The sequence below is a fragment of the Nicotiana attenuata genome, unplaced genomic scaffold (genome assembly GCF_001879085.1).
Source record: "Nicotiana attenuata strain UT unplaced genomic scaffold, NIATTr2, whole genome shotgun sequence".
Lineage (NCBI taxonomy): Eukaryota > Viridiplantae > Streptophyta > Magnoliopsida > Solanales > Solanaceae > Nicotiana > Nicotiana attenuata.
The window spans coordinates 136,663-208,751 of record NW_017671053.1 but is presented as its reverse complement, the minus strand read 5'-3'; the positions used below and the strand labels follow the sequence as shown (position 1 = coordinate 208,751).

Sequence of the window (72,089 nt, the reverse complement as noted above, 5' to 3'; positions counted from 1 at the left end):
CTATAAAGCATTAACATAATAACAGTGGAAGTTTAAATAATTAAGCGGAAGAAGACAATTAATATCTGAAATCTGCATCTATTACAACTCTTAAACCTCGAACACCTCCAAAACCTGGTGTCATAGTACAGACTATCTAAGATTGCTACATACAAAGTCCGAAGAAATAACAATACACCGTTCCGGAATAAAGGGAAATGAAACAGGAAATAAGGAAAGAGGAGACACCAGGGCCTGCGGACGCCTGCAGGTCTACCTTGGATCTCCGTGTGGACTGAAGGTAGCCTCCAACTACGGTCTGAAGTCAACAGCACTGGGATCTGCACAAAAGAGTGCAGAGTGTAGCATCAACACAACCGACCCCATGTGCTGGTAAGTGCCTAGCCTAACCTCGGCGAGGTAGTGACAAGGCTAGACCATACTACCACATAAACCTGTGCAGTTCAGATATGGAAAAGAAATAAAGAGATAACCAATCAATATGGGAGGGGGGAGCATGCTGTGGGGAAGATATCAAATCCAAGTAAAAGACATCAAGTAACGAAGGAAACAACATAACTCAGACATCAATAAAGAATCAGAAATCAATAAGTGCACGGCATCACCCTTCGTGCTTTTACTCTCGTTCTCACCAAAGCAATTATATAATAAAATGTGCACGGCATCACCCTTCGTGCTTTTACTCTCTTCCCTCACCATATAATCAATAGAATCGGCACGAAATTGTACATCGTGTGGCACGACATCACCCTTCGTGCTTTACACTCTTTCCTCACAATCATGCACGGCATCACCCTTCGTGCTTTAACACTCTTCCTCACCCAAACAACAATCACAAACAATAGGGCAAGGGAATAAACAAGATTATAATAGAACTCCCGCTAAGGGAACAACAATTAAACACTTAAATCCCGGCAAGGGAACAACATCAATAATATCCACATTCCGGCAAGGGAGATAACCGATAAATCAACAATAACCCGGCAAGGGTATCAACACAATAACTTCTTTCTCTTTTTCACTTTTACTTCACAACTCACTTACCACTTGAGCCAATGCTCCAAAGGGTTCAATCAACTCATATACTTTCACAATTCGTAACATAGCTTGAGCCAATTCTCCTCGATGTTCAAAGGTCACAATTACTTCCACAAACTTGTCACAACAAATAAAAATCACCTCTAAGTCATAGATAAAACAACGAAGCCATGAAAATCACAACATAAGACCCACGAGCATGCTTGACTCCAACGTATAGATACTCGTCACCATGCCTATACATCGTACTCAACAATTATCACATAGCAAATATGACTACTTCTAATCCCTCAAGCTAAGGTTAGACCAAACACTTACCTCAATGCCACGAACACAATTCAAGTTTCAATTATAGCTTTACCCCTTGATTCTACCGCCAATTTGCTCGTATCTAGTCAGAAATTACTTAATTATATCAATAAACGCTAATTGAATCATTGAATGCATGAAAATGAATTTCCCAAAGTTTTGCCAACAAGTCAAAAATTGCCCCGGAGCCCACGTGGTCAAAACTCGAAGTTTGAATCCAAACCCGATCACCCATTCCCCCACGAACTCAAATATATAATTTGTTTTGAAATCGGACCTCAAATTGAGGTCCAAATCCCCGATTTTTGAAAAACCTAGGTTCTACCCAAAACACCCAATTTTCCCCATGAAAATCCTTGATTTTAAGTTGAAATCATGTTAAAAGTTGATAGGAATTGAAGAAAGTTGGTTAAAAATGACTTACAATTGATTTGGAGAAGAAAGAATTCTTGAAAAATCGCCTAAGTGTGTTGTGTTTGAGAGAATATGAAAAATGGGGTTTAAAATCGGCTAAGTATAAAATTGCAGGTCTCAGATGTGGGAATTGCGAACAGGGGTTCGCAATTGCGAACCCCGACCTCTGCAGACGTGGGAAATGCATTCCCAACTTTCGCATTTGCGATCTTTATGTCGCATTTGCGACTCCGCATTAGCGATAGCAAATGTCGACTTTGCGACAGGACCTTCGCATTTGCGAACCAGTTGGTTGTATTTGCGATCAGGCCTGCCCAGGTCCCATCTTCGCATTTGCGAGCTCGCATTTGCGAGCCAGGCTTCGCATTCGTGAAGCCTGCAGACCTGAATCACACCAGCAAATTTTTAAGTTCAAAATGCACCCCGTGGCCTATCCGAAACTCACCCGAGCCCTCGGGGCTCCAAATCAAATATACACACAACCTCAAAAACATCCTACGGACTTATTCGTGCGATCAAACCGCCAAAATAACATCATAAACATCGAATTAAACCTCAAAATCCATGAATTCTTTCAAACTTCTTAAAACATCAAAATTTTCAATTTAGGTCCGAATCACGTCAAATGACATCCGTTTTTCACTAAATTTCACAAGAACGTCTTAAATCATATATAAGACCTGTACCTGGCGACGGAACCAAAGTACGGGCCCGATACCATCATGTTCTAATCAAATTTCATTTCAAATTTTCTTAAACAATTTCTTTCAAAAATTCATTTCTCGGGCTTGGGACCTCGAAATTCGATTCCGGGCATACGCCCAAGTCCCATATTTTCCTACGGACCCTCTGGGACCGTCAAATCACGGGTCCGGATCCGTTTACCCAAAACGTTGACCGAAGTCAAATTAATTCATTTATTAGCCAAATTTTATTATTTTTCACAGATTTTCATATTTAAGCTTTTCGGCTACGTGCCCGGACTGCGCATGCAAATCGAGGTGGCTCTAAATGATGTTTTCAAGGCCTCGGAAACACAGAATTTAATTTAAAAATAAGTGATGACCTTTTGGGTCATCACATGCTACCCATTAGAGATCAATATTGATGCAAAAGAGGTCATTACCATCATAAAACAACGTAATCTGCATTACTTAAATCTTGTTGATGACTGCTATTTCTTGCTCATGCAGTTGGGTTATCCTATCATCCAGCATACCTACAGGGAGGCAAATATGGTAGCAGATGTTTTGGCTAAGTATGGCTCTAAGTTGCCAAGTGGTTCTGCTGTGTGGACCATGGAACAAGCCCCTACTTTTGCCCTCAAGGAGTACACACATGACCTAACAAGCGTGGCTCGTAGAAGATCCATCCGCACTTGTTTTTTTGTAAACCAACACGATACCAATGCTGTAAATTCACCGCAAGTGCGAGCACAAGACAACCACAACAATCAAGAATGTAGCTATATAGATACTGAAACCATTATTTTTTGTAATTATCCATCTACGGATGAAACTATTGATATAGAATGTCTTTTTTCCTTATGCTACCAGTTGTGCACCTGCACCTCCCTTCTTGTATGCTCCTCTATTTTGAAGTAATGAAAGTAATTAATCTTATAGACCAAAAAGAAAAAGGCAATGCAGAATATAGTAACAACAATATTTATTCAACTTATTCATTTTAGCAACTAGTGGTTGTAGGCCCGTGCCGAGCCCGGGCCCAACACAATAAGGTTAATTTTTTCTTAAACATATGAGTAATACTGCATTAATCTACAAAGTGAGACGCTTATATCGTTTATATCAATAGTATGATAGCAATGCAAATTATATGTATTTCTTTTAACTTCACTTTTTAGCTTCTTCCTCCAGATTCTTATAATTGTTCAACTCCTCTTTCAGTTTTTGTATCTCTTCCGGTCTGCTCTCTTCCTACTCAATTTATGCGCTTGGTTCTATAGTTATAATGTGAGTTTTGCTTTCTTATTTTTCTAGTCGGAATCGTTGCTGCATAAAAATTATCTAAATTCGATAATTGTTGGTCCACTATTTTATGTGTTTGTCCGCAAAAAATTTCGATTGATTATGGACTTTCCAAAATGGGGCACACGTGTCCCTCCAGTCTTCTCTCTTGCTGCTCAATTTATGTGCTTGGCTGTATTGTTATAAGGTGATATTTTTTTCATTTTTGGAATCGCTGCTAGGTAGAAAATGTTTAAATTTGATAAATTGTTGGTCCACTATTTTCTATGTTTGTCCGCAAAATATTGTAATTGATTCTGGACTCTGGAAAACAGCGCACGTGTGCAAAGGGATAGGTCTTTTACCAAGATATTGCTGTGTTTTATTAAGTTTACAAAATAGGTTCTTTATCAAGATTTGTCTGTTCTCCATTTAGTTTAAAAAGATATATGGCCATAAGGTGTTTTCTCATTGCCTGAATGAGTTATTCCACTATGTGCTTGTTCCTATATTGCGATATCAAATTTGTATGAATTGAAAGTTGCTCAGTTACACTACTAAATAACGAGCAATGGTGAAATTTGAGTACAAATTAAAATTATTGGTTGTGGAAGGCATTAGCTTTAGTCGAACTGGGCAGAAGTATAGAATGACAAAATTGATTGCTGCAATCTTTCATGGAGAGTTAGATGATGTTTAAAAAAAAAAGTTGGGGCTTAAGCGGTGGATTTTGCATATTTTTATTCTAAAAATGAAAATTTCACCAGAGTATATAACTAAAAATGACGTGATAGTATCTTGTAATTAAACTTTTTTCATATGTCATATTTTCACTTTGGGGAACTTATACATTTTGGTTATGATTACTATTGACAAATGTGATTACATGAGTGAGCTTTTTGGATAAGATGTTTCACTATTAAATATAGAAGCTTTTGTATGGAAATTTCAGGCCAATAATAAGCCACAAGCTCAAAATACATCCCTGATTATTTGATTTCAAACTGCTTTTACTTCTGCAATTTATGCTAGGAATTGTTGCATTAAAAAAGCAGCCTCTCCAACAAAACACGTTAAACCAGTTATTTTCATGTCTTTGCTAAGTGTAAAAAATTAGTTGTTAATATTCTTTTTCACTATAAAAAGTACTCCTGGAAATTTAGAAAGTTTTCTTAACATTTTAAAAATTAAAAGATAGTTCGACATGTAATTTTTTTTAAAAAGTTTGTTATGCTTCGAAATTGTTATTATATGTTAGGTAATTTAATTTAAAAAGCAGTTTAGAAAGTTTTCTTAAAAAAATTTAAAACAGAGTCGACATGTTTTTTCACGAATGGTATTTTTATAAGTCAAAAATTATTTGTAAGTCAGAAAATTTTAATTTACTTTTGACGCTTTCTCAATTGAAAAATCACGAGTAAAGCTAATAAGAATTTAACCTATTTTTAACACATACAATAGATATAATACTATATCCAAGTATTTCATTTAAGTTACTCCTGATCGTTATGTATTATTTAAAGTATCCTTTTTAGCTTTAATAGAATATATTATATTTAATCAGGGAATTTGAAATAATTTGATTAGTAACTGGATTATGGACCTATCCTGATTCCTATGCAGAGTTGGGGCATTAAATATGACCGCCCACTCAATATATATATATATATATATATATATATATATATATACATTTTTTCTTAAGAAATTAGTTACACGTTGCCTGAAAGGGGGTTGAGTTAGAGAGTCACAATGTAACTCATGCTATTGTGTTACTCCTTAAAGTTCTGTAAATTATGATTTTTTTCCCTTTTAATACCTATTTTTTCCCTGTTGTGTCCAATAATACATGAGTTTTATTTGTCTTTTTACACATGGTTTGAGAATATCTTTGTGCAGACTAATTGTTGAGATTCTGTATATTGACAGAATATATGACTCTTAAACTTAAAGAGTGTGGTTGTGTAAAACCTTATGGGTTTAAGCTTAGATAAGATGGAAAATTGGCTATTCAAGATCAATATTTACCTTTAAATTTTTTTCTCAGTTTATATTGGGGGGTGGGGGGTGGGGGGTGGGGGGGAATATCTCGGGTTTTTGTGATGACCCAAACGGTCATCACTTGTTTTAAATTAAATTCTATGTTTTGGAGGCCTTGAAAACCTCATTTAGAGTCACCTTGATTTGCGTGCGCAGTTCGGGCGCGTAGCCGAAAAAGTGTGAGGCGAGCTTTCAGAAGCTCAAGACAGCTCTGACTACGGCACCGGTGTTGGTTTTGCCCACAGGTTCAGGGCCATATACAGTTTATTGTGATGCTTCTCGTATTGGGCTTGGTGCAGTGTTGATGCAGGATGGCAAGGTCATTGCCTATGCTTCGCGGCAGTTGAAGATTCATGAGAAGAATTATCCGGTTCATGATTTGGAGTTGGCAGCCATAGTTCACGCATTGAAGATTTGGAGGCATTATCTGTATGGCGTGGCATGCGAGGTGTTCACTGATCACAAGAGTCTTCAGTATTTGTTCAAGCAAAAGGAGTTGAATTTGAGCAGAGGAGGTGGTTGGAGTTGTTGAAAGATTATGATATCACCATCTTATATCATCCGGAAAAGACCAATGTGGTGGCCGATGCTTTGAGTAGGAAGTCAGCCAGTATGGGTAGTCTTGCTTATATTCCGGTCGGTGAGAGGCCGCTTGCTTTGGATGTTCAGGCTTTGGCCAATCAGTTCGTGAGACTGGATGATTCTGAGCCCAGTCGTGTGTTAGCTTGCACGGTCGCCCGTTCTTCATTATTGGAGCGTATCCGTGATCGGCAGTATGATGATCCCCATTTGTGTGTTCTTAGAGACACGGTGCAGCGCGGAGGTACCAGGCAGGTTACCTTAGAAGATGATGGAGTTTTGAGATTGCAGGGTCGAGTATGTGTGCCTAATGTGGATGGGCTCCGAGAGTTGATTTTGGAGGAGGACCATAGCTCCCGGTACTCTATTCATCCGGGCGCCGCAAAGATGTATCAGGATTTGCGGCAGCATTATTTGTGGCGTAGGATGAAGAAAGATATTGTTGCATATGTAGCTCGGTGTTTGAATTGTCAGCAGGTTAAGTACGAGCATTAGAGGCCTGGTGGTTTATTTTAGAGGATTGAGCTTCCTAAGTGGAAGTGGGAGCGGATCACTATAGACTTCGTTACTGGACTTCCGCTGACTCGGAAGAAGTTCGACGCATTATGGGTCATTGTTGATAGGCTGATCAAGTCAGCACATTTCATTCCTATGGCAGTCGCCTTCACGGAGTGCCCGTATCTATCATTTCGGACCGGGGTACGCAGTTTACCTCGCATTTCTGAAGGGCAGTTCAGCGAGAGTTGGGCACACGGGTTGAGTTGAGCACAACATTTCATCCCCAGACGGACGGACAGTCCGAGCGGACTATTCAGATTTTGGAGGATATGCTCCGAGCTTGTGTCATTGACTTTAGAGGTTCATGGGATCAGTTTTTGCCTTTAGCCGAGTTTGCCTACAACAACAGCTACCAGTCGAGTATCCAGATGACTCCTTATGAGGCTCTATATGGTAGGCGGTGTCGATCTCCGGTTGGATGGTTTGAGCCGGGAGAGGCTCGATTGTTCGGTACGGATCTGGTTCAGGAGGCTTTGGACAAGGTCAGGATTATTCAGGATAGGCTTCGTACAGCTCAGTCCAGGCAAAAGAGTTATGCAGACCGCAAGGTTTGAGATGTGGCTTTTATGGTCGGTGAGCGGGTATTACTCCGAGTGTCGCCTATGAATGGCGTGATGAGATTTGGGCAGAAGGGCAAGCTTAGCCCTAGGTCATTGGTCCATTTGAGATTCTTGAGCGAGTGGGAGAGGTGGCTTATAGACTTGCATTGCCGCCGAGCTTATCAGCCGTGTATCCAGTGTTTCATGTGTCCATGCTTCGGAAGTATCACGGCGATCCATCCCATGTGTTAGATTTCACCACTGTCCAGTTGGACAAGGACATGTCATATGAGGAGGAGCCGGTAGCTATTCTAGACCGGCAGGTTCGTCAGTTGAGGTCGAAGAGTTTTCCTTCTGTTCGTGTTCAGTGGAGAGGTCAACCTGCTGAGGCATCAACCTGGGAGTCCGAGTCCGATATGCGGAGCCGTTATCCCCATCTTTTTCCCGACTCAGGTACTACTTTCTTATATCCGTTCGAGAACGAACGATTGTTTTAGAGGTGGAGAATGTGACGACCCAAACGGTCATCACTTATTTTAAATTAAATTCTATGTTTTGGAGGCCTTGAAAACCTCATCTAGAGTCACCTCGATTTGCGTGCGCAGTCCGGGCGCATAGCCGGAAAGCTTAAATATAAAAATCTTTGAAAAATGATAAAATTTGGCTAATAAATGAATTAATTTGACGTTGGTAAACGTTTTGGGTAAACGGACCCGGACCTGTGATTTGACTGCCCCGAAGGGTCGGTAGGAAAATATGGGAGTTGGGCGTATGCCCGAAATCGAATTCCGAGGTCCAGAGCCCGAGAAATGAATTTTTAAAATAAATTATTTTCTGAAATTGTTTATAAGGTTTTGAAATGAGATTTGATGAGAACGTGTTGGTATCGGGCCCGTATTTGGTTTCGGCGCCCGGTACAGGTCTTATATATGATTTAAGACATTTCTGTAAAATTTGGTGAAAAATGGACGTCGTTTGACGTGATTCGGACCTATATTGCTAAAGTTGATGTTTTATGAAGTTTGAGAAAAATCCTTTGATTTTGAGGTTTAATTCGTTGTTGTTGAGGTTATTTTGGCGATTTGATCGCGCGGATAAGTTCGTATGATGTTTAGTTAGGAGCCCAGCTCGGGTGTGTTTCGGATGTGTTTCGGGAGGTTTTTGAACTTAAGAAAAATTGCAGAAAAAGTTGTTCAGGTGTTCTGGTATTTCCTTCTTCGCGTTCGCGGGATGGCCCTCGCGAACGCGATGTGTAATTTGTTGCTGATGGAATTTTCTTCTACGCGAAGCGTAGCCCAGGTCGCGAACGCGAGGCAGTGGGGGGCTATACCTTCGCGAATGCGATCCTGGCCACGCAAACGCGAAGGCCAAATGGGACTGGGCAGGGGGAGGGGTAGTTACCTTACGCGAACGCGACCCGTTGGACGCGAACGCGAGGGATCGAGAAGCTAAAGCTTCACGAATGCGAGCCCATTAACGCGAACGCGAAGGCTTAACCAGCTTGACCATCGCGAACGCGAAGGGTCTGTCGCAATCGCGTAGAGTAAAATCGCCCAGTTAAATTTTAAAACTTCATAACAGTAGCCTTACAGGATTTCATAAAATTTTCATAAACCCCTTCTTCTCCAAAGCTCTTAGGCGATTTTTGAGGCACTTCTTCACCAAAACTTCTTGTATAAGTAATCTTTAACTTGTTTTCTTCCATTTTCATCAACTTCTATTAGATTTCTAGGCCTAAAACATGTGATTAAAGGTAGAAAATTAGGGATTGGGTAGAGTTAAGGCTTTTTGATTAATTGTGATTTAGACCTCGTTTTGGGGTCGAATTCTGAAAATAATTATATATTTGGGCTCGTGGGTGAATGGGTGATTCGATTTTGGTCCGAATCTCTTGTTTTGATCAAGCGGGCCCGGGGTCGATTTTAGGGTTTTTGGGAAGAATGATTGAAAAGCTATAATTAGGCATTGGACTCGAATTGTTTAGCATTATTTGATGTTATGAAGTCATTTATGTATAGATACAACTTATTTGGAGCCGAATTCGAAAGGAAATGCGGTTTTTGAGGATTGAGTTGGCCGTGGAAATTCGAGGTAAGTGTTCGGTCTAACCTTAGCTTGAGGGATTAGGAGTTGAGTCATATTTGCTACTTGTTTATTGTTGAGTACGACGTATAGGCATGGTGACGAGTATCTATACGTTGGTGTCGAGCATGACCGTGAGTCTTAAATTGATGCTTGTTGTATTCTTGAATGATACTATGGTTGTAATAGTGAGTAAATCCGTGGTATTGCGTAAAGACTTAGTTTATTTTCGTGGAAGTTACTTATGAGTTAGAAATGGTGATAATTGAGATGATTAGGAGTTGAGTTGAGATTGGTTATAGCTGATTCTCCCTTGCCGGGACATATATACTTGTACTGTTGAGTTCCCTTGCCGGGATAGTATAATTTATGGTTAATCCCTTGTCGGGACTGTTGTCATGATCACTGTAAGCTGTATGTTTGGAGCAGGTTGCGTGCCGCAACATTTCTATTACTATATATATATAGATCGGGTTGCACGCCGCAACAGATATTATATTGGATCGGGTTGCACGCCACAACAGATATTATATTAGATCGGGTTGCACCCCGCAACAATTATTATATTGAATCGGGTTGCACGCCGCAACAGTGTTAATTGATAAGGGATCGGGTTGCGCGCCGCAACAGTAGTGTTATTGTATTGTTGTAGATACTGTACTGTTCTTTCATATATCTATTTGGTTTCTGCTAGGTTGATATTGTTCCCCAAACCATGTACCCCCTCCTTTTTAAACTGCTTATTACCTGTTTATTTTTCCGCCATATATTATATAACTGCACAGGTTTATCTGGAGTCTGGTTCTAGCCTCGTCACTACCTCGCCGGGGTTAGGCCAGACACTTACCAGCACATGGGGTCGGTTGTGCTGATGCTACACTCTGTACTTATGTGCAGATACCGGAGCAGCGTTTGGTCAGCAGCAGTAGTTCGGGAGCCAGTCTTCAGTCCACCGAGATCCCGAGGTAGTCCTGCAGGCGTCCGCAGGCCCGACATCTCTTCTATCTCTTTTTATGATTCTGTTATCACTTGTACCGAAACAGACGGAGTTTCTTTCTTTCAGACATTTGTATGTAGTGATCTTAGACAGTCCGTGAATGTTGTGACACCAGTTTCTGGGTAGAGACATATGTGGATTTCCGTATTGCTTAGTTTATTTCGTTTAAGTCTTCCGCTTTAATGTAACTGTCCGCTGTTATTCAAACGTTTATCACTTGTTAATACGATTTATAAAAAGATTAAAATAAAAGAGTTAATGATTTCTAAGTTCGTGGCTTGCCTAGCTTCTACGAATAGGCGTCATCACGACTCCCGAAGGTGGGAAATCCAGGTCGTGACAATTTTTTCCCTTGTACATAGATGCAAGTTTTTCCTATTTCTTCATGTAGTTCTTTCCACTTTTTATGATATTGGCTGCCTATTTTTCAGTTCAATGAAGAAACACGTTCGCTTTTTATAAAGAAGTACAATACTACTATTGATCCTGCTGAGGTGCATCTTTCTTTGCCCTATCTTATTATAGGATCCAAAACTTGAATTTTTCCAAACTTAGGTTATATTGTTAAGAGTTTGTGTAACTTTTATACAATACAAACGGAGGACCACCGCTGTTCAGTTAGTAGAAACTAAAATATCCTATAAGTAGATAACTTCATCTGACTAACTATGTTCCAGGAAGTTTAATATGGATAAAAACTTCATGTAGCTTTGTTTGGCTAATCTATCTATATCTATACTATATTAAAAGCACGAAGACCCTTAGTGAAATGTCGTTCGCCCTTTTTACCCTTTAAAAATAGAGTTCACACTAGACAAAATTGTAATTTAAATGCCCTTCTAATATTTAGGAATATGAAATCAACTAAAATTTGCTTATTAAATCATTCCTTATTTGAATACTAATTTCATTAATATTTAGGAATAGTCTTAGTTATTTTCTAATATTTAGGACATCCAAATCAACTAAATATTATGTATTAATATTTTTCTTATTTGAACTATGTAATTACCATATTTGTAAAAGAAAAATAATACTACATAACACAAGAAAATCACATTTTAAGTTTATTCGGAGTTTTTTTATTTGTTCTTAGGCTCATACACAACGAAAACCCTGCGGCTGTCCTTCTGTAAAGCACGCAACATATTTTTGACTATTTGCATACTTAAGGTTGAGGTTTAAGCTTTTCTTTCTTTCTCCTTTTTTTTCCTTTTTTTTTACGTTAGTTTATTTTTCATGTGGTTGTTATTTAATTTTACTGGTAAATTTAGTGTGGATCTGAATCGTTCTGCATATAGTAAGCATATTGTCTCATATTTATTTGAATCTCTCTTCTTACTTAATCGCAAAATATGCATAGATGGTTCGTTTAAACTATTTTATCTTTTACGATTTTATATAAAATGAATGGTAAAAGAGTTTCAAGCTGTGAATTGGAGAAAGAAAGATTCACAAAGTTTATGTCGAATAGGATTTTAAAATCGGTAAAATAAATGAGTAAATCTTTCCTAATTTGAACGGTTTCTAATATCTTTTATATTATTACGTCCTACCAAACTTTTTTCCCAAAGAAAGTTGTGTTTACATATCCTTTTTTGTTTTAATTGGCTGGATACTTTAACCGCAACTATAAAGAATTGTATTTAACTTGGACATTAGTTACATCAACAAAATCAACACGATATTAAAACGTAATTATAGCGTTGAATACCAGTGATCAGTGGAACAAGGTCCACCTTTTTCTTCTTTGAGAAATGGCTGACTCTAAGCCTTAATAATTACGGGAAGTCAGAAACTTGATTAAATAGATAGTAGTTCTTTTTAACTATATTCAATAATTTTTACATTATTTTCTTATCTAACGTTGGTGTTTAATCCATCTCCATTAATCAATAGGGATTTGAAAATTTTGTTGCAATAAGAGGCGGGTCCAAGATTTTTATTTTATGGTTCAATACTTAAGGATTTTAGCATTGAACCCATCTTATTTTTATAGCTATGGGTTCGTACTCATTATTTCATACAATTTTAATGAATCTTTGCACAGAAATTTATACTCTGCTTTGAAAGTTATAGGTTCAATTGAACCCATGACAATAACGCTGAATCCGCCACTAGCAATGACGGGAGCTGGATTAATGACTCCACAACAAGTAGTTGATATTGTTCTTATGAAAAATATTAAAAAAATAAATAGAATTTGGGTGTGTACTAATTTCAAACTTATGGTAGAGTTCTAAACTACGTTTAGGTATTGGTGGTTATATATAATCTTTCGGATTAAATTTTATCTATCATTGTTGGCTGCCGAGACAGTTGTTGTATTTTCACTGAGGACAAGAGATAAGAAAAATTGATAAGAGACCAGAGACAAAAAAGAAAAAAAAAACTTTATATTTTGGGATTTGAGGCATAACTTTTAAATTATAATTTTTGTATTATCTTTTTATAACTTGAAATATCATATAAGCATAATAGTTTTGATTAAGATGCTCTCGCTTTGTGTTTTTTGTTCCTTTAAATTATAATGATTGTAAACTCATATTTAGAAGTCAAAATTTAGTATAACTCTAATAAACTCATTTTTAGACCGAATGTAAGTTTGAAATCATGGTGGGATCTCAAAAAATTTACTTTTATTTTTGTTTGTGAATTTAAATAAACTTATATTGAGACTGAATATGTTAGCTAAAAATTTGAGTGTAAATTTTCTAAGTTTTAAAATATTTGTGTTATTTGTACAATTTTTTATTCATTGAAATAGAATTCACGCGCAATGCGCGTATTCTAAAACTAGTTTGAATTAAACATGGGAAGTTAAAACTGAGGTCCTCTACTCTTCCTTTTCGTTTCAAGTCTGTTGAAGCATCAAATAAACTGGAACAATTGTAAGTGTTTATTAAGTGTTAATTTTCCAATATTGAACCTTACTCTGTCGCACAACTTTGTTATAATGAACTTCTTTTGGGCTACTTACTACCAACTGAATTATCTATAAAAATTATGATGTTTCATACTTGCAATTAGAAGATTGGGTCCTGTACCTAATAAAACATTTTAATAACATTACCTATACACCACACACACACAGACATATATATATATATATATATATATATATTTAAAGTTGGAGAATATATACTTTTACTGGAATGTTGAGTATAGGTAAAGCAAATTACATTATTGCAGCATAATGTTTGCACGTGTTATTCTGAATTTTTTTGCTTTCTCTTCGGACAACTAAAATATATATATGTGATGATGATTGCAACATTTAGAAAAGTAATGTTTCATTTCTTCCGGTGCATGCTACGTCTTAAATTTGACTGATTCTTTCTGCCCTAGCTCTGTTATTGTTGTTCATTCACTAAGATATGGTTCCAAGTACTTCTGTGGTCTGCTTTTTCTTTCTCCATGCTTTTCTGTTCTTGTGTGCTTAGAGTTATTTATAGCGTCTGTACTATAGGTGATTGACTATGGTTATGTATCTTTCGCCAACCAGTTTTATGACATGTTGCATTGTCTATGAAGGCAACTTTCCTCAAATATCGTTATTTACGCTTTAGTTTTTTCACTGATTCTATAAAATTTAAGTTTTCTTTGTCATATCTAAAGTGCCTTCCCTGGTGTTTCTGCAAGTTGTGGTCTCGCAGGCTTTATTTATGTCTACAGTTTCTGATCTTGTGTTCTTCTTCTCGGTATATACAATTTGTATCTTCGTGCATCTTCTAAAGTCAATCTTGGGGAATGTGAGTGGATGTATAAACTTGATTACAAAGATAAAATAAAGGATACAAGGTGCAATTTTGTGGGTTTTGAAGAAAGATGCCATCTTCTGTTCTATTGCACCACTAGAGTAATCTACAGGTGTGGGAAACTATCGCGGAGATGTTAATCGTGATGACTAATCATATAAAAAAAATGCAGAATTTTATTGATATTATGAATCTTAAAGACATGATCACCAAAAGAAAGGGAATTGGATCCTTGAATGGGTAACTTGTAACTTCTCTTAGAATATTACATGCTTTGTAAAGAAGAAAAGAGATTACTTTCTACTTAATTATCTTATTGTTCTTCCTCCAAGCCATTAGTGAAACGGTCAATATATGAACCTCTATGAGAGATTTATTTGTTAATGCAGTTGTTGAAGTTCATTATCTTCTGCATTCTCTGATGAGAGGTTGTTGTTCATCTGCTGGACGTTGTATCTATCTTTTCAGTTGGTACGAAGTTTTGTTAGGACCAATCAGTTTTGGTAAAAAGATGAACTACTACGCTTCTTTTTTATTTTTATTTTTTATTCTTATCTTTTTCACCTTTTCATAACTCTGTTTAATTCATTGGTCCACGTTGATTCTCTGTAGAGTTTGGCGATACATGCTTAAAATCGTTTTAAGTTCTTATGAAACATCTTATTGCCTTGATTTGTGAAGCACAAGGTGCTCTCCTAATTTGGTCGCGCACCTTTGCTTACTAACTTGACTTGTTGTTGGCGCTAAATTGTAACATACCACTTAAATTCCATTACATTTACCAAAAGAACTACACTGCCAATCCACGCCAATAGAAAGGAGGAGGTTTACTGTTTATTAGAAATTAGTTCTGTAACTGCTTTAATTTCATTTCTTCGTTCGATTCTACTCTCATGAATTTGTCCTTCTCTGCTTTAATAACGCAGCTTCTTATCCACCAAAGTGCTTTCCTATTTAGTAGTGATAAATTTACTACAAACTTTCCTAATTGCTTCTATTTCCTTTAGCGACTTCCGTTTTTTACTATTTATTTTTTCAAGTGCAGTTACGTAGAAATCACCTGGAACAATCAGAATATCTCTTACAATTCTTAATAGCACTTTAGGTGGAAGTAGACTTTGATCTAAAGCAAATAAATTTTGCATTGATATTGCATTTTGCCCTCCCTTTGTCAATTTAATATACTTTTATGTTTCACAGTTACTAACTCTTATAGTTCCTCACCTGCGTATGACATCTTTTCAAGAAGTGCTCATTTTGTATAGGCTTTTCGTCGATGATTCTTCAAGGTTGTTATGAAGCCTAAAGTTCTGGTGTACTCAAGAGAACTGAACCATGACATACAAATTAGATAAAGATTGCTCATATACAGTTGGGCCCGAGCTAACAAATTAGATAAAGATTGCTCATATACAGTTGGGCCCGAGCAATAGCCCGGGCATACCCTCATAGTAGCATGTATAAGTAACAAATCTAATCTCGTATAACTCAGAGGCGGATCTAGGAATTTAGGAGATGGGCACTATTACAAAGTGGTGGATCCAGAATATAAATTTTAGGGATTCAACCTTTAGTTCTATTATTGCATCCATTATACTTTTGGAATTATAAGTTCAAATTTAATATTAATATAGTAATTTACATCTATATATGTATTCTTTATCCCTATCGAAAATGTTGGGATCGGTTGAATCTATTGACTATATGCTACATCATTCACTACTACTAGTCTTAATATGCACATTTCGTTTAATCATATAAAATTTTATGGTAACAAAAGAATAATATGCGTTTAAAAGAATAAATCAAATAGAGAAAGAAAGAAAAGAAGAAGTACTTAATTAATATGCAAAAAGTGACACCTGACATGTCCATCTCCCTTGGACGCCTAGTTCTAAAAAAAAAAAAAAGATTGACATGAGATTTGATCTCATAATCCACTCAGAGAGGTGCATCCAATTATCATCGCATCATATGATACGTTGAGCTTGGGTGCACACACACATATATTTAACATTTTAAAAAAAAATATAACATTACTATACATGATTTAGGGAGGGGAGCATGGGTTCACGTGCCCCATGGAACCCCCCCAAATACGGCCCTGGTATAACTTATGTGGTATTTTTGTGCAGAGTTCTTTTTTACCAAAGGCTTAAAACCAAATGATGTATTACGTAATGTTGTATTGTATTAGTAATGAAATGTTTTGTACCTGAAGACAGACACAGTAGTATTAACGCCGAGTATTATATTTTCCTTAGCCCTTAGTTTCTTGCAGATGTAAGACATTAAGAGAGAAAGCTAGGAAGCACCTTATTAAAGATACTTATTAAAGATAACATGTAAATGCTTAATAATAACTTTTGACTTGCACTCTGTTACAATCAAATAAACGAAGTAATTTGAGAAGAGAACGAATCAGAACCCTAGTTTGAGAGAGATCGAAAAGGGAATTTTATTAAAAGAGATTAAACTGAGTTCTCTAATCTCTTTACAAACAGCCTACACTATATATATATATATTATATATATATATATATATACAAGGTAAAGAATGCTATGTGTGTAAAGAATGGCTATTGCTAAAATAATGTTACAAGTATAAATATGACTAACTAATAGAGTCTTCCGGGTTATTGTCATTATGGGCCAGTGAGCCTGTGTCTTTGAAGTGGAAGATGTATAATAATGTGCACACAGAGAAACAATTTTATTAGCTTCAATGGTATTACAGTGTTTTGTGGAAATAGAATCAGATGGACAAGTAACTGAATTAGCAGAAACAGTAGAAACAACATCACCAACTGAGTAGCAGAAATGCAAGGCAGGAAAGAATCAGCCTGGAAGAGGTAGAGGCCCATTGGAGATTTTACAAGAACCAGAGCCTCTTGAGAAGGGCTCTGTAAAAACACAATCATAGGATGAAAAAAGAGCTTTACAAGTCAGTTGTAAAAGAAGTTGATGTAAAGAAATCAGGTTATATTGAAAAGAAGGCACAAACAATACATTATGTAAATTATGACTAGACAGAGGTAAGGATCCTGAACAAGTCACCTAAACCATAACCATTTGCAGGATCACTAAGTAGGAATACTAGGGTTCTCAAGTTGATTAGAGAGATTTGTTAGGTGTATATGATTTTTGCACAAAATTATTATCCAGGATCACCTTCTAATCCAGACACATTGCAAGTAAAAACACAACAGTTTCTAACATCAAGACAGTGCACCAAACCTGCAAAATTGGCAAGATCAGAAAATGGTAGTGTTTGTGGTAGATCTTGGTTTTGATGGAACAAGTTCAACAAATGTTCATATTGCTCCTTTGTAAAGCCATGATTATTATTGGTAGACTGTTCAAGAAAGACTATCAGATTAAGAGATCAAGAGATAACTGCACTTGAGAATCTGATACATGAGCATAAGCTGCAGTCTTCTTGGAATTTGTTTTGGTTGAAAACTGTTTAGGAGGACCACATTAGGGTAGCCATGCAGTTTGTAGCATTTTTCTATGGTGTGGCCAGGTTTATGAATACTTGCATACCAAATTAGGCCTTTTGGATTCAAAAATAACATTCTGCTGTAGGCCTTTGCATTGCAGCATTAGCAGGTCCAGTGATATTGATTTCTGAACATTTGTTGAGAAAGAGGCAGTCTCAGGAGAAAAGGAAGGCGCTGAAGATTGAGCCTCACACTGACTTTCATCATTGAGTAGCATAGAATGCAATATCAAATGTCTGGAACAGGTTTCATTGCTAGAATATTCCTCCTGATGATAGTGTAAGTTTCATTCAACCCCATTTAAAAACTGGTGCATATTTCTGATCCTCCTCAATTTCTGAAATGCTTCTTTACAACCACACACACAATTTAGGATTGTGATGGAGTAGGCTAGTTCGGTCCAACAATTTCTTTGATTCTAGAGAAATGATGGCAGCATGTTTGAGTTTCCTTGAGAAATGGAAGACAGAGATTTGCGAAATTTGATAAACTTTGGATCCATTAGGTTGACCATAACGTTTTTCTATATCTTTCCATAGTTTGGCAGCTGATCGGTATACATTACACTCTCCTCGATTTCAGCTTCTTAAACTATTCAAATCCAAGCAATACCATATCATTGCATCGGCACCAAAGCCTCAAACAGTGGTGAATTAGAATTAGTTTGCTAATTGTTCCATTTATTATTCCTAGCTTATTTTTACATGATAAGCCAATCAACATTCCCCGACGCCAACATACATAACCCATTCCATTGAACTATCAGTTACAATAACAAGTTCCAGGATTATCAGTTGGATAAAGGTTATAGTGGATGAGAAGGTTCATACAGTCTTGCATTAGAATTAGTCGCAACAGAGTGGAGGAGTCGATGTTCACCATGTGAAAATAGGGTTTATAGAAAAATTAGGGCACACAACAGTAGAATGCAGAATTGAAAGAGAATAATTAGCAAGTTAGAACGGTACTATTAGATTTACGGTTTCTTCAGTCAACTCAAGAAGCAAAAGTCTCCATGTAGGAAAAAAGAGAACTTCACCGAAAACACCCAGAAAACCGCACTCCGGCCACCACAACGAATGAACAAAAAATCAGAACAACACTTCGAGGTAACATCGGACCGGCACGCTGACAGTCCGATCTATTCCATTTCCGAGCTTCTGATACCATGTTTACAATCAAAATTAAATGAAGTACATTTGAGAAGAGAACGAATCAGAATCTAGTTTCTGAGAGAGAATCGAAAAAGGAAATTTTATTAAAAGAGATTAACTGAGTTATCTAATCTCTTTAGCAATATGGATAGCAGAACGATTGTCACAGAACACCGGAACAGGGGTGAGGGAAGAAATGCCAAACTCACCCAGCAACCTGACCAGCCAAACAATTTCAGCAACTAGATGCCTTAGAGCTCTATACTCAGCTTCAGCTGAAGAGAGTGAAATAGTAGCCTGCTTCTTGGACTTTCAGGAAATAGGACACCCTCCTAATAGCAACACAAAACCACTAACAGACTTCCTAGAGGAAGAACAACTGGCCCAGTCAGAGTCACAGTAGCCAGTCAATTCAAAAGAAGAGGAGTCGTTGAACAATAAACCCAACTCAGATGTACCCACTAAATATCTCAACACATGTAGGCCAGCTTCAAAATGAGGAACTCTGGGTTGGGACATGAACTGACTAAGGTGTTGAACACTGTAAGAAATGCCGGGCCGAGTATGTTGAAGATAATTCAACTTGCCAACTAACTTTCTATATAAGGAAGGGTCTGGAAGCAAGTCTCCAGAATTAGCAGCCAATTTAGAATGTATGTCCAAAAGGGTAACAACAGAACTAACATGGAGGCAATGAAACTCAGAAAGTAAATCCAAAAGAAACTTCTGTTGAGTGACCACTAGACCATTAGGATGTTTAATAAGCTGCAAACCTAAGAAGTAGTGGGCTTCCCCCAGGTCTTTGATCCGGAATTGATCATCCAAAAATTGTTTCAAGGCAGAAAGTTCAGCATGATCATCACCAGTCAACAAAATGTCATCAACATAAATAGCTACAATAGTGAGGGAGACATCAACCAGTTTAATAAACAAAGCATAATCATTTTACTAGGAATGTACCCCTTTGACTGAAGAGCAGATGAGAGCTTTGCATACCACTGCCTTGAAGCTTGTCTAAGGCCATACAAAGATTTGTTAAGTTTACACACTAGAGGAACAGAAGAATTAGATGAAACAACCTGGAGGCCCAGAGGTATCTTCATATACACCTCTTCATCCAAATCACCATGTAAAAAGGCATTATTCACATCCAATTGGAAAATAGTCCAATGTTTCTTAACAACAAGACTAAGCAAACACCTAATAGTGGTAAGTTTGACAACAAGATAAAATGTTTCAGTAAAATCAATCCTCTCTTGTTGAGTATCCCCCCTTAGACAAGTCTAGCTTTGTATCTTTCTATACTACCACCCGCCTTTTGTTTAACCTTATAAACCCATTTAGAAGAAATAGCCTTTTTACCAGGAGGTAAAGGAACTATAGTCCAAGTATTATTGGCCTCTAAATCCTGAAATTCAGCCAACATAGCAGCCTGCCAAGCAGGGTTAGACACGGCTTGATGGTAAAATTGAGGTTCAAACAAGGAAGCATCAGAAGTAGAATTAGAGTCCTTAGAAGTAGACACATTTGTGCAAACATAATCTTTTAGGTGTGATGGAGGGTTATGAGGTCTGGAGGACCTCCTTAAAGAAACAGGAGGATCACTGGAAGAGGAAGTAGAAGAAGTAGGGACAGTAGGATAAACAGGAGAAGAAGTAGAAACAGTAGGAGAAATAAAATAATCAGTAGAAGTAGAGGTGGAAGGAGGAAAGAAAGTAGGGGGAGAAGAAATAGTATAAGGAAAGACAGACTCCTGGAAAATAACATCTCTAGAAAAAAATACATTGTGCTTGGTCAAGTTGAGCACCTTGTATGCCTTCTTAGTCATACTATAGCCAAGAAAAACACAAGTAATAGTCCTTGATTGAAATTTGTCCCTATAAGGCTTAGGAACAGCAGCAAAGCATAGACAGCCAAAGACTTTAAGGTGAGAATAAGAAGGAGGCTGACCATACCACAATTCATAAGGTGTTTTATGATTAAGCAATGGCGATGGAAACCTGTTAATAAGGTAAGTAGCAGTGAGAAGACACTCCCCCCAGTACTTGAGAGTCAACTTAGATTGAAACAAGAGAGATCTAGCAGTCTCTAACAGATGTTTATGCTTCCTTTCCACAACTCCATTTTGTTGTGGAGTGTGTAGACAAGAAGTCTGATGTATAATACCCTAGGAGGAAAAAAATGAAGCAGCTTCAGCACTAGACCCCAACTCAAATGCATTGTAAGACCTAAGTGTCTTAACAGAAGAGTTGAATTGATTTTGAACAAAAAATATGAAAAATTCCAAAAGGGTGAAGGCATTTGACTTAGTAGAAAGTAAATGAGTCCAAGTGGCCCTTGAAAAATCATCTACAATGGTAAGAAAATATCTGAAACCATTGTATGTTTGAGTATGATAAGGGCCCCATAAATCTACATGAACAAGTTGAAAAGGGCTGGTGGTTTTAATAGAACTATCGGGGAAAGAAAGTCTTTGCTGCCTAGCCATAGGGCAAATATTACAAACAAAAGACTGTTTCTTGGACAACTTGTCTTTAATATGAGAAATTGATTTCATTTTATTAAAAGGCATATGACCAAGTCTGAGATGCCAAAACATATCAAAATCAAAAGCAGGAGGAACAGGTTGCACACCAGTAGAAACAATTTTATTAGCTTCAATGGTATTTACAGTGTTTGTGGAAATAGAATCAGATGGACAAGTAACTGAATTAGCAGAAACAGTAGAAACAACATCACCAACTGAAGTAGCAGAAATGCAAGGCAGGAAAGAATCAGCCTGGAAGAGGTAGAGCCCATTGGAGATTTTACCAAGAACCAGAGGCCTCTTCAGAGAAGGGCTCTGTAAAACACAATCATAGGATGAAAAAAGAGCTTTACAAGTCAGTTGTAAAAGAAGTTGATGTAAAGAAATCAGGTTATATTGAAAAGAAGGCACAAACAATACATTATGTAGAATTATATGACTAGACAGAGGTAAGGATCCTGAACAAGTCACCTTAACCCTATAACCATTTGGCAGGATCACTAAGTAAGGAATTACTAGGGGTTTCAAGTTGATTAAGAGAGATTTGTTAGGTGTCATATGATTTGTTGCACCAAAATCTATTATCCAAGGATCACCTTCTAATCCAGATACATTGCAAGTAAAAACACAACAGTTTCTAACATCAAGACAGTGCACCAAACCTGCAAAATTGGCAGATCCAGAAATGGTAGTGTCTTGTGGTAGATCTTGGTTTGATGGAACAAGTTCAACAAATGTTCATATTGCTCCTTTGTAAAGCCATGATTATTATTGGTAGACTGTTCAGAAAGACTATCAGGGATAAGAGCATCAAGAGTAACTGCACTCTGAGAATCTGATACATGAGCATAAGCTGCAGTCTTCTTGAATTTGTTTGGTTGAAAACTGTTAGGAGGACCACCATTAGGGTAGCCATGCAGTTTGTAGCATTTTTCTATGGTGTGGCCAGGTTTTCGGCAATACTTGCATACCAAATTAGGCCTTTTGGATTCAAAAATAACATTCTGCTGGTAGGGCCTTTGCATTGCAGCATTAGCAGGTCCAGGATATGATTTCTGAACATTTGTTGAGAAAGAGGCAGTCTCAGGAGAAAAGGAAGGTGCTGAAGATTGAGCCTCACACTGACTTTCATCATTGAGTAGCATAGAATATGCAATATCAATGTCTGGAACAGGTTTCATTGCTAGAATATTCCTCCTGATGATAGTGTAAGTTTCATTCAACCCCATTAAAAACTGGTGCAATTTCTGATCCTCCTCCAATTTCTGAAATGCTTCTTTACACCCACACACACAATTAGGATATGTGATGGAGTAGGCTAGTTCGTCCAACAATTTCTTGATTCTAGAGAAATAGGCAGCAATGTTTGAGTTTCCTTGAGAAATGGAAGACAGAGATTTGCGAATTTGATAAACTTTGGATCCATTAGGTTGACCATAACGTTTTTCTATATCTTTCCATAGTTTGGCAGCTGACTCGGTATACATTACACTCTCTCGAATTTCAGCTTCTAAACTATTCAAAATCCAAGCAATCACCATATCATTGCATCGGCACCAAGCCTCAAACAGTGGTGAATTAGAATTAGTTTTGCTAATTGTTCCATTTATTATTCCTAGCTTATTTTTACATGATAAGCCAATCAACATTCCCCGACGCCAACTACCATAACCCATTCCATTGAACCTATCAGTTACAATAACAGTTCCAGGATTATCAGTTGGATAAAGGTATAGTGGATGAGAAGGTTCGACAGTACTTGCATTAGAATTAGTCGCAACAGAAGTGGAGGAGTCGATGTTCACCATGTTGAAAATAGGGTTTATAGAAAATTAGGGCACACAACAGTAGAAATGCAGAATTGAAAGAGAATACCGGTCTTCTTCAGCAACTCAAAGAAGCAAAAGTCTCATGTAGGAAACAAAAGAGAACTTCACCGAAAAACACCGCAGAAAACCGCCTCCGGCCACCACAACGAATTGAACAAAAAATCAGAACCAACCTTCGAGGGTAACATCGGACGGCAGCTGACAGTCCGATCTATCCATTTCCGAGCTCTGATACCATGTTACAATCAAATAAATGAAGTAATTTGAGAAGAGAACGAATCAGAATCCTAGTTCTGAGAGAGATCGAAAAAGGAAATTTTATTAAAAGAGATAAACTGAGTTATCTAATCTCTTTACAAGGTAAAGAATGCTATGTATGTAAAGAATGGCTATTGCTAAAACAATGTTACAAGTATAAATACGACTAACTAATAGAGTCTTCCGGGTTGTTGTCATTATGGGACAATGGGCATGTGTCTTTGAGTTGGGATGAAGTGGAAGATGCATAATAATGCTGTGGTCCAACACACTCACAGCACAGGCTACGTTCAGAGCATTGCGAATGTTTGTAATGTAATAAAAAAGAAATTCTATTGAAAAGAATAATCTAAAAATAGTAAAATTAATTATAGAAAAAAAAAAATAGGAGTTTGTGTTGGATTGGCACAACAAATCTATGCACAATGCTCGACTTATAGATTGAAAAATTATGAGTCAGTTTACTTACGGGTTGTTTGTTTCACACTTTTCATTTGTTTCTCGGCTGGTGTTTAGCCTCAGTTGGAATGTTTAACTTTGCTGTTTTATTTCTGGATATTTATTATTGGTGAAGCATTAGCAGTGTTATCAGATAGGTTAATTTTTGTCTTTATTCAGTTGCCTTCTTCTCCAGATATTGTATTTGCCAGAAATTGCCTTTTAAGTAAAAATATTACATGATCAATGTCTTATGTCCAGACCCCACTTGTGGGATTACACTATGTTGTTGTTGTTGATCAATGTCTTATGTGATTATCCTGTTTGTTTTACAGGTGACAAAGAGATGAAGTTTCTCTGAATTGGTCTTGTACATGGAGGAGAGCCATGGCATTTGCAAGCTTTAATGGCTCTCTTTGAAAGAGATGAGGAGGTGTTCTATTTTTGTTTTTTCGTACCATTGTCAACTCTTATCTTATCATCGATACTTGGGTTCTGTGATAAAACACATCTCATTCTCTTGCTTTTCAACTAATTGTGCAGCTGAAAAGCTTTCTTTCCTTCTTTTAGCTGCTGCGAGACCCTTTCCAGATTATTCGCCTAAAAAAGCCTCCATTAGAGACTCTGAATTTGTGCATCACGTTGCAACTTCTATTAAGCAACGTTACTCTGAGCACATTCGCCGTGTTTTAAAGCCCTTTCAAAAATCAGACCTGACCACATCATTTGGGTTTTCATGACTGTGAAGAATGATTACAAACTAGTTCTGGATTTCTTTGACTGCTGGTGTCAATTGAAGTCCGTTGTATTGTCGTGCATATTGCCGCTTGTAACGACCCGACTGGTCGTTCTGAACAATTGCATCCGGTTCGGCAGTTTGAGTTCAAGAGCAGCTTCACATTATGTATATCGACTTGTGTGCAGGGTTGGATTCAATTTTCGAATGAATCGGAGTCGAATTGGAAAGAAGAAATATAGTCCTGGAAGCTTAAGCGGATTGACCGGAATTTGACTTTTGAGTAAACGGCTCCGGAACGAGTATTGGATGATGTCAGTAGCTTCGTATGGTGATTTTGGACTTGGGTGTGTGTTTGGATTTGGGTTTGGAGGCCCGGGGGGTAATTTGAGCCATTTTGGTGAAAGTTGGAAAAGTTGAAGTTTGGTAAATGGAGAGGTTTGGCCCATAGTTGACTTTTATGTTATCGAGGTCGGAATGCGATTCTGAAAGTTGGAACAGCTCCGTTATGTCATTTGGGACTTGCCTGCAAAATTTGGTATCGTTTGGAGTTGATTTGATATGGTTAAGACGCTTGGTTGCAATTCTAGAGGTCTTTAAAGTTCATAGTGATTTTCATGCATTTGGGCATCTGATTCGTGGTCTTAGCGATGTTTGAAGTGATTTGAAAGTGGGGCTAAGTTCGTATGATGTTATGGGATGTGTTGGTACATTTGGTGGAGGTTCCGGGGGGCTCGGGTGTGTTTCGTGGTGAATTTTGAGCAAGTCTGGGAATTTCGGTACTCTGAGATGGTTCTGGTACCTTTGGGAGTGCGGACCACACCAAATTTATGCGGACCACAGAGGAGAGTGCGGACTGCACTAAAATTTTGTGGACCTCGGTGCGGACCACATAATTTCGTGTGCGGCCGCACATCAAGATGTTCTGCAGGATCGCTGGTCCGACTTCAGGAGTTTATATCTTTTGATCTACAAGAAATTTTGAGATGATTCAAAAACGAAAGTTGTAGCCCTTCGTGTCTAGTTTCCATAAAGGTAAAGAAATAACAATTTGGACATCTGTAGAGAAAGTTATGGCTAAAATACTAAAGTATATCACTGCAGTCAACATTCTCCGCGGTAACGGTGGATTTACCGCGGTCAGTGGTGATGGACCGCGGTCAGTGGTGGTTTTTTTTTTGTGGTCAGCAGTGATAGAAATCTGGGACGTGCACTATAAACATGAGGTTTAGGGTTTTATTTCATATTTTGACCTAGAGAGCTCGGATCTTGGTGATTTTTCGAAGGTTTTTCAAGAAATTCATCGGGGTAAGTGATTCTAACTCGGATTTGGCTAGAATACATGAATCTATCATTGAATTTATCATTTGATTCGTGATTTGGGATGGAATTTGGGAAAAATTTATAAATTTCTTCAAAAATATAAAATGATGATTTGAAGGACCAAATAGTATCGAAATTGGATAATTTTGTATGGGTGAACTCGTGTATTCGATTTTTGTAAATTTTGTCGGGTCCCGAGGTGTGGGCCGGAGGAGTTGACTTTTATCTACTTTTTTGCAAATTGTATAAGAATCATAATTTTATTAGTTGGAATTATTTTCTCTTGCATTGATAGATGTATTCAAGTCGTTTCTGGCTAGATTGAGCTGAGCATTGATGAATTGGTAAAGGAAAAACTAAATTGAGTATTGAATTGGCTGGATTGAGGTAAGTATCTTGCCTAATCTTGTTGTGGGGGACTTCCCCTTAGGATTTAAGTCCTCTATGCTACTTGTAGTCTGTGCATGCGAGGTGACGAGTGTGTGCTCGAACTTATTTGTGGGAAATTTGATCTAGGGTTCTTAGGTCCTTATGTTCATTATGTGGAAAGTATCCCGTTATGATTGGCGTTTAATAATTGCTTAAATTGCCTCGATATGCTCCATATGATGTGGTTAGCTTTCCTCTAATTCTTACGTGTTACATTGACCCTTAATTGCCTTAATTGAAGTGATTGCCTTCCTTATTGTTTTGATACTTCTTGATTGTGAGTTCCTCTATGCCTTCGTGCAAATAGGTTACATGTCCAATTATTGTGGTTACCGGTGTAGTTATCACGTGCTTATTATGTCTTGTTGTTTTGTTGAGGTTATCGTGCTTCTTGGTTTTTCCGTGATCCTTATTATGTACTTGTTGATTCCCTTGCCGGGATGTTATTGCTAACGATATTATTTCCCTTGCCGGGATATTATTGTTATACTATTGTTCCCTTGCCGGGATGTTATTGCTTGGGGTTCTTTTGTGATTGGTGTTGATTTGTATATTAGGATCGGGTTGCACGCCGCAACAATATTATATGCGATCGGATTGCACGCCGCAACAATATCATATTGGATCGGGATATTATATGATTTGGATCGGGTTGCACCCTGCAACATCATTATATGATTTTGATCGGGTTGCACGCCGCAAAAATATTATATGATTTGGATCGGGTTGCACGCCGCAACATCATTATATGATTTGGATCGGGTTGCACACCGCAACATCATTAAATGATTTTGATCGGATTGCACGCCGCAACAGTAATATATGATTGGGATCGGGTTGCACGCCGTAACAAGAAAGAATAAAAGTGAATATTGATTCTTATGGTGAGAACGAGAGTAAAAGCAAGAAGGTTGATGCAGTGCACTTTCTGCTGTTGTGTTTATTTGTTGTTATCAATTCAAGTGTTTTAACTGTTCCAATTCCTTTATTGGGTAATCCTTTGTGTTGGAACCTATAGTGTTTTCAATACCTTACCGTATATATATATNTTCTTGATTGTGAGTTTCCTCTATGACTTCGTGCAAATACGTTACATGTCCAATTGTTGTGGTTACCGTGTAGTTATCACGTGCTTATTATGTCTTGTTGTTTTGTTGAGGTTATCGTGCTTCTTGGTTTTTCCGTGATCCTTATTATGTACTTGTTGATTCCTTTGCCGGGATGTTATTGCTTACGATATTATTTCCCTTGCTGGGATATTATTGTTATACTATTGTTCCCTTGCCGGGATGTTATTGCTTGGGATTCTTTTGTGATTGGTGTTGATTTGTATATTGGGATCGGGTTGCACGCCGCAACAATATTATAAGGGATCGGGTTGCACGCCGCAACAATATCATATTGGATCGGGTTGCACGCCGCAACAAAATCATAGTGGATCGGGTTGCACGCCGCAACAATATTATATGATTAGATCTGGTTGCACGCCGCAACAGTATTATATGATTGTAATCGGGTTGCACGCCGCAACAAGAAAGAATAAAAGTGAATATTGATTCTTATTGTGAGAACGAGAGTAAAAACACGAAGGGTGATGCCGTGCACTTTCTGCTGCTGTGTTTATTTGTTGTTATCAATTCAAGTGTTTTAAATGTTTCAATTCCTTTATTGTTGTGATCCTTTGTGTTAGAACCTATATTGCTTTCAATACCTATATATATATATATATATATATATATATATATATATATATATATATATATATATATATATTACACACACACACACACACACACACGCACACATTCCAATACTTCAAACTTCAATAATTGTTACATCTTTAATTTAAATAGTTTCTCAATTATATCCCCTTAAACTGTTTGAGGTTGTATTTTACTTAAAAAGAAATTTCTACTAAGTTTTAAATTATTAACTCTCATGATAAAGGTAATAATTCTTTCGATGTTGTATTTTAATTGAAAATGGTACTATCTTTATTCAAATGATTTCTAAATATAATTTCTTCTTTTCTTGCTGAGTACTTAATTAGCTTAGAAGTTGTACTCTACTTTATGTTATGTAAACGAGACTCCTTGAACATTTTAACACCATTGATTATGGACCCTATGTACTGAGTAACACGAGAACGTTGTTGTGTAAAGAGAGATAGAAATATGTGGGCATAAGGTGCCGGGTGTGCTAAAAGTTTGGTAATTGAGGTTATGATATGAGACATCGAGTTTAAGATGGCTGGGAATTGTGCATCAGAAACGATATGATTTATTGAGCTGACATCGCCTTCCTTGTTTGAGTACATTTTTACTCGTCTGTGTCCCAACTATGTTGGTGTTAAATTATTTGGTTATCTTCGTATCCACCCGCGTTTCCCTTTATTGTTCCTACGGATTGTAGTTTGTTTCTTTCCCTGCTGTTGATATTACTATGTCATTTCTAGGTTGATAGTTTATTATCAAATCATGTTCAATTTATTTGACCAGTAGGTGTCTGGACTGTTCCTCGTCACTACCCCACCGAGGTTAGTCTTGATACTTATTGGGCACCGCCGTGGTGTGCTCATACAACACTTCTGTACATTTTTGTGTACAGATCGAGGTATTTGATCGGTAGTAGCTGTGTGGGTCGTTGCAGTGGAGACTCAAGGTAAACCTGCTACAGCGTTCGCGGGCCTCGGAGTCACCTTCATTTGTACTTATTTCTATTTATTCCTTTTGTTTTGGAGCAGTGATGTATTTATTTTGTATAACTACTCTTAGAAAGGCTTGTGACTTGTACCACCGGTTTTGGGAATTGTAATTTGTTCAGAGTAATTTAATTTAAAGTTAGTAAATATCAATGTTATTTCGGTTTATGCTAGGCTTACCTAGTTTAGAGACTAGGTGTCATCACGACTCGTTCGGTGGAATTTTTGGGTCGTGACATCGCTGCTCAAAAAGATGCAAGGACAGCACATAGGCTTATCCATGATTTATAGACAAGACCCAATGTAGATGTTACAGTTTCCTTCTCACAGTTTCTTGAAAAATTAATATACACTTATAAGGATTGGGGTTCTAATCTATGTTTCTGATATTTTCTTCCAAGTGCTTGTTGAGTTGAGAATTCTAGATTATGCAAGAAAACTTTTTGATAAGATGTTGCACTATGGCTTGGTTTTATCTGTCTCTTCATGTAACTTATTTCTTTCTCGTCTCTCGCATGACATTGAGGGGCACAAAATGATGTTTAAGGTATTTAATGAATTTTCGTAAGTGGGTTTTTGCTGGGATAATGAATCTCATAATATAATGATCCATTCTCTTTGTCAGATAGGAAAAGTTAAAGAAGCTCATAACTTACTCCTGCAAATGGAGCTGAGGGGCTGTAAGTCTGAAATTGTAAGTTACAGCACCGTCATTAATGGATACTGTGCTACTGGACAGCTTGAACAAGTCTTGAAGATCATCAAAGAAATGCAAGTAAAAGGATTGAAGCCAAATGCTTTTACTTTTAACAGTATTATTCTTCCTTTGTCTAAGACTGGCAAAGTGCTTGATGCCGAGAAAATCCTGAGGGAGATGACTTCCCAGGGAGTCGCTCCAGATAATGTTGTTTACACAACTCTTATAATATGGCTTCTGCAAAACTGGGAACATAAGTGCCTGCATACAGACTGTTCAATGAGATGCAGTGTTTTAACATTACTCCTGATTTGGTAACATATACTGTCCTTATTTCTGGTCTGTGTCAAACTGGAAAAATTGGTGAAGCAAATACGCTCTTAAATGATATGCTTGGCCAGGGATTAGAACCTGATGAATTCATTTATACTGCGCTTATTGATGGTTATTGCAAGGCAGGGGAGATAAGGGCAGACTCTTCACAACAAAATGGTTCAGATGCAGTTGGCGCCAAATATTGTGACTTACACTAACACTGGTAGATGGGCTCTGTAAACTAGGGGAACTTGATACAGCACACAAACTTCTCCATGAGATGTGTGGAAAGGGTCTTGAACTGAATATCTACACATACACCTCACTTGTTAATGGTCTTTGTAAAGCTGGAGATTTAGAGCAAGCAGTAAAGTTAATGAAAGATATGGAAGCTGCAGGGATCCATCCTGATACTTTTACTTATACTACTCTAATGGATGCATATTGCAAATCTGGAGAGATGGGCGAGGCTCATGGACTACTACGTCAGATGTTGGTCGGAGGACTTCAACCAACAGTGGTTACATTCAATGTTCTGATGAATGGTTTTTGTATGTCAGGGATGCTAGAAGAGGGTGTGATGCTAATGAGTCGGATTGTTCAGTTTGCAAGACGTGTCGATCACTTGGGGAGATGTTGATGACTCTCGAGATATGTTACCGTTGTGGAAAGGGGGGGAGGGGGGCCCAAGAAGAATAAATTCCCTAGGTTGGGTACACCTATCCCGGTCTTCCCGATATGTGGGATGATCTTGACTCCTTTAAAGCATTCCAATGCTATGATGTTGACTAGGAAATCATCCTCATTAAGCGTGCTCATCCGGCTTGTATCATGTTATGATGATTGGAACAAATTTGAATAAGGTTTTAGGATGTGTTGGTGCCTTTGGTTGAGGTCCTGGGGGCCTCGGGTGAGTTTCGGATGGTCAATCGGACCATTTTGTGCCTTAAAAGATTGCAGATTTTGAAGTTTCAGGTGTTGCAGAGAATTACCCTTCGCGATCGCGTAGGGTGTATCGCGATCGCATAGAAGGAATTGAGGGAGGCCAGATTTAAGCCTTCACATTCGCGTGTGAGGCTTCGCGATCGGGGAAGGCTGGGATCCTGTGCTTCGCGTTCGCGTGAGGTTGTCCGCGATCGCGTATAAGGAATGGGGTCAGAAGGGTCCAAGAGGAATTGTTCTTCGCGTTCGCGATTGAGGGTTCGCGTTCGCGTAGGTGTGAGAGGCGAAAGCATCGCGTTCGCAGGGCCCATGTCGCGTTCGCGTAGTGTTATTTTTGGGAATTTAAAATTTGTGCTTCGCGATCGCGATGAAGGAAAAGCAGAACTTGACAGAATGTTTTAAGTCATTTCAGTCGCGATTTTGGGTCTATTTTCACTCATAGCTGCTCATTTTGAGAGACTTTTGAAGAAGATTGAAGAGGGATTCAAGGGGAAACGATTGGAGGTAAGAATTTCGGACCTAAAACTTGATTCTATTGTGAAATCTATCTAGAAATTCATGGAAACTTGAACAAAAATGGAAGAACTAGGGCTTGGAATTTTAGATTTTTGATTTGGGATTTGAGGGGTCATTTGGACTCCGATTTTGGTGTTCTTTATATGCATAGACTCGTGGGGAGATAAGGCACCCGTTGATGTAAAAATTTCTGAGTTTTGAGAAGTGGGCCCGGGGCTCGGGTTTTGCTAATTTCGGGATTTTTCGATCGTTTTCGCTTTGGCTTTGTTCCCTTAGCATGTTGTGATGTATTGGCTCTGATTTTGATTAGTTTCGACGCGAGTGGAGGCCGATTCGAGAGGCAAAGGCGTCGTGGAGTAGTATTTTCACCGGTTTGAGGTAAGTAACCATTGTAAATTTTGAACTGAGGGTATAAACCCCGGTATTTGACTTGATTTGATAAATGCGGTGACGCACATGCTAGGTGACGAGCGTGTGGGCATGCACCGGTGAGGGATTGTGACTTGGTCTGTCCCGTAGCGACTTTTGAGCCGCATATTTTATTTGAAAATGTTATATTATTCTGGATTCTGGATCCTCATACTGTATTATGGGCTTTATGCCATGTCTGGGGCCTTATGCCGATCTCTAGAAACCCATAGGGGCATTTTAACTGTTTTTCCTCACTTTTCTTATTAAACACATATCCTCAGTCATGTTTTACCTGTTAAATGTCTAAAACTGGTTTTATCATTCTACTCCTATTGTGAGGACTGGTTGGGCTGAGTTCCCTAATTTCTGTTGTGATGCCCGAGAGGCTGTGAGGCTAATGACTAAGAGAGGTTGATAACCTTATGGTGAGGATATTATATGTATATATATATTGTGGACCGGGCTGCACGCCGCAGCGATACTTATATGGATCGGGCTGCACGCTGCAGCGATATATATATATATATATATATATATATTGGATCGGGCTGCGCGCCGCAATGATATGACGCTTGGGCCGTAGGAGCCCCTCCGGAGTCTGCACACCCCTAGTGAGCGTAGTCGACTATAAATACGGATCGGGCTGCACGCCGCAACAGTTACTATAATTTCTATTATTATGAGATTAGCTGAGTCACGAGTGACTGAGAGGCTGCCCGAGGGGCCGTATTCTGAGTGATCCTTTGCCCGAGGGGCCCTGTTATGATATTTTTACCGTTTTCACTCTTTTAATAAATAAGCCTCTGTTGGACATATTGTCAAGTAATTGATTTCGAAGTTATAAACTGAAAATGATGAAATTATGACAGAACTGATTTTAGAATATATTTTTTGAACTGCTCGTCACTGCTTTCAGTCCATTATTTACTTTAGTTACTTACTGAGTTGGCGTACTCACGTTACTCCCTGCACCTTGTGTGCAGATACAGGTGCCCGAGAGGCCGAGTGAGAGCTTTCAGCTGTTTTCCAGCATTCAACGGGGATTTCGAGGTAGCTGCATGGCATCCGCAGCCCTGATTTCTCCCTTCTATCTCATTATTTTCCGCATTTCTAGACTATTCATGTAGTAGACTGTTCAGACTTGTATTAGAGGCTCTAGACTTGTGACACCAGATCAGTGTGGGCTGTGTAGTGATGATAGGCTATAATTACGTATTTTAGTCGCTTATTACACTCTAATTTACTGCACTTTAGTTGAGTTTGCGCTTTAATCGCTAGTGTTTTGCACTAATTATGTATTTTATGCCTTGTAGGTGTGATTCCGAGCTATATAGATGTTATGGAATGAATTTAAGTGATTTGAAGCTTTGAAGTCTGAGTAAAAGCTCAAGGAATTAAGCCGGGATCGTGTTCGGGGGTCAAATTTGATAGTTGAGAACAAACGAAGACTCGAGTAGGCATATTACGTACTGTCTAGTAAAATGCACATAACTTTTTGCTCAGAACTCCATTTGGGCTCCACAATATATGGTTGAAAAGCTAACTCAAAGGGCTACAACTTTTATGTTTTACCATTTTCCAAATTCCAAACGGAACAGGGTGAAAAACCGCGGTTACGGTAGGACCGCGGCAGAACATTACCAAAGATTCAGAGGACCATTCTGGCCGCGGTCCTGGCGTAACCGCGGTGGGTCCGCGGCAGGACGCGTAAATTTCAGGACTAAAGTGCAAAACATGGGATTTTAAGCCCTAAACCCTATATTAAACGAGGGAGGCCGGCCAAGAGCGGGAGAGAATGATTTTTGGAAGTGAAAAACATCAGAAGGAAGGGCAAGAGGCAAGGAGGATCATTGGGCATCAATCTTTAATCTTCTTCTTTGTTCTTTTACCTTTGAATATGAATTCTTTTGTGATTTTTGTTATTTTCATGAGTAGCTAACTTTTCTAATCTAAGGTTTTGGTGAAACCCGTTGGGGATGAATTGGTTGTTATAAGTAATATAGATTTGAATTAGTTTAATCTCTATTTGTTCAACTATGTTTTGATTGTGGTTAATTGAAAGGATCCTCAATTAGCCGTTCCTATTTATTATGTATCTGCTTGAGAGAGAGTGCATATTTAGGTAGTTGTTTGAACAACATCACTCCCGGAGTATAGGCGAGAGTCATAACCGAGGGTTTAGAGGTTGGATTAGAGATAACGATACCTCGGGTGCGATCTAAGTGAACTGTAATGCGAATCTAGCTAGCGTAGCTTGAGAGAGTGCGTCTAGTAAATTATCATAATTGCTTGAGAGAGATTTATGATAGCTGGAGAGTTCATGATTGATAGAGGCAACTAAGTCAACGCTATAAGAAACATACAACCAAGGAAATCAACAACGGGGGAAACCATTACCTTAGACCTTTATTCTAATTGTTTACAATTCAAGCATAGTTAGTTTTCAGCTGTTTATTTATTTTCAATCTTGTCTTCTTGGTGATATTAAACAGATACAGCTAAGCCTTAGTTCTCTGTGGGATTCGACTCCGGACTTTTAGACCGGATTATATTTGCAGCGACCGCTTATCCTTTTTAGGACTAGAGTTGGGCGTGATCAAATTTTGGCGCCGTTGCCGGGGAACTAACGGTGTAGTTGTAGCTGTATATATTGCTAGGGTTCAAGTTTGAACTTTTAGTTTGTTTTTTTTTTTTTTTTTGTATTTTTTTTATAACTGTTGATTTGAGAAACATGGCATCTTGGAATTATGGGAATTTAGGTGTAGATAATTCTACTATTGATCTCCATACATATTGTGAAGGAAACCACCCGTGGCAAAATTTTCAAAACGTTCCTAAGAGCGAGTTATGTGCACCAACTCAATCTTATTTGTGGAATGTGTGTGATGTGTGTGGTGGTAAAAATGGTCACCTTCATGGTTGTGCTTATATTTCTTATTTTCCCCCAACCCCTTACTATGATGGTTCTACCTTTTCTTGTGAAGTTAATAGGAACAAAGAACCTGGGAATGCGGACCTGAAGGAGATCAAGGATATGCTAAAGTGCCTTCTGGAACAAAACAATGAGAAACAATTGCACATAGAAAGGCAAGAGGCAACTATTCGCAAGTTGGAGGCTCAATTGAGTCAAGTGGTTGGAGCTTTTAATGCTCAACAAGCCAATATTGAGGATAGTAGCCAAGAAGAGCATGAATTTGAGGTGTTAATTGGGGAGGTCAGAGTAGAACATCAACAACCTAGCCAACTAGAATTTGAGGATGTCAATGTTGAAGAAGTAATACTAGAGTCAACCAAGGACGTTGAAGATACAAATTTAGTTGACTCTAGTGTGATTGGTGTTGAGGAGGTTAAAAATCTTGAAGTTCATGTATTTGAGCGCGTTGGGCCTCATTCCAAACACTTCTCTACATTATGTTCAGACGCTGAAATGGAAATTCACCCTTATGAGCATAAAAAGGAGTCCAAGGAAGAGGTAGATGAGCCTTATATTTTGGATTTCTCAAGGCCGTCTAGGCAAGGTGACACTCCTTGGTCGAGAGCCAACAAGTGCATAAGATTTTATCTAATTTTTGGCTCGCAAGAATTTGTACCGCCCCAAGAGCATAATCATAAGCTTGAAGCAAAACTTGGGGTTCAATTCATAAGCTCGAGGTGGAGGCAAAAAGTGATTCGCGTCGTTCCGCGACGTTAAATCAAGCGCTTGTTGGGAGGCAACCCAGCTTTATTGCTTTCTTTTTTTATTTTTATTTTTAATTGTATTATTTTTGTAGTGTCAATTTTTTTTTAGGAGAATGGAAAGTAAAGGTATTGGAAGGATGCAACAGCAAATCAAATGGTTGGAACTAAGTGTGAGGTACCCGCACGAAGGACCAAGCCTGGGAGAATTCTGAGTACCCCATGAACTGCTAGTGCTTCGGCCTTTGGCCTACCAGGGAGTTTCTCTTACCCTCTTATGGTTATGTTGTGCATTGGGGACAATGCACAATTTTAAGTGTGGGGTGATGAGATTGTCTGGGCGACTTTTCATGCTACTTTAGCTGTATTAGTTTAATTAAATAGTTTTTTTTTTAAAAGATTGGACTTTTCCCGACGATGGATCTATTAGACAATTTTCTTGAGGGATTTAAGTCTAAAGAAAAAAAAAAGATTTTCTTTGTAGGTAGTGTAATAATTCCCCCTTGGTTTTTCTTTGTGCCGCGGTTCTTTTCCAAGGGTTTTATTTGAACCGGGTGTAGTTAGTTTTTTTTTGGGAGTATGAGCCATTATGTTGTGTTTTGAATTGAAGCAATATCTCTTGACTTGGTTATGCCTTGAGAATAATGAGTACTTTGGTTGTTTCGCTTAGGCTCAGTTTTTGACTCTTGTATAAGTACCTTAAATTGTATGATTTTAAATTTGCTCAACTGCTTTGACTAGAGTGTCTTGATGAATCCAATCCTGAGTGAGTTATGTGCCATGTGCGTGTGAGGTTTGTTGTATTCTGTGCATTGCATTTGATGTCTAGAACTTGTCTCGTGTGTTTGCAAAGCGAAATAGTAGTTTTGTTCAGTCTTGGAAGTGATATAGGCGTTTTCTTGTTGAGGCAGATATGTATATTTTACCCACCTAATTGTTATGTATCTAAGTTAACCTCTTTGAGCCTATAATCCTTTTTCTTTGGCAACCACATTACAAGCCTTACCCATTTGTTTGAATTAACCATCTATTTGAACCTTTTCACCTCTCATGAGCACTTGAATTGTTATGAACTTTGTAAAAGTTAAAGTGTGGGGTGGTTGATTTGGCTTTTGAGTGGAACTAATTGAATAAGGAGAAATGTGCACTGTTTTAAAAAAGGAAGAGCCACTTGAATTGAAAAAAAAATATAATTGGATTGTTGTGAAAAAAAAAATCCTTGATAAGTGGTGGCTCTTGACGTAAGTGTGCTTAAAGAAGAATGGGGTAATTTACATTGATGTGAAGGTGAAATTTTGGTTTGACATAAGTATGGGGTTTAAATGTTAAAATGTATGTATTAAAGTGCTTAGGGAGGTGTAGTCACTCTTACCTCTAAATGTATCTTACCCGTCCCGTAGCCTACATTACAACCAAATAAAGTCCTAATTGATCCAAGATTGAATGAGCTCGATTAGTGGAGTAGTACACTACGGGCAAGCTTATGGTGCATCTTTTGTGGCATATGAATTTTATTTCTGAGAGTGAGTGAATTCTTTCTATCTTGAGTTCCTAAGTGTTCTTAAATTTTATTGTGTGGAACTACTCTCTTGTGTTGTGTGAGGGCAATTGATTCATGAAGGAAAGGTAATGTTAGTGACCTCTATGTTAGAGTAAGTAGGTGAGTTGTGAATAATGCGTGGTACTTGTGAGTCAAATCTTGAGGTGAAGATGTTACACTTTTGTGCTTAGTCTATTTTAAATACTCTTGGTGTGATGAGTTAGGAGAATTGTTTAAAAAGGTCGTGTCTATAAAAAAAAGTGTAGTTTGATTGCTCGAGGACGAGCAATGGTTTAAGTGTGGGGTGTTGATGATAGGCTATAATTACGTATTTTAGTCGCTTATTACACTCTAATTTACTGCACTTTAGTTGAGTTTGCGCTTTAATCGCTAGTATTTTGCACTAATTGTGTGTTTTATGCCTTGTAGGTGTGATTCCGAGCTATATAGATGTTATGGAATGAATTTAAGTAATTTGAAGCTTTGAAGTCTGAGTAAAAGCTCAAGGAATTAAGCCGGGATCGTGTTCGGGGGTCAAATTTGATAGTTGAGAACAAACGAAGACTCGAGTAGGCATATTACGCACTGTCTAGTAAAATATACATAACTTTTTGCTCAGAACTCCATTTGGGATCCACAATATATGGTTGGAAAGCTAACTCAAAGGGCTACAACTTTCGTGTTTTACGTTTTTCAAATTCAAAATGAAACAGGGTAAAAAACCGCGGTTACGGTAGGACCGCGGCAGAACATTACCAAAGATTCAGAGGACCATTCTGGCCGCGGTCCCGGCGTAACCGCGGTGGGACCGCGGCAGGACGCGTAAATTTCAGGGACTAAAGTGCAAAACACGGGATTTTAAGCCCTAAACCCTATATTAAACGAGGAAGGCCGGCCAAGAGCGGGAGAGAATGATTTTTGGAAGTGAAAAACATCAGAAGGAAGGGCAAGAGGCAAGGAGGATCATTGGGCATCAATCTTTAATCTTCTTCTTTGTTCTTTTACCTTTGAATATGAATTTTTTTGTGATTTTTGTTATTTTCATGAGTAGCTAACTTTTCTAATCTAAGGTTTTGGTGAAACTCGTTGAGGATGAATTGGTTGTTATAAGTAATATAGATTTGAATCAGTTTAATCTCTATTTGTTCAACTATGTTTTGATTGTGGTTAATTGAAAGGATCCTCAATTAGCCGTTACTATTTATCATGTATCTGCTTGAGAGAGAGTGCATATTTAGGTAGTTGTTTGAACAACATCACTCCCGGAGTATAGGCGAGAGTCATAACCGAGGGTTTAGAGGTTGGATTAGAGATAACGATACCTCGGGTGCGATCTAAGTGAACTGTAATGCGAATCTAGCTAGCGTAGCTTGAGAGAGTGCGTCTAGTAAATAATTATAATTGTTTGAGAGAGATTTATGATAGCTGGAGAGTTCATGATTGATAGAGGCAACTAAGTCAACGCTACAAGAAACATACAACCAAGGAAATCAACAACGGGGAAAACCATTACCATAGACCTTTATTCTAATTGTTTACAATTCAAGCATAGTTAGTTTTCAGATGTTTATTTATTTTTCAATCTTGTCTTCTTGGTGATATTAAACAGATACAGCTAAGCCTTAGTTCTCTGTGGGATTCGACTCCGGACTTTTAGACCGGATTATATTTACAGCGACCACTTATCATTTTTAGGACTAGAGTTGGGCGTGATCATGTAGTCTTTCATATTTTTGTTGACTTCCGCATATCTACCTTGCTGTTTTAAGCACTTGTTATGATAATTGGTAATTAAACCGTGTTAGTATTAAAATAAAAATAGGTTGTGGTTTGATAGTTGGTCTGGCTTTCCTGGTAATGGGATAGGCGCCATCACGACCGATATATGGGGTCGTGACAATAGTATAGGGATTGGATTGCCTAGCTCTCGCTAGTAGGTGCCATCACGACCCCCGGGGACAGGAAATCCGGGTCGTGACATAGCAGTGGTGCTGTAATGCTAATCTAAGGCCGACTACTAAGGCATGTAATTCCATGTGGATGCTATTTGCACTTGAGATATTTCCAGCAAATCCCCATACGCATTTACTCTATACGCAAAAATAGTGGTTTTTTTAGAGAGCTTTCATCAAGAGAGAAGAGAGAAGAGAGAAGAAAAGTATTTGTTTTGCTGCAGATTTTTTATTCCGACCATCCAACTTCAAATCAAGTTTTCTGATTCGTTATCCATTAGATCGGCATGAAATTTTGACTGAATGTTGTAACATCTTGGTCTTGGATTTGAACGGTGGAGATCGGATTTTGAGGCTCGTAGTATCTGATTTCGAGTCTCGAACAACTGCTTCATTTTTGTGGATTCTCCTCTTTCTTGAATTGATTAGTTATTGCTATTGTTGCTTTGTGTTTAACACTTATTGTGTTGCCAATTTGGAGAACATTTGTAACCCTCTTGTTGTTATAATGGAGCTTTTTGGATCTCTGTGATCCCGTGGTTGTTACCTTCGATTTGAAGGGTTTTCCAAGTTAAAATTTGATGTTCTTTATCTTCTTTATTTTCGGGTTTGCCTATTCCTTGACATAACATAATTATCTTCTTATTTAATCTAAAATCACAAATGCAATATTTTTTTTCTCAAGATTATCATCAATACTGGAAATCACCCTGAGTGCCCAAAAAATTAGGTGTCATTAAAAATAATAAGTATTATGATAAAAGTTGTAATCAAGCTAAAATAAAAGTTGTAATCAAGCTAAGTTTACAATGAAGGTGCATACTTCTTGAATATGGAAAGTCCATCATGCTCATTGTAATGGTGTGATTTTTGATAATTAGTTTTTAACATTTCTTTTTTGTCACCTGTACGTCAGTGACATCAATTTTTGTTTGTAAGAATCGTAATTGATGTAAGTTTCTGTAATACATCTTAACATCTAGAATACTCTTAGTAAGTGTTTGGCTTTTCTTATTATGTTTATCATAAGGAAAAGCTAATATCTTATCGTGCTTTAACATAATTTTAGATAATATCAAGTAAGATTTAAATCCTATATACTTGAACTTATACCAAATAGTCATAAGATCGAGTTTTAGTGGTACGTCTTCTTTTATGTTGTTGCTTTGTTATTTTAACAACTGATTCGATTATTTATACTGTTGTATACTTTAGTAGTAAGTTCTTTTGTTTGTTTATCAACTCCACACTTCTTATTTAAAGACTCTATACAGTAATGTGACTCATCTGCACTTCTTATTTAAATATCTTATTAGTTGTTTAGCTACTCTACAGTAATGTGACTCATCACGAGAATCATTTGAGTCAGTTAGTTTGCAATATCTAATGTATATACGCTAAATTCTACAATCAAGTTTTGTAATTTCAACTCTTTTCTTATGCCTTTTCAGGTGATTAGTTTTGCAAACAAATAAGTATGAATGGCAAAGAAGTTTTGTCAATTGCTTATCCGTCGATGATAGGAGCTCAACCAAAGGCATCCCAAGATAAGGTACCTCCAGCCATCTTATTAAGAATAGGTTGTTAGAAACGAATGAATGGTACATGACCACTCTTCGTTGAACTCAATAGATGCAAGAAAAGAATAGTAAAATAAGAAAGCAAGAGGAACCAATCTTTAAGACACAAGTTGGCCTTATGAAAATCTGGAGGACATATAGTATCAATTGGAACCCCAGATTATTATTGGGCTCTGGTAAAATGGAAAAATATTTGTTCTAAGCAACTTAGCTGAAGGAAGATCTCTTTTAAAGAATGAACAAAGCCAACAAGATTATTGGCCATTTGAGTGAGATGTATAATTATTGTGCTGCCTCTGCCATCTATGTTATAACAAGAAAAATGTTCACATTTTTGACTTATACTCTTTCCTTTGAACATGTTACCATTATTAAAAAACTTATTCTCTTGTCCAGTTACTTGTTTTTAAAATATATATCTTTCCTTACCTCAGGTTGCTAAAGATCAGTTCTGTGGAGGAGGCGTGAGGGAAATAGTGAATCATGTTAAATATTTTTATATTCAACATCTCCCACTGTAGTCGAGTCATTTGTAATATGATACATATCAATTGTGTTGTCTAAAAATATTGTAGACATTTATACCCTAATCTGGAAGTTATAACACATATAGACAGGATTGCTCACCAATTATGGCCAACTTGTTGCAAATAGCCCTGGAAGGCATAAATTTATCACCAAAAACAATAAATAGTTGTTGGGCCCGGGCTACCGGGCATATCCTCGGGTGAAATTCAAAAATAGCCAGATTTACAACTGGTCGTTCAGAAATGGCCCAGTTTCAAAAGTAATCGAAATTTAGCCACTTTTCATGTAAAGATAATTTTGAGCGAAAATACTGTTCAAAACCCGAAAAATACGCCAGTATATTATGCTGGAGTTCCAGCATAAGTATACTTGAACTCCAGCATATTATACTGGAGTTCCAGGATAAGTATGCTGGAACTCCAGCATAATATGATGGAGTTCCATCATAAGTACACTAGAACTCCAGCATAATATACTGGAGTTCCAGCAAGTATACCGGTCCAGCATAATATACTGAAGTTTGGAGCACCAGTGCTCCGGTCTCCAGTATATTATACTAGAGCCAGTAAAGTAGCATAATATGCTGGAGTTCATACACAGGTGCACCGAACTCCAGTATATTATGCTGGACTGGTCTCTGTTGCAGCAAAATAGTGGCTATTTTTCATAGACTTGGTAAACGCTGACTATTTTTGAATGACCAGTCCGAAAACTGGCTATACCGTGCTATTTTTACCATACCCTCACTAGCGTATGTACATCATATCATATTATACTAAAAGTAGGAAACTCCTACATGCTAAAGTCAAAATACCAAAATATCCTTGAAAAGTAAAATGACCATCTTGGCCATCATTCAATACTATTGCAATAGCACTTCTTATACAATGTAAATTATACGTGCATTTTAATAGAGATAACAACAAGATAAAAAAAAGTTAAAAATAAGAAAGAAAAAAGACAAACGTCGGACACATTTCAGATGGTCAATTTTTAGAAAGATCTTTGATTTCCTCGGAAAGGTGTAATAAATTCAAAACAATAAAATCAAAATACAATAAATTGTATACATCACACTCTTAATTATTAGGACTAATGATGATGCTTAAAGTTCTAAATAAAATTAGATATATATAGTCACAGTCAAGATCATTGATTTCTCCCATATGTTCTACTGAAAAGTAAAAAAAAACACTAATTTATCATCCATTCGACTTCAAAATCTTTAATTCAAATCCATGACGACATGATGCATAGAAAACATGAAATTTCGTTAACGTCATAGTCTCAATGGCAGGAGCATGTGCACAAAGATAAAATATCGTCATCATCATAAATTATTTTGATTTATGGTTTTACATGTGGATTAAGCTCCAGTAGGCCAAGGCCAATATATCTCAGTTGTATGCGAGTATACTGTAGTTTCCCATGTAAGTGTCGCTACATTTTTTAAAGAAGCTTTACGATGCCTTGCACCTCTCTGGTACGGCTCTTGGCTTCGCCGGTGCGTCAACTTCATGGATCAACTGAGAGCTACGGAAATTAAGGTTTCTCCATTTTCTTTATATATCTTCCTTTAGAATTTTGCTATTAAATTGTTCGTTACAGTCATTCCATGCTTGAACCGCTATATTAACCTTCCAAAACTTTCAGAGAGACATAAGATGATATGGATGAGTGATCGTTTTTTAGGCAAGCTATTTTGGAGCAAGTTCAGGAAAATCAACCTGAAACTATCTCATATAAGGAAAAGGTCCTTGTGAAACGCAAAAGAGACACAGAGGTTGAAGATATTGACCACAAAAATGTGGAGCTTGAATTGCTACTGGAACAACTAGCTCAAGAAGCCAATGCTTGGCAACATAATTCCAAATATAGTGAAAACCTATGCTTAAATTAAATCCACTGCATGTTTATGCACAGAATAGAGGTTACAAAGAAGGTTACGTTGATAGCGAGGTAGATGACATATTATTATGCTGCAATGGACATTGACCCAAAAAAATATTTATAGTTATTAGCCGTGGAAAGTATCGCTTTGAAGACTTAATTGATTGATACTTTTAAGGGCCAAGTTTAATGTAACGACCCAGGCCCACACTGTGCATATATTGTCCGCTTTGGGTCCCACCTTCATTCCGTTAACCTTTCGAAATCCACCCGAAATCTGGACATTCATAGGCCAATTGCAATTCGCCCTTGGGGTAGAATATTGTGAAATAATATTGGAGAAACGACTGCTGGATATCGCGGGGTGTGGTGGTTCAGGATTGAACCAGTGTTTCTAATGTCGACGGCTCGAGAAAGATGATCTCCGGAAAGGTTTAAAGTTATAGCAATTTGTGGGTTTAAGTGCTACGAAGATAGATTTTATTAAGGCAACAACTGAGCAACAAAGGATGAGTAAGGACATGTGGGAGTGTCAGGCGGTTAAAATTTCTAGAAGGCCAGGTATAAGAAGTAAAGGTCGAGTAGTCGATTAGAGGGGTGAGTTCCGCCAAAGTGGGAGAGTGACGAAGTTGCATATAGGCCTTTTCCCCAGTGGAACTGGGGGAGAACAAAACCGTGAGGGTGGGACCCAAAGCGGACAAATATATGCACATTGTGGGCCCGAGGCGTTACATTTAATTTGGTTGAAAGAAAAAAAACTTTTTTCTTTATGAGTAGAAAGGGAAAAGTTCTCAATAGGTTCAGAAGAACTCAACGTAGTTAATGAAAAATAACGTTAAAATTTGACATGTTTTGGAATATATAAACATCAAGAACATTACTTTGTAAGGTAGTATCAACAGGATATGATCATATTATACGTTTTATGCCTAATCATTTTATGTTCAATAATTAAATAGTCGAATATGCTCATCAATCATCAGATTGAGCTTGCGTTTTTCCTACTCATAACAAATATTTTAATATTGTTTATATTTTTGAAGAAGTTTGTGTACTATTTAACATGGCATACACGTGCAATGTACGTGTCCAAATTCTAGTACATAATAATAAGTTTCACTTGTCAAGCCTTCACATTTAGCTAGCTAGCTCTACCTTTACCAAAGCATCTGTCACGATTATTCCTTTATTAATATAATAATATATCAAGAGGCAATATATATATATTTGATTAATGTATATAGTCCAAAAAGCCGTCATACCACTATATAAACCCCCTTAACTCAAATGGCAATATATTCAACAACAAATCTTCTTGCTAAAATGTCCACTAAAGTGAGTCACTTGACAACTTGTTTAGTGTTCTCCCTCCTTGCCTTCGTGACTTACACTTATGCTTCCGGTGTGTTTGAGGTCCGTAACAACTGCCCATACATCGTCTCTGTGGCAGCAACCCCTGTAGGGGGTGGCCGACGTCTCGAACGAGGTCAAAGTTGGTGGTTCAGGGCCCCACCGGGTACTAAAATGGCACGTATATGAGGTCATACTAATTGCAACTTTGATGGTGCGGGTAGAGGTTGGTGCCAAACCGGTGATTGTGTTGGAGTCTTAGAATGCAAAGGTGGGGAAAACCACCAATAACTTTAGCTGAATATGCGTTGAACCAATTTAGTAACTTAGATTTCTGGGATATTTCTGTAATTGATGGATTCGACATGACCAGGAAAATGTCACGGTATTCAATGCATAACTAATATAAATGGTGAATGCCCAAGTGCACTTAGGGTACCCGGAGGATGTAACAACCCATGTACAACATTTGGAGGACAACAATATTGTTGTACACAAGGACCATGTGGTCCTACTGAGTTATCAAGATGGTTCAAACAAAGATGTCCAGATGCCTATAGTTATCCTCAAGATGATCCAACAAGTACATTTACATGCACAAGTTGGACTACAGATTATAAGATTATGTTTTGTCCTTATGGAAGTGCTCACAATGAAACAACAAATTTCCCATTGGAGATGCCTACAAGTACTCATGAAGTGGCTAAGTAGATCATATTGGGTGGAGTTAGCCATCTCTTTCTTGTTTAATTTTCTTGCATTTTGGTCATTGTCTTTAATTTGTCTTAATTACACACATTTCTTGTAATTTTTTTTCTTGAAGTGGCTATTACCTGAATAACCATCCATTGATCACAAATAATACATCCAATGATATAGCTCCAAGGTAATTTCATCTAGTTCCTACTATTAATAAGGGACAGTTTGAGGAGCTTGGGGACGTAGGGGTATTTTAGAAAAACTGCATCTATTTTGGCCTAAGGGTGTCTAACGGGCCTGGTCAACCCATTTTCGGACCGGCCCTGACCGGTACAAAGGGGGCCGGGTGGGCTGAGTTAATGGGGTAAGGGGTGTTGGTCCGTTCACCTTCGTTCAACCGGTTAATCGACCCGGACAATGAGATTCACTGTCCAACCGGTTAACCGGCCCAACCCGGCCCGGCCCAGACCAGTTAACGGCTAGTTGTTTCAACATGATTGTTAACGTTGGCAACGGTCACCTGGGCCAAGGGGCCGTTGCCCGACCGCTGTTTTGCAAAAATAGCCCTTTTTTGGGCCATTTTCTTTTAAATTTAACATTTTTTGTAATTACTAATTTAACCATTTGAAAAAACTATAAATACACCCCCCCTCTTCTTCATTTCTTCACTCATCTCTCATTTCTCAAACTTAAATTCTCAATTCAAGTTAAATCATGCCCCGTACTTCTAGAGTGCGCTCATATGTTTGGGAACACTTTGAGGTGGTAGAAGAAAATGAAGAAGTTCACAAAGTAAAGTGCAGGAACTGTGGTCGAGTCTTAAATCTTCGTCTAAAGTGGGTGGGCACAGGCTGTTCAAGGAGGCATATGAAGAGTTGTCTTGAGCATCCTCCAGAAATTCGTATTTAAGTTGATTTGAGACAATTTGTGCTATTTGAAAATTATTAGACGTATTTATGCTTAATGTTTTAGTTTGTTAGATTAATTAAAAGTATTATTATGCATGAAAATTTAGTTTTACTCTTTTTTCGTTAATTTACTTGTTGTTAAATGCAAACATCAATTTGTAAGTTTGAAATAAAAAAAGCACTTGCAGTTTATAAGTGCAATTTTTCCCATCTTCATTGTATTCTTTATATTATTACTTTATATTAATAAAACTTACAATAGTTATACAAAATACAAAAAATAAATAAATTAAAATTACACTAACTCGGCCCGGCCCCTTGGACCCGTAACCCTTACAGTTCATTTTTTACTCGGATGGACCCAAACCCGTTAAGCCTGGTAACCCCTAACCCGTAACTGACCCGGTTCAAAACCTGGAAGGTTTCAACTTTTCCTTACCCGGCCCGGCACGGCCCACCCGTTTAACACCCTTATTTTGGCCTGAGCCACGTGGTAACCCATTTTTCCCAGGTTTTGACACGCCCTCAAGCTGACCCATGGTCTACACTATTCTTCCTCCACATTGCCCAGCCTTCTACACTGATCTTCCTCCAAATTTTCATACTCGCTCAATTTTAGTTCCAGTTTCCTTTGTCTATTTCAGTCTTCTATCTTCCTGCTCAGTCTATGTGCTTGGTTGTACAGTTATAAGGTAAGTTTTGCTTCTTTTTTTTTTTTTTTTTTTTTTCTGATTTTGGAAATCGCTGTTGGGAAGACATTATTTGAATCGAGTAAACTATTAGTCCATTGTTTAAGAGTTCTATTCCTGCCTTTTAATCCCCTGATAATCACACCATGAAAAGAGTAGAGTTGGTGAAGCAAATTCATAAGAAAAGGACTGTGCAGAGACCAAATTTATGTCCACATAAAAAGACGCTTACCATTTAATTCATGAATCAAGGTTAAAGAAGTCTTGAGGTGTGTAAGAGTGAACCAAGCACATATAAAATTTCATGATTTTATTTATAAAATAGGCACGCATATGTATCTACAACAGAAAACTCAGAATGCAACATTAGGGTAGACGTGATTTTTATAGGATGAAATTAAGTGATTAGAGAACAGGCAGATGGTAAGCAACACAATCGATACCTATTTTAGTCTAATTTGATCAATGTCATCCCACTATGTTCACTCTAGTTAACTTTCCCGACCAAAAGTCCTTTAAACAAATGGAAGTGTTAGCACTACTTTTCTCTTGAGAAAAATTGCGATTTGGGTCATCACTTGACTTGCTTTTAAATTAAATTTTGTATTTCCGAGGTCTTGAAAACCTCATTTAGAGTCACCTCGACTTGCGTGCGCAGTCCGGGAGCGTAGCCGAAAAGCTTAAATATAAAAATCTGTGAAAAATGATAAAATTTGGCTAATAAATGAATTAATTTGACTTCGATCAACATTTTGGGTAAACGGATCCGGACCCGTGATTTGACGGTCCCGGAGGGTTCGTAGGAAATATGGGATTTGGGCGTACACCCGAAATCGAATTCCGAGGTCCCAAGCCCGAGAAATGAATTTTTGAAAGAAATTGTTTCTGAAATTGTTTATAAGGTTTTGAAATGAAATTTGATGAGAACATGATGGTATCGGGCTCGTATTTTGGTTCCGGTGCCTGGTATTCTTCTTATATATGATTTAAGACGTTCCTGTGAAATTTGGTGAAAAACGGATGTCATTTGACGTGATTCGGACCTAAATTGAAAAATTTAATGTTTTAAGAAGTTTGAAAGAATTCATGGATTTTGAGGTTTAATTCGATATTTATGATGTTATTTTGGCAATTTGATGGCGCGAATAAGTCCGTAGGATGTTTTTGAGGTTGTGTGTATACTTGGTTTGGAGTTCCGAGGGCTCGGGTGAGTTTCGGGTAGGTTCCGGGAGGTCCTAGGTTTAAAAACACAGATATTGCAGGTTCAGAGCAATTTCAGCTCTCTGAACCCGCTAGTGCGGTGCGCGGTGGAGGGCTGTGCGTCCGCAGTCGACTTTGTGCGGTCCGCACAGGGTCTCAGGAAGGGCTGTGCGGCCGCAGTCGATTTTGTGTGGTTCGCACAGGGAGGTTCAGAGATTGTATACCCTCAGGAAAGGGCTGTGCGGCCGCGGTCCGTTTTGTGCGGTCCACACAGGGGTTCTGAGGGGCATATATATAGACGAGATTTTCAGTTTATTTTTCATTTTTCAAAACCCCAAAACATCAGAGGCGATTTTTCAAACAACCTTTCGTCTCCAAAACGTTGGTAAGTGATTTTTAACTTATTTTCTTCACTCCTTAACATCTTTTAACATGATTTCAACATAAAATCAAAGATTTTCATGGGGGAAATTGAGGGTTTTGGGTAGGACCTAGGTTTTTCAAAAATTGGGAGTTTGGACCTCGATTTGAGGTCCGATTTTAAAACAAATTATATATTTGGATTCGTGGGGGAATGGGTAATCGGGTTTTCGTTCGAACTTCGGGTTTTGACCATGTGGCCCGGGAGCGATTTTTGACTTTTTGAGTAAAACTTTGGGAAATTCATTTTTATGCATTCGAATCGATTCATTTAGCCTTTATTAATGTAATTAAGTAACTTGTGACTAGATTCGAGCGAATTGGCTGTGGAATCGAGGGTTAAAGCTATAGTTGAACCTTGAGTGGTGTTCGTGGCATCGAGCTATGTGTTTGGGCTAACCTTAGCTTGAGGGATTAGGAGTCGAGTCATATTTTCTATGTGATAATTGTTGGGTACGACGTATAGGCATGGTGACGAGTATCTATACGTCGGAGTCAAGCATGCCCGTGGGTCTTATATTGTGATTTTCATGACTTCGTTGTTTTGTCTATGCTTTAGAGGTGATTTTTATTTGTTGTGACAAGTTTGTGGAAGTAATTGTGACCTTTGAACATCGAGGAGCATTGGCTCAATCTATATTACGAATTGTGAAAGTATATGAGTTGATTGAACCCTTTGGAGCATTGGCTCAAGTTGTAAGTGAGTTGTGAAGTAAAAGTGAAAAGAGAAAGAAGTTATTGTGTTGATACCTTTGCCGGGTTATTGTTGATTTATCGATTATCTCCCTTGTCGGGATGTGGATACTATTGATGTTGTTCCCTTGCCGGGATTTAAGTGTTTAATTATTGTTCCCTTGCCGGGAGTTCTATTATAATCTTGTTAATTCCCTTGCCCCATTGTTTGTGATTGTTGTTTGGCTGAGGAAGAGTGTTAAAGCACGAAGGATGATGCCGTGCCGCACGATGTACGATTCCGTGCCGATTCTATTGATTATATGGTGAGGAAAGAGAGTAAAAGCACGAAGGGTGATGTCGTGCACGTTTTATTATATAATTGCTTTGGTGAGGACGAGAGTAAAAGCACGAAGGGTAATGCCGTGCACTTATTGATTTATGATTCTTTATTTATGTCTGAGTTATGTTGTTTCCTTCGTTACTTGATGTCTTTTACTTGGAATTGTTACCTTCCCCACAGCATGCTCCCCCTCCCATATTGATTGGTTATCTCTGTATTTCTTTTTCGCTGTATATATTTGAACTGCACAGGTTTATGTGGTAGTCTGGTCTAGCCTCGTCACTACCTCGCCGAGGTTAGGCTAGGCACTTACCAGCACATGGGGTCGGTTGTGCTGATGCTACACTCTGCACTTATGTGCAGATACCGGAGCAGCGTTTGGTCAGCACAGTAGTTCGGGAGCCAGCCTTCAGTCCACCAAGACACCGAGGTAGCCTTGCAGGCGTCCGCAGGCCCGGCGTCTCCTCTATCTTTATTATGTTCTGTTATATCTTGTATGCGAGACAGACAGTGTTACCTTCTTTCAAACAGTTGTATGTAGTAATCTTAGTAGTCCGTGAATGATGTGACACCAGTTTCTGGGTGGAGGCATATGTGGATTCTTCTTATCATTTTGGTTCATTTTGTCTAAGTCTTCCGCTTAAATCTCATATTCCGCAGTTATTTAAATGTTTATCGCTTGTTGATATGATTTATAAAAAGATTAAAATAAAATAGTTAAGAATTTATAATTTCATGGCTTGCCTAGCTTCTACGAGTAGGCGCCGTCACGACTCCCGAGGGTGGGAAATCCGGATCGTGACAAGTTGGTATCAGAGCTCTAGGTTACATAGGTCTCACAATTTACGGACAATCTTAGTAGAGTCTGAGGAATCGGTACGGAGACGTCTGTATTTGTCCCCCAGAGGCTACAGAGTTAGGAAAAGTTTCACATTTGTTATTTCTTGTCGTGCGGTTTGGTTTCTCAATGCTAATTGAACTTCTACTCTGCTCTTTCGCAGATGGCGAGAACACGCGCTTCCTCATCTACCGATCAGCAGTCCGAGCCCCCAACAGCTCCCACGAGGGGTAGAGGGCGAGGCCGAGGCCGTGCTAGAGGTCGAGGCAGGGGCAAAGCTCAGCCCAGGGCAGCAACACCCGTAGCGGAGCCTCAGGTCGATTTTGATGACGAGGTTGCAGCCCCAGCAGTTCCGGTGGGCCCAGCTCAGGTCCTAGAGGGGTTTATTGCCACCCCAGTTCTTCAGGATGCTCTGGTCCGATTAGTGGGCCTCATGGAGAGTGTCACCCGAGCAGGCTTGCTTCTTGTAGCACCAGCTGTCTCTCAGGCTGGAAAAGGGGCCCAAACTCCTGCTACTCGCACTCCGGAGCAGGTAGCTCCTTAGATGCAGACTCCAGCGGCTCAGCCAGTTGGAGCAGTGCAGCCAGGTGTGGTAGCTCAGACCAGTGATGGAGCAGCTATGTCTGCCAATGCTTTGTGGAGATTGGACAGGTTCAACAAGCTCTTCACTACTACTTTCAGCGGTACATCTACTGAGGATCCCCAGGATTATCTGGACAGCTGCCACGAGGTTCTTCGGAACATGGGTATTGTTGAGACCAATGGGGTTGATTTTGCTACATTTCACTTGTCTGGATCCGCCAAGACTTGGTGGAGGGATTATAGCTTAGTAGACCAGCAGGATCGCCAACCTTGACCTGGGAGCAATTCACGCAGCTATTTCCGAAGAAGTTTCTCCCTATCACACAGCGAGAGGCCTATTGATAATAGGCTGGATTTATATAATTTGGCGATTGTTTTTACCCCAGCTTTATCATGTTTCAATGTTATAAAATAGTTAAATGATGAAAAATTGGCTCTAATGGTGACTTTTGTGTTTCACAGGAGTGCAATACCCAAATGAAGACTTATGATGGTGATCCGGGCAAGAATTGGAACTAGTGGACGACTTAAGGGAATGAAGCTCGGCATGGCAGAGGGAAACCCCACTAGCGCGGGCATTAACGCGCCTGCGCTAGTCCAGTCCTCAAAAGCAGAATATAACCCCACTAGCGCGGGCATTAGCGCGGCCTTAGCGCGCCCGCGCTAGTCCAGTCCTCAGAAGCAGAATATAACCCCACTAGCGCGGGCATTAGCGCGGCCTTACCGCGCCCGCGCTAGTCCAGTTTCGGGAAACTAATTTTCAGGGGTAAACTTGGAAGGTTGGGAGAAAATTCACTTAACCTATAGAAGGTCAAGCTCGCCCACTAATGTATTATCAAGTTTTTCATAGTGTAGTGGAAGAGAAAGAGAGGCAAGAGGCAAGGAGGATAATTCACCAATGAGTTCTTCTTTTCTTCCTTTTGTTTTTACGATTTGTGATAAATTTGAATATTATTGTGATGAACACTAGTATGAGTAGCTAAATCCTTTGTCTAGGGTTTTGATGGAACCCATTGACGGATGAACTTCTTGATTATGTTAATATAGTTTGCCAGTTTAATCTCTATTCGTTCAACTACGTGTTTGTTGTAGTTTGACAGGATCCGCAATTAGCTGTGCCTATTTAGTGTGCATAACTCAGGAGAGAGTGCATATTTAGGTAGTTGTTGAACAACACCACTCCCAAAGTATAAGAGGGATCTATAACTACGGGTTTAAAGGCGGGATTAGGGATAACGAAGCCTTGGGTGCAATCTAAAGTGAGCTGTAATAAACAAAGCCAGCTAGCGTATCTCGGGAGAGTGCGTCTAGTAAATTATCGTGATTACTCGGGAGAGATTTACGGTAAAAAGAGTGCTCATGATTGATAGAGATATTTTGGTGAATCTATATGAAGCATAAACAGAAGGGATTCCATCATTAGGGGAAATCACTACCTTAGAACCTTCTCATTATTGTTTATAACTCAAGCATATTTAGTTTACAGCTGTTTATTACTTTCAGTCTTAGTAATTAGAAATACCATCAACTGTTATTTACAACGTTTGGGGAAGTTGATTCTATAGAATTTAGTAAGTCCAACGAAAATAATTGATAGGTTAATTCTCTGTGGATTCGACTCTTGGCATAAATACTCAGATTATATTTACAACGTCCGCGTGTCCTTTTATAAGGCATAGTTGGGCGTGATCAAATTTTGGCGCCGTTGCCGGGGAATTAACGGTGTTATCAATTACAATTGAAAGAAGTACAAAAATTCTTAGTGTAGTCAGTTTTCTCTCTACCCAATTTTTAAATTGAAATTTTAACGTTTGTTGACTTGATTGCACAGGTGCATGCCTAGAAACTCATCGAGATCTGTTGAAGTATTTGAAACATTATCAGATCCCGAGAAAGTTTTCAAGGCCTTGAATCGGGCCAACCGGAAAAACAAACAACAACCAACAACTGCATAATTCGAAACAGTCATGGGAGATCACTGTGAGCACGTGATTTTTGCCCTATATGAATTACTCCCATAAAATATCAGAAAATAATTTTTCCCAATTTTTGCAATTTTATAGGAATTTTCGTAGAATTTTGTTAATTATTTGCATTGTTGAGATCGGAAGAGCGTCNGAAGTTATTTTCACATTTTAGGGTTAATTATCAAATTAGGCGCTTTATTAAAAAATGAAAATCACAAAATTGGTTTACTTTTGCATTGCTAGCCTTTTAATTATAAATCAATAACTTTTCCCCCTATAATTTAGGAGTAATTAATTCTTGTAAATATTATGTTAGGTTTTTAGCTTAGTTTAGTAAATTAATTATTTTTAGGAGTTTTTAATTTAAGTTTAATTAATTAAAAAGGGAAAAGGAAAACAAACAAAAAGAAAAGGAATTAAAAAGATTTTGGAAAAAGGGAAAAGGAAAGAAACCAATTTGGGCCAAAATCCAAGCAAATACCCAGCCCAAACCCTTCTTCTTCTTTAAAGAGTCATGCCCAGCCCATCCCAACCGCCCCAGCCCAAGAAAATCGGACCAAAACCCGTCTCTGACCCACCCCAATATGAAAGTTCTGTATAATTTGTTTCACAAAAAAAAAACCTAAGTCCCAAAGACCCCAAAAGCTGCGCAGAAAGCCACTGTTCATCTTCCCCCTCACCAAACTCGCCCGTGTTCACCCTAACTCACCTCACGCGCCTTCCCCCTCTCTCCTCTTGCCACATAGGAGTAACGGCCTCTGACAACAACAAGGCTCCCTCCCTCACTCGCCCGTTTTCAAGCTATATCACGCGGATTAGAAGGCTCTAGAAGAGGGGTGTTGGATGAGTGAGAGGCGTCGGATCGATCTCATTTATTCCGAACCTCACATTCATCATGTGCTCGTTTTTAAGAGAGCCTTATCCGTTTTCTTGAAGAGGAAGAAAGAATCCGGAGTTTGGATTTATAAGGGACTATTTTCGGGTAAGAGAGGGGATTGAGAGAAAAGTTCTAAGGTTCTAAGGAGTGAAATTTCTGATTTCCATTTTTATTTTCTCTTGATTTCTTGTGTTCGAAGTTGATTGATACAGAGCTTTAATTTTGGATTTTTTTAGTTTAGTTTAAATTCCAGAAAAAAGAAAAATACAAAAAAGATATAGTGGTTCGATTTCTCCTACGCCTTTACTTCTTCATCTATTTTACTCTGGATTTCGGGTGTCAAGTATGAAGTTCGAATGAGTCGTTTGTCGACTCGAGTTAAGATCAAAGCTCATTCCTGGTTGCTAGTTTCTGTTTCTTGGCTGCTGCTGGCTTTGGATTTTCACTGCTGAATTTTCTTGTATTTCTGCTCCTGAGATTAATTGAAGTTTGAGGATTCAGGTTCATTTCAAATCTCCTGTAGCCTATCTTTGGTGTTTGATTAAAAGATGTATTGAGGGTTTGAGTTCAGCTGGTTTAGAACTGTATAAATCTTGGTGACTGTTGGTCGTAATGTATTTGTTTGCCATTTGCACGAGCATTTCTGGTTTGGTTTGGCTGTGTATATGTCAACTGATTTCTGAGTTTGTCATTTGATGTTCATTGATTGCTTTCGATCCCGTCAGTTCGACTCACCATTTAGAACTGTTACGATTCTTTGTTAAATTCTAGTCGAGTCGTTTTTTTGTGATTAGTTCAGTTCTTCAAAAGGTTCCTTTTGGTTAAGTTAGAGTTTCAAAAAACAAAAATGAGTAAATATTTGCTGTTGCAGTTTGAATTTTGAGTGAGTGCTGAAACCATCTTTGAGATGCTGAGAATTCGAAAGCCTCTTATGGTTTGAATCCGAAATGTTGGAAATCCTTTTCTGGCTTCTTCTTTTCAGTTTTGGATTCTGTTGATATATGCTAGCAATTAAGCTAAGAATTAGTTTAAATTCGTGTCAGCTTCGCGCTAGATTTATGTGTTTCTTGATGATTCGAGTTTGAAATATCCTAGTTCATTGTGGATAAAGATCCATGTGTGCTTCTTTAATATGGTTTGAGTTGTTTGTGACATTCATCTTTGAAGATTCCAAAAGATAAGCTAAAAAAAGAAACCCACTGATTTGAGTTCAAGTTTGAAATTCCGGCGAGCTTCAGGTTGGTCAGTGGTCGTTGTTCATGGGTTACGTTTCAGTTCGTCCGTGTTTCTGTCGTTCTGAGGGAGTTCAAGTCAGTAGGGTTGGTCATCGAGTGTCGGGATCATAGTTCCGGTTCTGATTATTGTTGTCCCTGCTTTTCTTTCTTTCTAAATCTCGGATCCAGATTTGCTATTTGAGGAGACTGTTTTAGTTATAATAGTGAAGACAACGTTTTGGTTGAGGTTCATTTCTTTTCTTAATCCGATATAGTTCACTCCTTATTCCCTGAATGTGCTTTGTTAGTATTCAGTTTGTTTATACCCCATTACATTTGATAAATGTTCAGATTTGAGTAATTCATATCAGTTAATCTCCAAGCTACTATTATATACTTGATTGCTTTGGCGCATTTTAAGAATTCTGTTGGCTTCATCGGGTTCACGAGATCTTTGAAATTTTCAGTTCTTGTTCTTTGAAATTATAGGAATTGTGCCTATTGATCTTGAGAAATAGGAAAACATAGTGTTAAGTACTCATTACCTAGCACTGTTGTAACTAGCTCAAGGGTGTGGATGAGAAAAATTTAATATTGCACTCACAATCAAGAGAAAAGAACGGCCTCCTCCTTCAGTGATTTCACAAAATCGGCCATTCCCTGATAATTCCTTTAAGTCTTAGCACCTCATCCCTTTGCTTCGATCAAACCTTTCTTAACAATAAATTTGTTATTAGTATAATCTTCTTTAATTAAGTGTAGGTGTGCCATCCATAATTAAATCACATATGACCCTCGTATTAATTTCTTATGACTTAGATATAAAATGACAAATGTTCGTAGTTTCCTTTAGGCACGTTTAATATACTATTGTGGTTGTGGACACGTTCGCGTGACATGATTACGATTTCTAAAAACAAAACCGGAGTATGCGTTCGCGCAACTTCGGCCAGATTTTCTTAATAATAATAAAGCGTTATTAATTGTGGACACGTTCACGTGACATGAGTTTTGACGCGCCAAACAAATGGGTATACGTACGCGTAACCCGTTTCAAGATAATTTTTAAATTAAAAGCGGTGAAAGAGGCAAAAGCACATAGGTTCTAAAATAAGTAACTAGACAGTTTAATAAGCCAAGTATAATCAAAGCGACCGTGCTAGAACAACGGAACTCGGGAATGCCTAATACCTTCTCCCGAGTTAACAGAATTCCTTACCCGGATTTCTGTGTTCGCAGACATATACAGAGTCAACCCTTTCCTCGATTCGGGATTTAAATCGGTGACTTGGGACACCATAAATCTCCCAAGTGGCGACTCTGATTTTAATATAAATAATCCCGTTTGGATTGTCCTTTAATTGGAAAAACTCCCTTCTATACCCTTCCGGGGGTGTAGGAAAAAAGGAGGTGTGACAACTCTGGCGACTCTGCTGGGGAACGAACCCAGAATTTCTGATTCAGGGTTCAAGAATTCGAGCTTGTTTTATGATTTTTACTTGGCTTTATTTATTGTTCATATTATTGTATTTTTTGAACCTCTGTGCTAATTGCTATCTGTTTACCGCTTTAATATTGGTTGAATTGTATATAACGGTCTTCTTACGCCACCCATTTGAGTCTTTTGAAAATGGTGCACACGTTCGCGTGGCCTGCTTTTTCTGTAGAAATTATACCACATAGAACGAGGCTGGGCCAGCAACAAGGCCGGGTAGACTTTAGTGCTCCCGGTATGTTGCCCCCTCTTCGGCCCCAGTTGTCCGCTCGGGTAAGCCAGGTCTAGACCAAAACCCAGGATTTAAACTTAGAAAAATACAGCTTCATGCCGGATCCCTATTAGGAGCGCTTGTTTGCATCACGTGCATTTGACTTAGGGGACTCAACACAGGGGTTGGGTCCTTCTAGGACAGGTGTACCCAAAATAACAGACCATCCTGATGCATTCTGTGTGCTATGTGAACATTTATTTCTTTCGGCTTGCATGCTGACCGGCTAAGGAAAATAAAGCAAAAAGGAAAACCAAGAGTGATGTAAGGAAGAAATAAAGCCCGGTTCTAAAGAAAAACCCAATATTTGAAAATATCCCGAAACTCTGCCAAAATTTTTCAAAAAAAAAGTAATAAAAAGAGTTATTTCAAACGAGTCAAAGCTGACCGAACTGCGCAGGTCTGATTCTCACCGGATGTGGGATACGTAGGCAACCTACATAAGGTTCGGCCTTATTTTTTGAAAAAAAAAAGAGAAAAAAAGAGTCAGGGGGTCAAGTAAATGTAGTTTTGGTCAAAATAAGCCGATTCAGCTTCGGCCATGTTTTTAACCGTTCTTGGCGAGATAGCCTTAGAGTATTTTTCAGTTGTTGAAGGGCTATTTTCGTAAAAGAATGGACAAGTTTGTGAGGTGTCATAAAATAGTCCTCCCCAGCCTCAAAATTCGTGTGGAATTGGGAAGGGGCCACATTTGCAAGAAATAATCATTTGGTTAAAATTGGCATATAAGGGAGGGGATCATGGTCCTTCGATTTTTCGTATAAAAATTGGAAACCTGTTTTACAAAAAGGGTCCACTAGAGTCAACTCTAACCTCAACCTTCCATAGGAATAAATGAATACTATCCAGGATTCACCAGAAGTGATCAGGGAGCAGGCTCGAGTGCACTTGCGTATGTGGTGGAATGATCTAGATGAAGGTGGTCAGAAATGGGTGAAAAAGCAGTTGGGCGCCCTTATAAACATCTTTGAGATTAAACCACGGGACGATCTGATCAAGGCTTTGATAACTTTCTGGGACCCTGTCCATATTCTCAGACTTTGAGATCACCCCTACTTTGGAGGAAATGGCTGGGTACATCGAGTTTGGATGGGATTTGAGGAAGCAACAACTTATATTTCCGAGGGCTCCGTCGGTACACAAGTTTTTTGACCTCCTGAATATCAGTAAACAAATGAAGAAAGACCGTGTAAGCAACGGGTGTTGTGCTTTCCATTTCTTATACTTCAGGTTCGGGCACTTTGCTGGTTTCGAAACGCATGAAAAGGGGTTGAGCAACAAGCAAGATAAGGGCCGTTGGCAAATTCATCGCCGGTTTGCATTTATTGTGGCATTCTTGGGGACATGGTTTTTCCAAATGAGAAAGGGACTGTTGATATTCGTATGGCTAGAATCGCACAAATCCTCACTACCAGGGAAGATCATACACTTGCCCCGTTGGTACTAGCGGATATCTATCGAGCGTTGACTTTATGCAAAGCCGGGGCTCAATTCTTTGAAGGCTGCAATATCCCAGATTCATGAGTTATGACTCGAGCCCAGATAACTTCATCACCAGTTACGAGGAGAGGGTAAAGGATTACAACGTGCCAGAAGGGTTTGAAGCATGTGTATCTCTTTTGAAGCTCTCAAAGCAGGTCAGGTCGAGCGAACTATAGGATGGCTCCCGAGGACAGAAGCCATATACATGACTATACCAAAGGCTACCTGAGATTAATGGGTGTAAGGAGTATTCAGCCATATGCACCGCAGAGGGTCTTGAGGCAGTTGGGAAGATATCAGATTGTGCCCAAAGATGAAGATCTAAGCACCCAGGTCATAGAGTTGCATCCAGAAGCTGCATTGCCCGAGGCTTTAGTTCAGTAGGATTGGAATAGCTGTCGGTATCTGAAAAATGGCACCCAAGTACCAGATGTTGCAAAGGGGGAAGTAGATCCAAACTATGCTGCTTGGTTCGAGGAAAGGTCTCGTATAAATAACGAGCCAGAGCCTGAGCCGGAGAGGCCTGCCAAAAGACCTCATGTTCAAGCTTTTGACGACAAAATCCAAGAAAGATTAGCATGGGGGGAAAAAGAAAAGACATATCAAGCTGAGATTCATGCTTTGAAAGAGAAGCTGAGAAACATGGAATTCAACAATGATCTCCAAGCACAAGAAGCCGAAGGTAAGAGAATAAAGTTGGTCCAAGAGAATGAAGCTCTCTGAGCCCAAATCCGGCAAATGAAAATAGAAATTGAAAACCCGGGCAGAAGCAGAAAAGACGAAAAGCTCATCTACAGCCTTACCCAAAAGGCGCGTGATTTCGAGGACGATTTACAAAAGACCGAAGCGGAGCTAGAAAATGCATGGGCCAAGTTAGCTAAGGATGCGGGGGAATGGGTCAGTCTCGTTCGGCAACTGAAGGAGAAATACGACAAGGGGATGGTGAGTATGAAGAAAAGGTTCAATGTCCTTGAAAATGAAATGGCCAAGCAGGCAAGAGATTTCAAAGCCGAAAGGGAGCATTGTTATGCCTTGATAGCACGGCTAGAGAGGGATCTGCAGCAATTTCAAGAACAGAACCATGCAGCCGAACAAACTCTGGAAGCTAGGGCCCGGCAGATTGGGCGTTTATTGCAAGTAAAGGGTAGGATCCGAGAGAGGGTCAGGGCCATCGCTGATTACATTGTGGTGAAATGCCAAGCATGTGAGGATATGACCCGCACCACTTTCTTCGCGGCAGTGATGACATTTGTCCGGCAAGTAATGAGTGATTTGGAAAGACTCCAAGAGGATCTTGCATATAGGCCCGTGGCGAGGCCGAACGATGCCCCACGGGCCCCAGGAGAACGATGTCCCACGGGCCCCAGGAGCATTCGAGGCATTAATGTATTCGTGATCTTTGCCCGAGTCTGTAGTTTCTTGCTGTTAAGTTTGTCAGTTTGTTTTGAGTCTATTAGTCCTTTTGAGTCTGTATTTTCATCTTTTCTGAGTCTGCTAGTCCTTTTGAGTCTGTATTTTCATCTTTTCTGAGTCTGTTAGTTTCTTTTGATTCTGTCAGTTGTGTAATCAAAGCATTTGTTTTTTTGAAAAATTGAAAATCCCAAAATATTTTTATTATTTATTTTTCATTTATATCCCCAGAACTACGCTTGGTCTGATTCATGCGGGGTCATGATACGTAGGCAATCTCCGTAGGATTCGACCGTAACCAAATAAGAAAAAGAAAAACGAGGAAAAACATGAGAGGAAAAGCAAAGAAAAAGAGAGAAAATAAGAAACCGAGAGAAAGAAACAATGGCAAAACAAGAGGGAGGAATGAGAGGATAAAGACAAAGAGAAAGCAAAGGCAAGAATGAGAAAAGAAAAAGAAGGAAAAGAAAAGAAAAAGAAACAGAAGTTGCAAATGGGAATAAGGAAAGCCGGGATGACGCATGCGACCGATCAAAGGCATAATAGAAACGGTTAACTGCTTAGGTGCATTCATACCCCAAAATATGCGGTTACCAATCTGTTAAAGCCCTAACCGCTAACAAAGTTGTTGTTGATGTATTGAGTCCAGGCAGGTGGATAGTTGATTGGCATTCTGGCACCTCACTCCTACAACACCTGGTCCAAGGACAAACTGAACATGGCCAACCAAAAACTAGAGGCGAGTATTGTCGATCCGTCAAGAGAGGTAGAGGAACTGGATGTTAATGCGATGAAAGAAGAGATGCATAAGTTAAAGCAACAAATGGCTGAAATGTACCAGGCATGGTCAAAGGGGCATCCACCACCGGTTTATCCCGCTGACCCTGCTTATATCCCACCGTTGGCTCAACCTCAAGAGCCTCCTACTGTGAACTCATCTCCAGCCTTTCCCACCTACCAACAATGCTATGGCACCACCTCCCAAACACCACCAGCTCCACCACCCAAGAAAGTCCTATACCCTCCTCCACCAATCACTCCTGTTTTTGTGGCACCTCCACCTGCTGCATTACACCGATCTTCCAGTGAGCCTCTGTTCTAGACTCACGACAACCATTATTATCCCCCAGAACCTACCTTCAAAGTACCAGAACCATGTTCTTACACTCCTCATTTTGACATCTCGGCAGAAACTGAGAAGCCTCCTAAGAATCCTGAGCAGGAGGAGATGATTAGGAAAGTCAAGAGCTTGGAGCAATCTTTCAGGAACATGCAGGGGATAGGTGGTCAAGTAAGTGTGGCGTATAAAGACCTGTGTTTGTTCCCGGATGTTCAATTACCAGCAGGGTTTAAGATGCCCAAATTTGACTTGTATGACGGGCATGGTGATCCAGTGGCACATCTGAGAGGTTTTTGTAGCAAGATGAGAGGAGTAGGCGGGAGAGATGAATTACTGATGGCGTATTTCAGTCAAAGTTTAAGTGGCTCAGCTTTGGAATGGTACACCCGACAAGATCATGGTCGGTGGTACACATGGGACGATCTAGCCCAAGCATTCGCCTGCCATTTTCAGTATAATCTTGAAATCATTCCGGATCGCCTGTCATTGACCAAGATTGAGAAAAAGTCCGGTGAGAGTTTTAGAGAATATGGCTTCCGTTGGAGAGAGCAAGCAGCGAGGGTTGACCCTCCGATGAAAGAGAGTGAAATGGTTGATTACTTCTTGCAGGCCTTAGAGCCCACTTATTTCGGTTACTTGGTGTCAACAGTAGGGAAATCCTTTAATGAAGTGGTAAAAATGGGAAGCATGGTAGAGGAAGGCCTCAAATCTAACAAAATCATGAGTTATTCAGCAATCAAGGCGACCACCCAGGCCATTCAAAGCGGCACTAGAGGTGTATTGGGAAAGAAGAAGAAAGAGGACGTTGCAACAATTGAGTCAAGTTGGTCAAGGGGCCCATCACCTTACTATAACCAGCCTCGACCCCACCACCAGCCTTACCCCAACACTCCATATAGCCCACCACAACACTACTACCAACCGCCAGATCCCCACTTCTCTGTCAATCATGCTCAGACATACACTCAACCTACTGCCCATGCACAATGGCGTGCGCCAACCCCACAGAATACCTACCCATCTCCACAAAATACATATCCACCCCCAAGAGCCTACAGAAATCCCCCTAGAGCAGGTTTCCGACCAAATCAAGCCTTCAAGAATGAGAGGTTGCAGAGGCAGAAGACTTTCACCCCACTAGGAGAATCATATACTAGTCTATTCCACAGGTTGAGACAGTTGGGTATGTTGAATCCGATTGAGCCTAAGCTGCCAAATCCCCCTCCGAGAAATCTTGACCACTCGGTGAGTTGTGAATATTGTTCAAGGGCTCCAGGGCATGACACAGAGAAATGCTGGAAGTTTAAAACAGCTATTCAAGAGCTCATTGATACCCATCGGATCGAGGTTCAAGCCCCGGAAGCGCCTAATATCAACCAGAATCCGTTGCCGGCCCATCATGAGACCAATATGATTGAGATAGTACATAAAGGAGGAGAGCCTAAGAAGCCATCACAGACTGTAATGATGATCAGGTCCAGTGAAGTCAGGCCGAGTGAAAAGTTAACTAGTGGGAAATCGTTGATCAAGTTAAAAGGGACAGACTGTAAACCAGTTGTGATAGTTGAGAAGGAGTCCTCAAGCGGGGTTGCAGTGAAGCACGGAAAAGCAAAAGTGGTGGTACCAGGGGCAGTAAACAAGCCAATTGTAGTTGTGGAAGGAGCTCGCACAGAGCATGTTATTATCAAATCGGTAACTCAGCTACCAATAGTCAACAGAAAGGCCGTCCCTTGGAATTATGGCCGAATGACGGTGACTTACAAAGGGAAAGAGGTTAAAGAAGAAGTTTGTGAGACCCATGGCCTGACTCGCTCGGGGAGATGCTTTGCCCCCGAGGAGTTAAGAAAAGCCAAAACCTCCAAGGATAACCCAGTGCTAGTGAAGAAAGTTGTGACCGAAGAAGAGGCATAAGAGTTCTTGAGGAAGATGAAAGTGCAGGACTATTCTTTTGTAGAGCAGTTGAGGAAGACCCCTGCTCAGATCTCATTACTCTCATTATTAATCCATTCGGACGAGCACCGCCGGGCGTTGATGAAAATCTTGAATGAGGCCCACGTTCCTGACAAGATCTTTGTAAACCATCTGGAAAAGATAGCAAACAAGATTTTTGAGGTAAACAGAGTCACTTTTTCTGATGATGAATTGCCCATGGAGGGTACTGAGCATAATAGAGCCCTTTATCTTGCGGTGAAGTGCGAAGATTCCGTGGTTACCCGGGTACTGATTGATAATGGATCCAGCGCAAACATTTGCCCTCTCTCCACCCTGGACAAATTGAAGGTGGATAATGAAAGAATTCACAAGAACAATATTTGTGTTCGGGGGTTCGATGGTGGAGGGAAAGATTCAGTCGGGGACATAGTGCTGGAGCTGACAATAGGGCCAGTTGAATTTACTATGGAATTTCAGGTGTTGGATGTGGCGGTTTCTTACAATCTTTTGCTAGGCCGACCCTGGATTCATGCCGCCAAGGCAGTGCCGTCTGCCCTGCACCAGATGGTTAAATTTGAATGCGACAGACAGGAAATTATGGTGCACGGCGAGGATAGTTTGTGTGCCCAGAATGATGCCATTATACCTTTGATCGAAGTTGAAGACGACAAGGGGCCATGGGTCTATCAGGTTTTTAACACAGTGTCAGTTGAGAAAATTTCAGAAGGGGAATGTGTTCCAATTCCGAAAGTATCAGCCGCATCAGTCATGGTAGCCTCCGAAATGTTGAAGAATGGCTTCGTACCTGGCAAGGGTTTGGGTGCGTCTCTGCAAGGTATCGTACAGCGGGTGTCTCTTCCCTAAAAACTTGGATACCTTTGGTTTGGGGTTCAAGCCTACAGCTGCAGACATAAGGCGAGCCAGAAAGTTGAAACAGAGGGCATGTGTTCTCCCAAAGCCTGTCCCACGTCTCTCCAGATCATTTGTCAGGCCTGGTACCAAGAAGCGCCCAGTAACAACAGTGCCCGATTCTGTGGTTGGTCCTGATAAGGAGTTGTTTGAAAGGTTTGAGAAGTTGTTCGACGAGGTGAATATGGTGGAAGTTGGAGAGGGTTATAGCAAGGCGGATGTGCAATTTGTCGGGCCAAGTGCAAAGATTAACAATTGGGAAGTTACTCCTCTCCCTACCCGGAAGGAGTTTTGGTAGTTTGATTTGATCTTCTTTCAGTTTATCAGGATTATTCCAGGGTTGTAAGTCAGATTCTATGTTCCGTCCGTTTGGATGTATAAACCTTGTTATCTTTGATTCCAATGAAATGCAATTTCCCTTTTTCATCATTCCTGATAGTTTTTTTTTGTTTTTCTTTTCTTCCTTACACAGTTCTTTTTATGCTGGTTTCAATGACATGACATGCATGATGAATCTTTGGCCCAGTTTTAAAAGCCAAGCTAATTCTGAAAAGTTGAAATCCCATCCCTTCGGATTATCGCTGAAGCCGAAATTGATGATGATGAGTGGGTCAGAACCCGCCTTAGCAATTGAGTTTGATCGATGAAAAAAGATTGGCAGCAGTGTGTCATGGCCAATTGTATCAACAGAGAATGGCAAGAGCATATAATAAGAAGGTGCGTTCATTGAAGTTTGAAGTGGGTCACGAAATGTTGAGACGTATCCTTCCACATCAGGCTGAGGCCAAAGGCAAGTTCGCCCCAAACTGGCAAGGGCCGTTCATCGTAATTAGAGTGTTGTCAACTGGTGCTTTGTATTTATCAGACACAGAAGGCAAGTATGTAGAAATGGCCATCAATTCCGATGCGGTCAAGAGATACTATGTATGATTTTCTTTGGATAAATTGCGTTTGTTTGTACTTGGCATGTTTGAAGATTGGAATGACGAAGGCATTTTGTTCTGCTATCTAAACACTTTATCCTTTGTTACCCCTTTGAGCCATATTTATTTTCTTTCATACCCTTCTTTCGGAATCAGTAGCAGAGATCAGAAACACAAGCATGAAAGATAAGTAAAGGGAAAAGAGAGAAAAGAAAAGAATGAAAAGAGAACAGAAGAAAAGGAAAGGAGAAAAAGAAAAAAAAAGAGAAAAAGAAAAAAACCAACAAAACAACAAAAAAGAAAAGGAAAGAAAAAGAGAGAAAGAGAAGAAAGGGATAAGAGAAAATCACAATAACAAAGCAATTTCTATGACATGAACTACGTTCGACCTGATTCCTTTTAAGGATACGTAGGCAGCCTCACGGTTCGGTCCCATCAAAGTAAAAATCCAAAAGTCCCCAAGCAAGAAAACTGGGGCAGAAGTTGTGATTGTTGTAAGAAATCTGATTCCGAAAGTTGTAATTTTGAACCCATTTGAATTGTTTTGAGCCTTTGACACCCTTTCTTTCTAACCCCATCCAAAAGCCCACATTACGGTCCAAAGAAAGACCTTCTGATCAGTCTTCGAGAGATGCCAAGTCAAGCAAGTAGAGGTGATTCATGTCAGGGGCAACACTCTGGTCCAAGCAGGAAAAATAATGAAAATGAGAGAGTCTTATTGGTGAAAACCCTCACGGGCACCGTAAGGCAACGGGAGTTGAGAGAAATCAAAAATGAGAGACTCTTATTGGTGAAAACCCTCACGGTCACCGTAAGGCGACGGGAGCTGAGAGAAATGAAAAAATGAGAGAGTCTTATTGGTGAAAACCCTCACGGGCACCTTAAGGCGAAAGTGAGTTGAGAGATAAACAAATGAAAGAGGTCTGTAGGTGAAAACCTTTCAGGGCACCGCAGGATGAACAAGGTTAAGGTCTGGGTGAAGAAATCAGGTTGTGGAATTCCGGGGCAACAAAGTATGGCAACTGAAAGTTGATTGGTTGGACGGATTGGGCCGATTAGTCCGAAATGCATGTCATGATCAATGGTACCAGCTGTTCCACTCAGATAAGTCTCTTTCCCTTTTTCCTTTTAGTAAGTCGTCCAGTTTTGGATTTTCTTTATCCTTAACTCTCAAGGTCATTTCATTTCATTTCTTTTGGGGTTTGTTTCTCTAAGATGTTTCAATGTCAGTCTTGTTCAAAGCAAATAAGAAAGGATTTCAAAGCTCACTACCAACTTCCAAAATTGCAAAGCACAGTGTGGCCAGAACATACCAAAGATAGCATGATGGAAAGTGGGATATAAGGAGACACCGAAAGTTTCATCGGTGGAATGTCTTGGTAACTTCATGGGGATGCAAAGGTTCAGAGAAAGGGGTCAGAGATGTAAAACAACGGTTTGGGTATAGAACACTCGGATCATCCAAGGTCATGGGGGTTTGAAAGTCAGTCAGAAAGTCAAGCGGTTCAGGGCCAGTTCGGGGAAGCAGGCCAAAGCAAAACACGGCAGCAGAGGCATCTTCAGCAAGAATGCCATCAACTAACCACCATTTTAAACTGACAAGATTTTCCTTTGATTGAAACAGGGGCAGAAAGTTTCGGTGTTTCGGAGAAATCTTCCGCAAGGAAAGTCAAGCACCAAACAGGTTTGACCGTAAAACTCCCAGGACCTGCCTGGATAATAGGATTTAATTTGAAGTTTTTAGGACTCTCCTGGAAAATGAGACCTAGTTTAAATCTCGAAACATTCATGAGTAGCATAATTTAGCATAAATATACCCCAAAGGAATATAAGTTGGCTTAAAGTTTGCATGTTTAAGATAGGATTCAATTAGGAGTTGTCAGGACCCCCCTGAATAATGGGACCTAGCTTTAAGACTGCTGTTAGATAACAAGATGTAGCGTAAATTCTGTTGTAGAGTAGTACAATTCAGCCGTAAAATTGTCACTTTTAAGATAAGATTGGATTTTGATTTTCAGGACCTTCCTGGATAATAGGATGTAGTTTTAAAACCTTCTTAGATAAAGGACTTAGTTGAAGTAATACCTTTAGAAGATATAACTTAGGTTTATGATTGTCGTTCAGTTAAGAGTTGTCAGGACCTCCCTGGATAATAGGACCTAGCTTTCAATAGTGGTAGAAAAACTTAGTTTAACACTCACATATATTCCCAGCTACCAAACTGGGGCAGAAATTTTCTTTATTTTTGTTTATTTTGTTGAAATCAGGAGCCCACCTGGAGAACAGGGAATACATTTCAAATCAGCAGTCAGGAGCCCACCTGGAGAACAGGGAATACAATTCAAGTCGGAAGAGNAAGACCCTCTTAGGTAACAGGACTTAGCGGAAGTAATACCTGTAGAAGATATAACTTAGATTTACAATTGTCATTTAATTAAGAGTTGTCAGGACCTCTCTAGATAATAGGACCTAGCTTCCAAATCTTAATAACGTTGGATAAAATGTGTTTCAGATTGCGGGTGCATTTCATGTGGCGCAGTCCAAAGACATGTTTTAGACGACGTTAAATCTTCTTTAAAATAAATAAAAGCGGCTTTAAAGTTAAAATGCACATAGGTTCAAAAATGTTTTAAAATCAGATAATAGGCCAATTATAACAGTTGAGCGACTGTGCTAGAACCACGGAACTCGGGAATGCCTAATACCTTCTCCCGGGTTAACAGAATTTCTTACCCGGATTTCTGTGTTCGCGGACTGTAATACAGAGTCAATCTTTCCTCGATTCAGGATTTGAACCGGTGACTTGGGACACCATAAATCTCCCAAGTGGCAACTCTAAATCTTTTAATAAATAAATAAATCCCGTTTCGATTGTCCTTTAATTGGAAAAACTCCCTTTTATACCCTTCCGGGGGTGTAAGTAAAAAAAGGAGGTGTTCGCATACCTAAGTATTCAAATTCTTAGTAATAGTTGGTAGGATAATTCAGTTTAACACTCACCTATGTGCCCAACTACCAAACTGGGGCAGAAATTTTCTTTATTTTTGTTTATTTTGTTGAAATCAGGAGCCCACCTGGAGAACAGGGAATACATTTCAAATCAGCAGTCAGGAGCCCACCTGGAGAACAGGGAATACATTCAAGTAAGCAGTCAGGCGCCCACCTGGAGAACAGGGAATACAATTCAAGTCAGCAGTCAGGAGCCCACCTGGAGAACAGGGAATACAATTCAAGTTTAGCAATCAGGCGCCCACCTGGAGAACAGGGAATACATTCAAGTCAGCAGTCAGGCGCCCACTTGGAGAACAAGGAATACAATTCAAGTTAGCAGTCAGGAGCCCACCTGGAGAATAGGGAATACATTCAAGTTCAGCAGTCTGGAGCCCACCTGGAGAAGGGAGAACAGGTACATTCAAGTCAGCAGTCAGGAGCCCACCTGGAGAACAGGGAATACAATTCAAGTTTAGCAATCAGGAGCCCGCCTGGAGAGCAGGGAATACATTCAAGTTTAGCAATCAGGCGCCCACCTGGAAAGCAAGGGAATACATTCAAGTTTAGCAATCAGGAGCCCGCCTGGAGAGCAGGGAATACGTTCAAGTTTCAGCAATCAGGCGCCCACCTGGAGAGCATGGGAATACATTTCAAGTTAAGCAGTCAGGAGCCCGCCTGGAGAGCAGGGAATACATTTCAAGTTTTCAGGAGCCCGCCTGGAGAGCAGGGAATACATTCAAGTTAATCAATTAGGAGCCCGCCTGGAGAGCAGAGAATACATTCAAGTTTAGCAATCAGGAGCCCGCCTGGAAAGCATGAGAATACATTCAAGCTTAGCAATCAGGAGCCCTCCTGGAGAGCAGGGAATACATTCAAGTTCAGCAATCAGGAACCCACCTGGAGAGCAGGGAATACATTCAAGTTTAGTAGTCAGGAGCCTGCCTGGAGAGCAGGGAGTACATTTCAAGTTCAGCAGTCAGGAGCCCGCCTGGAGAGCAGGGGAATATAGTTCAAGTTCAGCAGTCAGGTGCCCACCCGGAGAAAGGGGCAACATCTCAAAATACAGTTCAGTAGTCAGGCGTCCACCTGGAGAAAAGGGCAACATCTCAAAATATAGTTCGGCAGTCAGGCGTCCACCTGGAGAAAGGGAAAGCATCTCAAAGTGTAGTTCAAGTTGGCAGTCAGGCATCCACTTGAAGAAAAGGAAAACGTCTCAGATTACAATTCAAGTCGACAGCAGAGTAATTTCACTAGGAGAATACAAGTCAGTATGGCAACAAAAGCTGCAAGATCAAGTTTGAAGAGATAGATAGGTTTTGTAATTCGTAGACCATAGTTTAGTCTAGCTTCTTTTTATTTTTGACATGGTGTAATAAAGGGGTTCAGTAAGCAGTAGCAGCAGCAACAACAACAGTGAAATCACAGCTTCATGGTAGTCCCGGCTACCAAACATTCCTGAACTACACTGACCTGATTCCATTTTAGCCAAGGATATGTAGGCAATCTCAGAAGCATGGTGCGGTCAACTCTTTCAAAAATGCTTCCCACGGAGTATTCAAACGGGCAAAAATCGCTCGTATCCGCTCACTTTATCTTTGCCCGAAAACTCTTCGTGTTTCCGAGCAAAGAGGGGCAGCTGTGAGCACGTAATTTTTGCCCTATATGAATTACTCCCATAAAATATCAGAAAATAATTTTTCCCAATTATTGCAATTTTATAGGAATATTCGTAGAATTTTGTTAATTATTTGCATTATTGTACATATTTAATTTCCATTAAATCATTGAAAAACACAAAAATACCATACATTTGCATTTAGAAGTTATTTTCACATTTTAGGGTTAATTATCAAATTAGGCGCTTTATTAAAAAATGAAAATCACAAAATTGGTTTACTTTTGCATTGCTAGCCTTTTAATTATAAATCAATAATTTTCCCCCTTTAGTTTAGGAGTAATTAATTCTTGTAAATATTATGTTAGGTTTTTACCTTATTACAATTCACTAATATATGGTTGTTTCTTCAATTCTGTGATTAATTGCTTAATTGTCTGGCCAGCAGTTAGGTTCTATTTACTATCTATGCTATGATTCGGAAAGTCGTGTTTAGATTAGCGAATAATTGGAGAGAGCACGATCTTAACTCTTAGGGGGACGGATTGTGGTTAGGATAGGAATATACCTAGTCACCATGCTTAATTNAAAAAAAATAAAAAGAAAAGGAATTAAAAAGATTTTTGAAAAAGGAAAAATGAAAGAAACCAATTTTGGCCAAAATCCAAGCAAATACCCAGCCCAAACCCTTCTTCTTCTTTAAAGAGCCATGCCCAACCCATCCCAACCGCCCCAGCCCAAGAAAATCAGACCTAAACCCGTCTCTGACCCACCCCAATATGAAAGTTCTGTATAATTTATTTCACAAAAAAAAAACCTAAGTCCCAAAGACCCCAAAAGCTGCGCAGAAAGCCACTGTTCATCTTCTCCTTCACCAAACTCGCCCGAGTTCACCCTAACTCACCTCACGCGCCTTCCCCCTCTCTCCTCTTGCCACATAGGAGTAACGGCCTCTGACAACAACAAGGTTCCCTCCCTCACTCGCCCGTTTTCAAGCTATTTCACGCGGATTAGAAGGCTCTAGAAGAGGGGTGTTGGATGAGTGAGAGGCGTCGGATCGATCTCATTTAATCCGAGCCTCACATTGATCATGTGCTCGGTTTCAAGAGAGCCTTATCCGTTTTCTTGAAGAGGAAGAAAGAATCCGGAGTTTGGATTTATAAGGGACTATTTTCGGGTAAGAGGGGGGGATTGAGAGAAAAGTTCTAAGGTTCTAAGGAGTGAAATTTCTGATTTTCATTTTTATTTTCTCTTGATTTCTTGTGTTCGAAGTTGATTGATAGAGAGCTTTAATTTTGGGATTTATTTTTTAGTTTAGTTTCAATTCCAGAAAAAAGAAAAATACAAAAAAGATATAGTGGTTCGATTTCTCCTACGCCTTTACTTTTTCATCTATTTTACTCTGGATTTCGGGTGTCAAGTATGAAGTTCGAATGAGTCGTTTGTCGACTCGAGTTAAGATCGAAGCTCATTCGTGGTTGCTAGTTTCTATTTCTTGGCTGCTGCTGGCTTTGGATTTTCACTGCTTAATTTTCTTGTATTTCTGCTTCTGAGATTAATTGAAGTTTGAGGATTCAGGTTCATTTCTAATCTCCTGTAGCCTATCTTTGGTGTTTGATTAAAAGATGTATTGAGGGTTTGAGTTCAGCTGGTTTAGAACTGTATAAATCTCGGTGACTGTTGGTCGTAATGTGTTTGTTTGTCATTTGCACCAGTATTTCTGGTTTGGTTTGGCTGTGTATGTGTCAACTGATTTTTGAGTTTGTCATTTGATGTTCATTGATTGCTGTCGATCTCGTCAGTTCGACTCAGCATTTAGAACTGTTACAATTCTTTGTTAAATTCTAGTCGAGTCATTTTTTTGTGATTAGTTCAGTTCTTCAAAAGGTTCCTTTTGGTTAAGTTAGAGTTTCAAAAAACAAAAATGAGTAAATATTTGCTGTTGCAGTTTGAATTTTGAGTGAGTGCTGAAACCACCTTTGACATGCTGAGAATTCGAAAGCCTCTTATAGTTTGAATCCGAAATGTTGGAAATCCTTTTCTGGCTTCTTCTTTTCAGTTTTGGATTCTGTTGATATATGCTAGCAATTTAGCTAAGAATTAGTTTAAATTCGTGTCAGCTTCGCGCTAGATTTATGCGTTTCTTGATGATTCGAGTTTGAAACTATCCTAGTTCATTGTTGATAAAGATCCATGTGTGCTTCTTTGATATGGTTTGAGTTGTTTGTGACATTCATCTTTCAAGATTCCAAAAGATAAGCTAAAAAAAGAAACCCACTGATTTGAGTTCAAGTTTGAAATTCCGGCGAGCTTCAGGTTGGTCAGTGGTTGTTGTTCATGGGTTACGTTTCAGTTCGTTCGTGTTTCTGTCGTTCTGAGGGAGTTCAAGTCAGTAGGGTTGGTCATCGAGTGTCGGGATCATAGTTCCGGTTCTGATTATTGTTGTCCCTGTTTTTCTTTCTTTCTAAATCTCGGATCCAGATTTGCTATTTGAGGAGACTGTTTTAGTTATAATAGTGAAGACGACGTTTTGGTTGAGGTTCATTTCTTTTCTTAATCTGATATAGTTCACTTCTTATTCCCTGAATGTGCTTTGTTAGTATTCAGTTTGTTTATACCCCATTGCATTTGATAAGTATTCAGATTTGAGTAATTCATATCAGTTAATCTCCAAGCTACTGCTATATACTTGATTGCTTTGGCGCATTTTGAGAATTCTGCTGGCTTCATCGGGTTCACGAGATCTTTTAAATGTTCAGTTCTTGTTCTTTGAAATTATAGGAATTGTGCCTATTGATCTCGAGAAATAGGAAAAAATAGTGTTAAGTACTCATTACCTAGCACTGTTGTAACTAGCTCAAGGGTGTGGATGAGAAAAATTTAATATTGCACTCACAATCAAGAGAAAAGAACGGCCTCCTCCTTCAGTGATTTCACAAAATCGGCCATTCCCTAAT

The 72,089-nt window shown here is 39.1% G+C and overlaps 2 pseudogenes across 1 annotated transcript; both read left to right on the top strand.

The window, feature by feature from the left end:
* Positions 1–25,799: 25,799 nt before the first annotated feature.
* On the top strand, positions 25,800–34,389 carry LOC109205546 (annotated as a pseudogene).
* A 10,159-nt stretch (positions 34,390–44,548) lies between these two features.
* On the top strand, positions 44,549–45,295 carry LOC109205548 (annotated as a pseudogene). Its single transcript, XR_002064691.1, has one exon. The product of XR_002064691.1 is annotated as an osmotin-like protein (transcript).
* The last annotated feature ends 26,794 nt before the right edge of the window (positions 45,296–72,089 follow it).